This window comes from Oreochromis niloticus, linkage group LG7 (assembly GCF_001858045.2).
Source record: "Oreochromis niloticus isolate F11D_XX linkage group LG7, O_niloticus_UMD_NMBU, whole genome shotgun sequence".
In the NCBI taxonomy this organism is placed as follows: domain Eukaryota; kingdom Metazoa; phylum Chordata; class Actinopteri; order Cichliformes; family Cichlidae; genus Oreochromis; species Oreochromis niloticus.
In genome coordinates this window covers 31,312,088-31,382,613 of record NC_031972.2, presented here as the reverse complement: position 1 = coordinate 31,382,613, position 70,526 = coordinate 31,312,088, and the positions used below count along the sequence as shown (strand labels likewise).

At 39.6% G+C, this 70,526-nt stretch overlaps 5 protein-coding genes across 5 annotated transcripts in view; 1 reads left to right on the top strand and 4 right to left on the bottom strand.

Annotated features, from left to right (window-relative positions):
• Nucleotides 1-7,285, bottom strand: part of slc30a5 (solute carrier family 30 member 5) — an 11,222-nt gene extending 3,937 nt beyond the window's left edge. Inside the window, exons 1-9 of the mRNA XM_003440077.4 lie at nucleotides 6,756-7,285; nucleotides 5,242-5,364; nucleotides 4,864-4,930; nucleotides 4,543-4,628; nucleotides 2,362-2,449; nucleotides 1,833-1,920; nucleotides 1,640-1,716; nucleotides 1,295-1,465; nucleotides 922-1,210 (exon numbers count right to left, since the gene is read on the bottom strand). Of these exons, the coding sequence (XP_003440125.1) occupies nucleotides 922-1,210; nucleotides 1,295-1,465; nucleotides 1,640-1,716; nucleotides 1,833-1,920; nucleotides 2,362-2,449; nucleotides 4,543-4,628; nucleotides 4,864-4,930; nucleotides 5,242-5,364; nucleotides 6,756-6,826 (1,060 nt within the window). The 5' untranslated portion in view covers nucleotides 6,827-7,285. The remainder of the gene's footprint in view (nucleotides 1-921; nucleotides 1,211-1,294; nucleotides 1,466-1,639; nucleotides 1,717-1,832; nucleotides 1,921-2,361; nucleotides 2,450-4,542; nucleotides 4,629-4,863; nucleotides 4,931-5,241; nucleotides 5,365-6,755) is intronic.
• An 811-nt stretch (nucleotides 7,286-8,096) lies between these two features.
• Nucleotides 8,097-14,301, bottom strand: LOC100707158 (annexin A1-like). Its single transcript, XM_003440078.3, has 12 exons — nucleotides 14,227-14,301; nucleotides 13,654-13,759; nucleotides 13,418-13,523; nucleotides 13,118-13,212; nucleotides 11,820-11,933; nucleotides 11,318-11,408; nucleotides 10,970-11,106; nucleotides 10,449-10,542; nucleotides 9,538-9,633; nucleotides 9,176-9,234; nucleotides 8,412-8,534; nucleotides 8,097-8,286 (listed from the first exon to the last, which is right to left on the bottom strand). Exons 2-12 carry the CDS (start codon nucleotides 13,720-13,722, stop codon nucleotides 8,230-8,232), a joined length of 1,041 nt encoding a protein of 346 aa, XP_003440126.1. The 5' UTR covers nucleotides 13,723-13,759; nucleotides 14,227-14,301; the 3' UTR covers nucleotides 8,097-8,229.
• A 703-nt stretch (nucleotides 14,302-15,004) lies between these two features.
• tmc2a (transmembrane channel-like 2a) lies at nucleotides 15,005-31,664 on the bottom strand. The gene is made up of 22 exons (XM_019361302.2): nucleotides 31,036-31,664; nucleotides 27,530-27,716; nucleotides 25,171-25,209; nucleotides 24,620-25,073; nucleotides 24,344-24,499; nucleotides 24,131-24,221; nucleotides 23,963-24,044; nucleotides 23,761-23,867; nucleotides 22,976-23,074; nucleotides 22,481-22,623; nucleotides 22,095-22,242; nucleotides 21,588-21,776; nucleotides 21,300-21,479; nucleotides 20,704-20,862; nucleotides 20,285-20,413; nucleotides 18,294-18,361; nucleotides 17,852-18,091; nucleotides 17,637-17,762; nucleotides 17,320-17,398; nucleotides 16,780-16,897; nucleotides 16,476-16,689; nucleotides 15,005-15,451 (listed from the first exon to the last, which is right to left on the bottom strand). Exons 2-21 carry the CDS (start codon nucleotides 27,564-27,566, stop codon nucleotides 16,499-16,501), a joined length of 2,835 nt encoding a protein of 944 aa, XP_019216847.1. The 5' UTR covers nucleotides 27,567-27,716; nucleotides 31,036-31,664; the 3' UTR covers nucleotides 15,005-15,451; nucleotides 16,476-16,498.
• Nucleotides 31,665-38,065: 6,401 nt separating this feature from the next.
• Nucleotides 38,066-46,708, bottom strand: zfand5b (zinc finger, AN1-type domain 5b). Its single transcript, XM_005470441.4, has 6 exons — nucleotides 46,508-46,708; nucleotides 42,087-42,273; nucleotides 41,831-41,984; nucleotides 40,442-40,545; nucleotides 39,905-40,033; nucleotides 38,066-39,222 (listed from the first exon to the last, which is right to left on the bottom strand). Exons 2-6 carry the CDS (start codon nucleotides 42,241-42,243, stop codon nucleotides 39,074-39,076), a joined length of 693 nt encoding a protein of 230 aa, XP_005470498.1. The 5' UTR covers nucleotides 42,244-42,273; nucleotides 46,508-46,708; the 3' UTR covers nucleotides 38,066-39,073.
• A 3,889-nt stretch (nucleotides 46,709-50,597) lies between these two features.
• On the top strand, nucleotides 50,598-54,617 carry ccnb1 (cyclin B1). The gene is made up of 8 exons (XM_003440084.4): nucleotides 50,598-50,756; nucleotides 51,002-51,130; nucleotides 52,078-52,377; nucleotides 52,463-52,621; nucleotides 52,729-52,965; nucleotides 53,053-53,193; nucleotides 53,765-53,875; nucleotides 53,960-54,617. The coding sequence occupies exons 1-8, from the start codon at nucleotides 50,736-50,738 to the stop codon at nucleotides 54,062-54,064; spliced, it is 1,203 nt and encodes a 400-aa protein (XP_003440132.1). The 5' UTR covers nucleotides 50,598-50,735; the 3' UTR covers nucleotides 54,065-54,617.
• The last annotated feature ends 15,909 nt before the right edge of the window (nucleotides 54,618-70,526 follow it).

The window sequence follows — 70,526 nt, the reverse complement described above, 5'->3', positions numbered from 1 at the left end:
AGTTCGAGAATGGGTTTGCTTACTTGTGGTTAGTTTTTAATTAGTTTCAGTGTTAGTTTTAGTCTTTTTTTTGAGTATTATTGTATGAAGAGCATGTACCAGTACAGGGATTACAATAAAAATAAAAACATTTTGAAAACAGTGGACTCACAGTCTTGTTTAGTGACTTTACTGAGACCTCATCAGGCAAGTTTTGATAACAAAGTTTTTATCAAAAGAAAAAAAAAAAAATACTAACACTAAGGCTATTTTCTCTCTATTTTTTTAAATTTTGGTTAGTTTTCCCAAGTCCACAAAATTGTGTCAGTTAATTTTATTCATTTATTTTAGTTGATTAAAATATTTTTCACATTTGGCTTTTTTGTTTAGATTTAGTTAACTATAACAACTTTGGCGTAAACCCTGTTTAAAGACCAGGTTTTGACCCAAAAATAAATAAAACCCACAGTGTTTCAGAAACACTTTCACTTTACGTAAAAGACAGGGACAATGTTTTTTTGTATTTGAACAGATAGAACAAAAATTCCTGGAGAAAGACAGATGTAATGTTTTGTTTCTATACTAACTTCAGGTTAGTCCCTGCCCGGGTTTTAAAGGATGTAAAGGAGGCTGGATTCTGAAAAGTCAGAGGTGCCATATCTGGTTTTGTGACTGCGTTTTCTCAGGTGCTGCTACATTTTACTAAATGTTGCGATGCAACAACTTTCTAAAATAGGTCTTCACTTTTGTGTAGCACTTCCTGAGAGGTGTTTACTCCATTTTTTCAAATCCCATCACGCATTTCCTAAAATGTCTGTTTTCTGTAGGCAGTGTCAATTAATTTTTGTTTTTTTGTTTTAAGTCTTTCTCCCCATTTAATTTTAACTGTTGAATTCAAAATATGAATTAAAAGGCAGGTAAAACAAATTAGCCGTTACTCACACATAATGAAGAAGATGGCGCTAACCAGCACTCCACCGGAAAGCACGTGCTCTGTGCTGCCGTAGTGCGCTGGTTTGCTCATGGAGCGCAGCTGGTCAGTCAGCGGGTGAGTCCAGAAGTTGGCCAGCAGCAATGCGCTGAAGAAGAGGGCCAAGGCGCCATAACGGGCGCACCTCGGCATCTCCATCTTGGCGCTGCAGATGGCCTCAACGTAAAACTCCAGGATCATGACGGAGAAGATGATCATCCCGAAAGGCAGGACGAGAGAGGACCACGACTCCACTTTGCTCTGGGGTTGAGATGAGATTCATCGGTTTACAACACGGGGAGCTAAACAACAAACACATTTCATTAGGTGATCTGGTGCACGTACTTCTGTGGTCGCAGAGAGTACTATAACCCAGGGCAGCAGCACCAAGGCAGAAACCAGGTTGTCGAGGGCATAGAGACGTTTGGCACCGCCAATCTCCACCGACAACTTCCTGGAGACCGTGTGGAAGCCGACCTTCAGACACAGGGAGGCCACCAGCAGCACAACACCACCCTGACAGGAAGTACAAGTACACATTACCATAAACACAAATATATATGACAATAAGCAACTGAATCAGATAGAAGGAGCACAAATTCTCTTTCTTCGGTGGTAAAATGAATTAATGACTGCAAAGCCAATATTTAGAAAGAAAAAACATGAAGGTAAGGAATAAGCTTTACTCACTTTGTGATCTGCTACCCCTAAAAATGAAATCACAGTGTACAGGAAGTGGGTGAGAGCGCTGTCATGGTGTCCCTCAGCTGGTTATGAGGGGAATCAAGGCAAATGCAGCAAAGGACAGAGGCATAACAATGCAACACAAACACATAAACTAACAAACACTGAAAACAGACTAAAGTGTCGGATCAAAGGATACGGTGCTCGGCCATCTTTGCCATGAGATCATCGTTGTCAAAGAGGAGCAGGCAGATCACAGCGATGATGAAGAAAGCAGCACCTCTAGTCTGCACAAGTCACAGCAAAGTAAACACAAATGCACATTATAAACACTTAACACACAGAGTTCAATCAGTTACCTTTTTCAAAATAATGAGTGTTTCAGCTATTATTATTCGCCAATTTGGTGCCTCTTTGCCTGCTCTATAATACCCTCTGTAAATGTAATTTATCTGCAAGGATGGACCAGTTCTTAAACTGCATATGGAGGAGACATGTGGCTTGTAATCGCTCAGTTACATTTCAGTTTATAATTTACACAAGTTTATATTTATAATGAAGATTTGTTTCCTTTGCACAAGGAAATAAATACAAACACTACCCGTACTTTTCAAACATCAGGAAATGAAGGAACAAACATGTTACAGAGATAAAGCGCTCATATCGTATAACCACAATCACGCCGACGCTAAAAGCAGTTTCTGCCACGTGAATTTATGGCCTCCTACCTTTGATGGCCCTCCTCCTGAGTTTGTGAAGAGGACACCAAGAAGAGCAATGACCACCACGTCACTGTGCTCAAACAGCAACAACGTTCTGTGAAAGACACAATTTTAATTATACAGGGAGTGCAGAATTATTAGGCAAATGAGTATTTTGTCCACATCATCCTCTTCATGCATGTTGTCTTACACCAAGCCGTATAGGCTCGAAAACCTACTACCAATTAAGCATATTAGGTGATGTGCATCTCTATAATAAGAAGGGGTGTGGTCTAATGACATCAACACCCTATAATTATTAGGCAACTTCCTTTCCTTTGGCAAAATGGGTCAAAAGAAGGACTTGACAGGCTCAGAAAAGTCAAAAATAGTGAGATATCTTGCAGAGGGATGCAGCAGTCTTAAAATTGCAAAGCTTCTGAAGCGTGATCATCGAACAATCAAGAGTTTCATTCAAAATAGTCAACAGGGTCGCAAGAAGCGTGTGGAAAAACCAAGGCGCAAAATAACTGCCCATGAACTGAGAAAAGTCAAGCGTGCAGCTGCCAAGATGCCACTTGCCACCAGTTTGGCCATATTTCAGAGCTGCAACATCACTGGAGTGCCCAAAAGCACAAGGTGTGCAATACTCAGAGACATGGCCAAGGTAAGAAAGGCTGAAAGACGACCACCACTGAACAAGACACACAAGCTGAAACGTCAAGACTGGGCCAAGAAATATCTCAAGACTGATTTTTCTAAGGTTTTATGGACTGATGAAATGAGAGTGAGTCTTGATGGGCCAGATGGATGGGCCCGTGGCTGGATTGGTAAAGGGCAGAGAGCTCCAGTCCGACTCAGACGCCAGCAAGGTGGAGGTGGAGTACTGGTTTGGGCTGGTATCATCAAAGATGAGCTTGTGGGGCCTTTTCGGGTTGAGGATGGAGTCAAGCTCAACTCCCAGTCCTACTGCCAGTTTCTGGAAGACACCTTCTTCAAGCAGTGGTACAGGAAGAAGTCTGCATCCTTCAAGAAAAACATGATTTTCATGCAGGACAATGCTCCATCACACGCGTCCAAGTACTCCACAGCGTGGCTGGCAAGAAAGGGTATAAAAGAAGAAAAACTAATGACATGGCCTCCTTGTTCACCTGATCTGAACCCCATTGAGAACCTGTGGTCCATCATCAAATGTGAGATTTACAAGGAGGGAAAACAGTACACCTCTCTGAACAGTGTCTGGGAGGCTGTGGTTGCTGCTGCACGCAATGTTGATGGTGAACAGATCAAAACACTGACAGAATCCATGGATGGCAGGCTTTTGAGTGTCCTTGCAAAGAAAGGTGGCTATATTGGTTGCTGATTTGTTTTTGTTTTGTTTTTGAATGTCAGAAATGTACATTTGTGAATGTGGAGATGTTATATTGGTTTCACTGGTAAAAATAAATAATTGAAATGGGTATATATTTGTTTTTTGTTAAGTTGCCTAATAATTATGCACAGTAATAGTCACCTGCACACACAGATATCCCCCTAAAATAGCTAAAACTAAAAACAAACTAAAATCTACTTCCAAAAACATTCAGCTTTGATATGAATGAGTTTTTTGGGTTCATTGAGAACATGGTTGTTGTTCAATAATAAAATTATTCCTCAAAAATACAACTTGCCTAATAATTCTGCACTCCCTGTACAGCTGTGAGTCTGCAGACACTCTCATAAACACTTGTAGGAGGTAGGGATAGCGTAATAAGATAGAAATTATTCACAAAAAGTTCAATTAAATGCAGAAAAACTAAAGTAAACAAGTAAAAATCTAAACAAAAGCCAATAAAACGCCATGTAACAAGCTGAATATAATACAAGAACAGCTCTGTAAAGTAAAATACTTGCTTACTACATTAAATTACCACTTTAAAGTAGCTGTGTAAAATGAGATGCTACTGTACTAACTGAAGAAACATGCAAATATAAAGACATAAAGACAGGTGTCAAATAATTCTAGTGGAAATTCTGCCAGGCAAAGCAGGGTTGTGTCCTTGTACACCTCTGGCTGACCTGACTGTCTTGTTTCTTTCAAGAGACCACCAAACAACCATTTTTAGTCCAAAGAAACACAATGAGACTCGGGGAGGGATTTGAACTGTTTTTCCTGCACCTCTAATGCTGCATTTTGTTTTATTTAACTACTGTTTAACTACTTCTTACCTAAGAGGTCCACAAAGAGTTAGGCCGAAGAAGCCCAGGAGGGATATGACACAGCTGAAAACAGCATGCTTTAACAACTTTATCCACTGCAAAGAAAGCAGATTCATCAACAGACATTAACACAATGCACAAGGTGTTTTTTTTCCTTTTGCAAAGCCAGACTTAAAATATCTTAAGCATGACATATATAAGAAAGGCTATAACAAAATCACCAAATATTTAGCAAACATTCACGTGTTCAAGCTAATGAACAACAGGAAAAAGAACAGGAAAATTAGAGGTTGAAAAACTGACAAATTTAAAAGGTAAAGTCCAACAAACCTGTCTTTTTGAGATGACTTTTCCAGATGAAAAAGGTTTTTGGAAAAAAAGCAGAAACACTGCACTCCTAAGACCAAAACAAACAACCAAAAAAAGTATCAGCATGTTTTCACCATCCATAAATACAAAATTAGCAAAAGGTCTTGGTGAATAATCACATTTTGTCTTTTAACTCCACCTCAAAAACCTCAAACTCACTCACTGCAGCTGGTAACACGTTCAGCTGAGATGATGGACATTAAATATCTATTCATCGCTCTTATTGAGCAAGTGTGTGAAGTCAACAAAAATTGACCAGAATAACTGTAATTAAGATTTTTGTCACTACAGAGCAGCCCTAACTAACAATAATACATAAAACAAACAAAGAGTACTTACCCTAATTTCAGTATGAAGATGAACTGAACTATGTGAACCACTTTGAGGATATCGTATGACTCAAAGATCCCAAGAGCTTTGAGGACCTTCGAGATGACCAGCAGAACAATGTACCTGGTTAACCTGTACAAGGAAAGAACACACTACACATTAGTACAGACTGTGGTGATAAGAGTAAAATCAACTGTCATTTACACTGATGCCCCTCCTAAAATCTAACACCATCTCTTTTTGTCTTGACCATATTAGAGGTAGAGACAGGTAAAAAGAAAAACTTTAATTCACTGATGGTTTAAAGAGAGTCTGTGTGTTCCTTTTTTGCATCTCAGACTTTCAACATAACAACACGTCATGCCACCTACAGAAACACTGAAAATTATGCAGTGATTGGATTCATTAGTCATGGGCAGGAGAAGGAGTACAGAGCACTAGTTGAATGATTTTAGACATAGAGAGACTCTCTAAGTCTTTTGTGGTGTGATCTAAGACAGCGGTCCCCAACCCCCGGGCCATGGACTGGTCCGTGAGTCGTTTGGTACTGGGCCGTGAGAGTTGAGACTCGGGTGTGAAATGCATGGTTTTCAGGGTTTTAATCGTTATTTTTTACCGTTTTTTATCATTAACTCTGTTTCCCTGGGTGTTTTCCTGTGTTATTATTACATCTTTTTTTGTACCGGTACTGGTTTTATGCTGTTTCTGTATTTATCTGCGATACTTTAAAGGCCGGTCCGTGAAAATATTGTCAGACATAAACCGGTCCATGGCCCAAAAAAGTTGGGGACCGCTGATCTAGGAGGAGGAATGATCTGCTTTTGAATGTGAATAAGACCAGAGAGATGGTGAACAACTTAAGCTGTGCATATCCTGGGACAGGATGTTGATGTGGTGGAGGAATACAAGTACCCATGTGTCCACATCTACAACAAGATGAACTGGAAGTCAACGACAGAGGGTGTATAGAAGAAGAAAACGATCAAGCTCTATTTCCTAAGCTATAGTTTGAAGATTTTCTCAGTTAGTTGTGGTGAATGGAGTGTAATGTGCTGTGGTCTGCTGGTGATTCAGCATCACAGCCCGTGACACAACAGACTGGATAAACCAATTCTTAGACAACCCCTGATAATTTTTAGATGTCCACTAAAACATAGCATGCTAGAGTCAATCTTGAAGGTTTTTATACCAACATACCGCTCAGATTAAGGGCATAATTAATACTAATTAATTAATAATACTTAATAATAATGTAATGACTGTTAGTTTATAAGTAAATCTGAACACTTTTTGTCATAGTGTTCTTAACTATGGTGTCTGGTTGCAAATATCGGACACAACAAACAATGGGAAATAATAATGGGTTTTCCACTGCTGTGGACAATTTATAGCGTAATCAATTCTTCATAAACGCTAACATATGGACTACAGACTCATGGATGAGATTTGACTGATTCCGTGACATAAAAACAGTTAAATCAGTTTAAACTGACTGAGTTTTTAATGAAGGGTGGAGAACATACCTGGAATCGGGCACTTCGACCATCCCCAGCTGACCCCCTGAGAGCACGTTGCTGCTGTATTTTTCTTCCATTTTCAAGCTCCCCAAACCACCAGCTCCACTCCACCGACAGTTACATCTGTTACTTGTGCATCGTTTACATCGCTGCTGGCGGGAGAGTCAGCTTAAACTACTGTCTGTTCACTGCCGGAGAAAATAAACGGGCTTCTTCTGCGTCCTATTCATCCTCCCGTCAGTGTCTGATGTGTAAACTACAATCAGCTGGTAGCCTTGTTAGCGTATTAGCCGGCTAGCTAGCCACTTTTCCCCCAAAGTTTCCAGTGGCGTCACGTCCTCGGTGTACGGTTCACGTGACCCAGGCGCATGTGGACTCGCGGTCAGAAAAAGATAATGAAAAGTTATGAGTCTGAAGTGGCCGCAATAACTGAGAAAATCCGCAATGACAGGATAAAGAAAATCAAACACCCAAGCTGCCCGTGTTGCCACGACACTTCCGGACACGGTAAACTGTCCACGTCACGTGCAGTTATTCGTCAGCCTTGCGCCTGCGCAGATGATGAGGATAGGGTTTTTTTTAAACTTTATTTAGAAAGTTGTTTTATATACTTTTTATAAACATTTTCGACGTTTCTTTCTTTCTTTCTTTCTAGAGAAACATACAAACATATTTTAAAAAGTTGTCCTGTGTCGTGTCCTCCGTTTATGCTGTGTGCTCCTCTGCTTCGCCTGTTCGGTTTGTTTTTCTTCTACTCTGTATGTTTTTGTTTCTCCTGTGGGTTTCCAGCAATGAGTTTTGAGTTCATATTTTGTCTCCTGGGAGACGTAAACCAAGTGCTGCTATCTGGGACCAAATGCTGCTTACCACTCAGTGTTATGAGCAATTTTTTAACCAGATGCAAAACATACCACATTTCTTTTCAGTCCTTTCAAATAAAAGTCTCATACATTTTGGCATTGGAGATTTGGGTTTTTTTTGTTGTTGTTTGTTGTTGTTTTTTGTTGTTGTTGTTTTTAAAAAAGCATTTTGTGTTTTCAAAGCACTAAAAAAAATGTGCATGATATTAACCAATTCAAAACTTTATTTTAACCCTAGATGGTTTTGCCAGTAGGTGGAGGCTATGGGCTTATGTAATATAAAAGCCTTACTTCTGATACAAAGTAAAGATTTTGAAGATTAAATAGAAAATACTGTACTTGATTTCCCATTTTATCTTCTGCATTTCCAATAACCAAATATATTTTAATATACATTTCTACAACTTCCTCATACGTTATCTTTCAAAAGACATTAAAAGAAAAAGAAGAAATACATTTTGCCAGAAAGAAGGCATGAAATGCTTGGTGCTGGAATAACTTCTTTATTAAAGTTTAATCTCAAAAGAACAGAGTAGTCATGCATTTCAGAGTTAAAGCTGTGAGTATTTAGTGGAATAAGTTGGTCTCGGTTTCCAGAGTAAAATGGTAACAGATGAAGTTCAAAAAGCTCCACACAGGCTAAGCAGGACTTTCCGATAGTGCTCCTTGGTGTCTTTCTGTGGAACAAAGATATTATTAGCTGAAATATTCAGATACTGTATGCTGTCATTTGAGTTCACAATTAGTAAAAGCAACATAATAACAATGGGTTTTTTGTGTTTTGCTTTTTTTTTTTTTTTACCTCTATGTCATCATTTAGGGATCTTTGGTGACAGTTCCAGTATACCTCCTTGATCTTCTTGAGGTCGACCTCAGAGCGACTCACCAGTATCCTGTTGAGAGTTTTCTCACACGTGCCTGGTTTCTGTGAGAGCAGAGCAAAGTTTTGGTTATTGAATACTGTAAAAAATAATCTAAAAGGTTATGCTGTACAGACGTTATGTTGGCGTTAAGCTCCAAACACTTATTCAAGAGTTAACCTTTCAGTGTTTTGGGTGGCCAAGAGTACGGACTCCTTCAGCAACTCGCGGTGTTCCTGTAGCTGTGCAGTATCCTAACACAACTAAATAGTATTTACAAGTACTCTCAACTGTCTGAGGCAAAAGTCTAAGCCATTCATCGTGGCATTTTCTAAATGCCATTTGTTAAACTAAGGTTATATAAAGTAAATTTAAAACAAACTAGTGCTGTTATTTGGTATGCTGTTAAGTACTGTATACTTAATATAGCTTAAGTCTTTAAGGGGACTTAATTTTTGAGGGAACAAGTAAGTGAAGTAAGTAAATAAGTGAAAAAGTGAATCTGTTTTGCAATGTAGATACTGCAGAAGTGCTCAGTTTCAAACTGCTTGAACAGTTTAAGACATCCAGCCTACTCACAGACTTGAACCTTCCTTTTAAAATACATAAATCAATGTACATTTATCTGAATGGATGAATACACACACAAGCGCACACACACACACACACACACACACACACACACACGGAAAAAAAAAATACACACCTCTAAAGCCTTAACAAGCTTCTGGGCAAAGACAGCTGGTGTGTTCCAGGCATATTTTGCTATGGACATCAAAGAGAGATAAACAGTTACAAAATGATCTCAAGTTGAGTCCAGATGCTACCTCACAGCTGTGTTATAGCCCATACCGTGGAAATCTGTTTTCAGGTTATAATCAATCTTAAATATTTCCTGATCTAAATGTACACAAGACGTGCTATGGCATCACATTTGTGATACACATTTCCTGCTCACGAGAGGATGGATTTCATCACTCGCACGTCCTTTGACCTCAGCCCACCCCCACCTTGAACAGAAAATAAAATGAAAACTACATAATCTGATGAGGACAAACATCAACTTACCAAGGTCGATGAGACAATTTTCAGTGTCTCCTTTCAGCTCCTTTTTCAGCACTGTGGGTAATTTGACGTCCGTTTGTTTGCTATATGCCTCCAATACTAACAGGTAAACAGACAAACAGGTAATTCTGGGTTATTAGACCAAATCCAAATATGTTCTTAAGGCTATGCAGCATATTTAATTAGCAGCTGAGGAAATAAATAGGTTTTAAAATATTTATAAACATAAACATTCAGATTTTAGTGAACAGTGAAACATTAGACTGAAGTTCTAAAAAAGAAGAAAGCAAATACCGCATTACTTCACCCAACAGCAGCTTCGATTGGAAATTTATGCGATTGTACGACAGATTCCAGGATCATCAGTTCAAACAACTCTATGCAAATACAACTTATTCAGAAGGGTCACCATTTTGCTGAGGTTTGGAAGAAGACCTTCAAGTTCAACTGAAATTTACAGCTGCCCACATGGAAGCGCTAAATGCCTTCTCAAGAAAGGTTTCATGGTCTGATGAGACAAAATTGAGCTATTTGGCCACAGTGACAGGAGGTATGTTTGGAAGAGTATAGCTGAGGCTTTCAAACCTAAGAAAACTGCACCAAGTGTCAAGCACAGCAGTGGTAGCATCAAGCTCTGGGACTGTTTTGCTGCTACTGATACATACATTGCACAAAGTGGGGTGGATAATTAAGAAGAAGGACTAGTTCCAAATTCCTCAGCTTTAAATAGTAAACAGACTTCATAACTCACTTAAAATCCAGACTGACTTTGACTCTGTATTGTTCTCACACTGCTGGGTGTGTTTCACCTCCTACCTGCAAGAGTGTGGTTCCACCTGTTTTTCTAGATGTACGTTGTGTCTAATGAGTCAAACCCAACCAAGAAGAAGTGTTCAGACTTTTCAAGAACTCACCTTTTCGGAGGTGAGGATAGCTGCGCTTGGTCATCAAGTCAATGAAGGTGGACACGTTGAATTTGCTGCCCTGCTCACATAATGTCAGCAGCGTCTACAGACAGACAAAAAAATGGATGATAATCATAATGACTTATACTTAACTGCAGTTCCTCTAGTGGCCACATGAGACTGGCTGCAAAAGTCAGCTACTGACTTCCACGGTAAAGTCCCTAGAATTACTACACTAATAAACATATTTACAGCCTGATACAAAGGACTGCTTTATTAGTTTGGTACTTAGCAGATAAAGCACAGTTTATGGGTGTAGATTGCTAACCAAGTGTGCTAATGTCCACCAACAACATGTTTGAATTAATGACCATCTTTTATACCCTCTGTGATTGTTACATTATGTGCACAAGAGAAACTAGTCCATATTTGGCCAAACGCCACAGATAGGAACCATCAAAACATCTTCTCACATAATTTGGTGACAACATAAAGCAAAATAGTTTAAGATTTTGGTTACATGAATTTACCTTTGTGTCTTTTGAAACAAGATCATTGTCTACGCGAGTGCTCTCATCTCTACCTCCACTTAGTAATTCCAGGAGGATCTTGGTGTAGTTGCCACTGGTCTCATTTTTAATAACTTCTTCCAGCTCTGTTTTGTACTCTGAGGAATCAGAAGAATTTCAGAATAATGGTAACAGTTTACAACAATATGATGGCCAAATGTGACTACAATAAGTCTAGCTTGCTAGCAGCTACAGACACTGGAGACACTTATGAGTGTCAGCTAGATATCTAAGATGTTGTATAAAATTCAATCTTAGTTCAGTAAACCCAAACAACAACCATGTGATATCACATGACTGTGATAAAACCTTGTTTGAAGGCCTTCTTGATCTCTTGAATCTCTTGGTTTGTTCTCGTTGCCAAAATCTCAGTCAGAACTTCCTCATCTGTGCCCATACCCTGTTGGATAAATCAAATAACAAAAATAATAAAATCTATAAACAGAAAGAAAAAAATATTTATTTAAATATCCCTCAAACAGAATTACAACTAAGTAGTTTTTTTATAACTTATTCTGATCAATATGTTTAGCTATTCCTTAACATTAGCATAAAAATATCCTTCAGTTCAAACTATGGTTCAGTGTGCTGCTGGGAGGGTTCTTGGCCCATACTGAACCCACTAGCAAATTTGTGATCACCATTTAATTCAGTTCATAGTAACACAACCTAAATGATAAACTTAGTCTAAATACGTAACCTCTTAATGAACTGAAAAAAAATTAAAACTATAACACTGCTTAATGAATTAAAACAAAAGAAGTAATATTGCCCCAAATCAAAGGTTTAGTACATAAACCACAGATCCTACCTTTGTGGCTTTCCTAAGTTCGTAGGCATCATAGTGAGCTGGTGTCATGAGCAGTCCCAGACAGATGACCTCCAAGTGTGCTGTCAGAACTGCTTTCAAATCGTCAGCCAGCTTCTGCAACACACAAGCATGATCTACATGAAGGACTACTATTCACTGTAATCATCTTTGAGCTTAAATTAAACATATGAAGGTTATCTTTCTATATGAACACTGCCTTTTTAGACCAATTGTGACTCAGTTATATGGTTGTCCAAAAATAATACAGATTTTTTTTGCATTCAGTGACAGATACCAAGGGTTCAAGCCCCTCAACATCTAGAGAACCACTTTCAATTGAAAGTTGCCTGGTGGTGGGCAATCTGTCTCTTGCGACAATGGTCGCCTATGCTCATTCAACTCAGGTATATTTCTATATAAAAGCAAGGTTGTCATTTTGAAGTAAAACTTCTATTCTGCAGCAATGACGTCAACATTTGTAGAGGAATTTCTGTTTCAGATCTATAAGAACTGGACTTCACCAGCTGCCAACTTGACCCCATTCAACCACCTTATTGCAGATGGACTCCATTTTAGCACCAATTTCAAAGGCAACAAGACTGCAAGTTTATTGAAGATCGTCACAGTTATTTTGGTCATGCCACAGTCTCCAGCAGCCATTTTCTCTAGTGTGCCTGTACCATTAGGGAGTTGGCAGGGTAGAGGCTGTTTCATGTCTGGTCTGACAGCATCTGAGATGGCAGGTATGATCGCCATGTTTGATTTTTGGAGCTAGAAGCGAACATATTCCCATGATGCGCTGAGCACTTCTCCATCACTCCAGTCTTTGCACTCCTCAGATGTTTATATTGCTCATTAACACGTGTCCCTCCCTTAGCCTGGTTCTGCTGGAGGTCTCTTCCAGTTAAAGGAAGTTCTTCCTCCCTACTGTGGCCAAGTTTTTTCCTGATCATTGATTATTGTAGTTTACTTTAATTCTGTAGGTCCTCAATGTACTATATAAAGTGGCTTGAGACAGCTATTGTTTTAAACTACTGCTTTATAAAAGATAGGTGAGACATTTGGACTCATGGAATTGAGGTTTTAGGTCAATAAGATCCTGTATTGAACTCTCATCAATTCAGAATGAGGTGGAATAAGATTTTAAAAAACATGGCAACTTTTCTTTTAATCTTTAATAGAAAGCTTTGCCGTAAACAGCAGCTTTAACCGCCACAAAGTGGATGTGGTGTAATGTATTTTCCTGTTCTCAGGCTCATGCTGTACATATTTGACTCTGTCAGAAATTAATGACTCACTCTCCCATTTTCCGTTTCATAGACTGCTTTGATATTTTGCCTCTGCTCGTTGCTTCGCTTTACCAGGACTGCAATGATCACATCCTCGTTCACTCCTGTTGGGGCAACAAGTTATATTTTACTGAAAGCACCACAAAATGTTAAAATCATTCAGGCCAAAAGAAGCAAACCACCTCACACCCAATTCAAAATTGCAATAAACGTTTTGTCTTTTCCGACCTGTATTTCAGCTTTAAACTTCATATCACGTGGAAAAAAAAAGTTCATATAATACTTTAAAACGAGAGAGAGCACATATACCTTTACTTTCAATGGCACGCCGAAGAATTGCAGTGTCGTCGCTGGCACTGAAGTTTGGATATGGAGTGACTGTTCCATAATATATAGGTTTTTCCTTACCCTTCACCTAGAAGATCAGCCAAAATAAAGACTTTAAAGGATTTAAAGAAGTTTAATTCCCAGCCAGTGAAATTCATATGAAATTCAAATACTCGAGTAAGCAGACTCAGGTGAAATATCCTCACAATATGACTCACTTTGACAGTGTCATCATCGGAGTGTCGGTCATGGGAGAAAATGTCCTTCAAACGATCGAAGAATGGCATTTTTGCTTGGATGAGAGATTTAAAAACTGAAACAAAACTGTAAAGAGAAAAGAGAAGAGCGTAAAGGTATCAAATTTGCCTCTGCAACCACCCTCGCACTCCCTTTCCATCTCATTCTGTTTAGCCCTCTGTGATTGTTAGCAGCAGGCGTGTCTGGGAGGAACCACACAAACTGCAACTCATCACAGCAATCAAACTCTCCACAATGCTCTACCACAGATATATATACTCTGTTTTAGTCATTGTGTGTTTTTGGCCACCTTGCAAATATTTATTCCTCTTTAACAGCAGTTCTGTAAGGTCCATCTAACTCCTGACCTCTACTGGTTCCACTTCCTTCCTTACTCTGTGGCTGATCTGTCCCTGTCATTATCACGTTCTTCATTAAGTTATCTTTTTCCCTTTTCTACCTTTTTTTCTACATCATTACTCACCTCAAGTTCCTCGTAACAATAAGCAAAACAAGAGTTCCAGTGTTTTACATGTCCAGGAAGAAACCCTTACCTGTGCTGCTGAAGACCGTCCTGCACTCCAGCTTGTAGCTACTGCACTGTGAAGCTCACTCTGCTGCGTCCCCACCCATCACTGTGCATTTTCACCTGCAGAGGTTCAGCCAATCACACCATACCTCTTAAATTCTTTTGAGGTGAGAGGTTCATATGCCTCTCGGACTGGTTGGGGAACTTTTCGATTCAGACTTATTTTTAAAAAAAATCTGTATGCATTACCCTTTAATCAAACCACTTATTTTATACATGCAGACAGTCAATAAAACTGACAGGTGATTTAAATGCACGCTCATAAACACTGAATTGTTGGGGTTTTAGGACAATTGTATAACTGAAACTGGTGACTTATATTTTTCTAAGTTGGCAGTGTTAAAGGTAAACAACATTGTTGATACCAATCAAACAGTACTTTCAGGTGTACTCTGTGTGAAAATGTTCCTTGATCATACCTTTGTGGCACCTTGAGTTGCACTGCAGGTAATGGAGGGAACAGGTTTTGACACAGGAGAAGCACGTATGGTATTAAAAACACTGCATTTGGTTCTGCTGGATTCATTTTAATAGAATGATGAGACCACAGGTCTCAACTATATATTTTGCCTTTTGCCCTATTTTGTTTCTTAATTTTCTTTCACTTGGCTGGAGCTCAGTGTTTCTTTTCTCTGTGGTATCATAAGGCTACCCTGGTGCCACTCATATCATTTCTATATTTTTAAATCTGTTTTTCCTACATGATATTATAAAAACAAAAAACTAAACGCTGCTGTCGGTAGTAGGGGAATATTGAAGGAAACACAGCAACTCACTGTTACTCTTGGCAAGTATGGGAACATACTGTAAGGTCTGAGTATATTAACATAACAGCAGGTGAACTGCAAAATAAAATACCAGTGTGTGTGTGTGTGTGTGTGTACAATTCACAAGGGCTGAGGGTCTGGGAGTGTCTGTGGACAGCAAGAAATGAAGTTAGCTCTGTTTGATACAGAGTAATGAGGGAATGGTGTTTGTAGTGACTAAGTTGGATTATCTTATTTAAGGTCCAGAGTGCAGAGGTAGGGATGAGATATGTCAGAGGGTAGGCTGGGTCCCAGAACTGAGGAAGCAGGTGCTGTGGAAAGTGGGCCGGGAGGTGTGATTCCTCAAAAGTACTGAGTTCCAATGATGTAAGTGAGGCTGAGGCTGAGGCAGGTGCAAGGACTGGAGCTGGCTGAAAGCTGAACCTTCAGGGAAGTGAGCAGATTGGCACAAGAATCACTATAGTAGAGAGTACAGTGCATATGTGGAAGAGAAAGCTGTAAAATCAACATTAATACTGGCAATCATGCTGCTAATAGCATAAATACACCAAATTTACAGTAATCAAGGGCATGGTATCATTACAGTAACCTATGGTAGTATACAATATATAATAGTATGAAAATTGAAAAATTAATAACATACTGGCAACTGTTCTGACAGTTTTACTACACGACAATCACTTATAGTATAAATGAAAAAGAAAATAGAAGCAAATAAAGAAAGTAAGCTGATATTTTACAAATGTTATTGAAAGAATTTTATTGGAAAGTCAGTCTCATACAATTAATACAAAGTTGGTGTAAATATAAGAAAAAATATGTGAAAATGAACACACACTGTTTCTACCTTAAGAAAATGGATGTATATCTAGGTTGTAGGTAGGTTATCTTCAAAATTATCACATTATTTTAACATTATTAACATAGTGAAATTAAATCAGTGACTACTAATATGGCTACTTCTATCTAGTTTAATAGTTTATGTGCCCTTACAGTTGTTAAGTTGAACTAAGTTGCACCTGAGTGTTTATATATTATAATTTTCCAGCCAATCAGAAACAATTTGGCTGCCTATTTATCTTTCACCACATCTACTTAAAAATGCAGGATGATGAACTTTAGCTTTCTTTATTTGACTTTCACCATTTCTTCTCTCCCTGTCTTTGTATTATTATGATCTAGACCTGGCACCAACAATGCCATGTCAGATATTTCAAGTTTAGACAGAAGCTATTGACCAAGAGATGTCCCGTTTGGGCCATACATTTGGCTAAAAGGGCTAAATATGGTTGCAGTTTAGCTACTGAGCAGAAACATAGATGGACTGTACTGTGGGTTACAGTTTATAGGATAAAAATATCCAAAAATTCTTTCCAGCTGACTTCAAGGAGCTGTTAATAAAGTCTTCAGTGAAATTAAGAAAGACTGAGGAATGAAAACAACCTACAGGAACATTAGTTTCTTTCACTGTTATCTCGGAGGTGGCCCTCTCCCACGGCCTCGACCGGGTCCAGGTCCTCTGGGTCCAGGTGGCCTGCTTACTGGCGCTCGAGCATTAGGATTGGGCGATGCAAGAGCCACATCTTTCTGCAGGTTAACACCTTTGCCGGCTGACCCGGGCTTTGTCTTTGTTGGTTTTGGTTCTGGCTCCGGTGGTTTTTCTGTTCAGGGAGAGAGAAAACAGTCCACTTTGTAGCCTAATCAGAGTTACGCTTTGAAAATCAAAGCTATCATCAGGGTGTGGTTCTGACCAGGCTCTGGTGGATCAGGGGGAATGAGGGATCGGTTCGGCAGCAGGTCCTCCAGGTCTTTCATGACCTGGTTGGTGGTGTCTGCATTGTTCCGACGATTCTTCTCCTCGTCGCGAGCCTGGATTGAGAAATAGAGTTAGGCAGTAATAGTTTTGGAGCTTCTATTGGACACAAGAATAGATGCACACAATATGGTCTTTGGGTATGATGTACTATAAACAAGAAAAGAGTAGGAATTACAGTTGGCTTGTTCGTTGAGCAGATCTTTAAGTAACTTAATGTCCCAAAATAGAGGGAATCTATGTCTGATGGCATGTAATAACAATCTTGGATCTAACATTAGTTCATTAGCAGTAAAAACCTTCAGGAGTGCCTTGAGGTAAACATAAATGTCTCTATCAAACATCACGACCACTATCACTAGCTAAATTTCTGCTCAAAAGTTATTATTCCAAGTCATAGTTTCAGCAGTGCTCAGCTCCACAGCAAGAGCCCCATTCAGCACATGTGCAGACTGAACTGTGGACTTTTTCTACACACCATCTTCATCTTTTTCTTCAGCTCCATGTTGGAGTTTTGGTATGCTTCAGATACTGAGTTCAAATAATAGATGGCGAGCCTGTAAAAGAGATGGGACAGGATTCATTTTCTTGAAATTTTCTTTAAAAAAAAAGGGATTTTAAGTAATTGCACACCCGCATGTAGGCCAGTTTGTGCTTCTATTGTTCAGTTTTAGAATGTATGATTACATAAGATTAACATTACAAAATTGGCAAAACGTTCCACCAAATGAGTAATAATATATTTAGGGCCAAAATTGAAAATGATGCATGGGTTTTATGTGTGTCTGCACTCACACCATGAGGAGTACAGCTGGTATAATGAGACCGGGGTTAGCTGCATAGCTAAAGAGTGTCCCCATGAAAGCCGGCAGGTCCAGGTCAATCGTCTCCATGACCACGTCAAACATCTTGTCCTTTCCACTGCAAACAATAACTCACTTGCTGTATTTCATATTAGCAAATCACTTCATGTATCTCATGTTCAGATTAATATCTGTGCTTTTTATCACCTGAAAGGCCCACAGTCAAATGAAGGTGGCAGCGTCATGATAGTGTAGACAACAGGTAGCAGGCTGAGGAAGAGCACGAGGAGCAGGAGACCCATGTAGAAGTTGTTGGACTTGGAGGCCTTGAAGACTCTCTCGTGGGGGACGTTAGTGGCCATCACAGCCCAACACTGATAGTACATGGAGCTGAGGAGGCGGAGCACATTGATGCCCACCAGCCCAGGAGCATAAAATGCTCCCATCCTGATATCAAAGAGAATCAAGTGAGCAGGTAAATACCAGCACGAGATTGGGTTATCACCAGAAATAGGTCAAATTTAAAAACACTGAGTAGGAAAAAGATGTATTATAATTATCACATAAATGGTTTCTCAGCTTTAAAGTAGCATGATAATTAGAAGGGTTGTAGATCAGTGTACATGGCACTCATAAGAAGAGTTTGTACCAAATCATGCCTTGATTGAAGACCAATCCAAGAACATTGCCACTGATGTCAAACTCACCATATGATGGCTGAAGGGACAAAGACAAGTATTAGTTTCGCAGCAAAACAGACTAGTGGGTACAGGAAACTGGAGCAAGCATTAATATTTGTCAGGTAATTCAATTAAAACGCTTCAAAAGACACCAGCACTTGTCAAGTGGTCATGCCTCTAGCTCCAGTATGCAGGTGGATGAGTTCTGCAAACTATCTAACAAAATGAATGCAAGGATACATTTTTAGATCAATTTTGGTCTCATTTTGAGCCTGGTTCTGCCAGAGGTTTCTTCCTGTGAAAAGGGAGTTTTTCCTTCCCACTTTCGCCAAGTATTTACTCACAGGGGGTCAGATTTTGTGCCAGATTTTCTTTCAGGCAAATGCCTCCAAACTACTAAGAATAGTACCAAGGACACTAGCAAAAAAACACAATCAGAGAAAATTAAGGGGAAAGGGTTAGGGATAAGGTGAGAGCCAGTGTCTGTGGCCACCACCTGCAAAAACATTACTTTATCGTTTTGAGTTATCATTTTGTTAGCACTGCGCGTTTTTTTTATGTTCATTTGCACCAAAGTAGCTGAAATGGATCCACAGTGGTTTATGATTCCTAACCAGACAGATTATTATTTCTGAAGTTTAACAGACTTTGTGTTATACTGTGATAATCAAGTGTTCTCTTAATTTTTATTGAGCCACATTTCATCAAAAGTTTCATCAAATGCTTCACGATTCTAATGTCCAAACCTACAGTGGACTTCTGGTGTATTCCTAAATAAAATCCATATTACTACATCTTGTTTTACCGAAGACATACTGACATCTTATGAAAGCAAGGTTAGCCTCAGTTTGAGGCTCCTCTCCACATGTACAGTGTCCAGAGATATGAAGGAGCTGTGGACAGTTTACATTAATTTGCTGTATTTTCCGCACTATAAGGCGCACTTAAAATCCTTTAATTCTCTCAAAAATCGACAGTGCATCTTTTAATCCGGTGCGTCATATGTATGAATTCCGGTTGTGCTTCCTGACCTCGAACCAATTTTATGTGGTACACTGCACTCAAAAATCTGTCAAAAAATGTTGTAGTGGGACTTTGGTAAGCTACGAAGCCGCACCGCTTGATGGATTGTCGGAGCATTGCGGCTTTTGTACTCAGGAGCCTCGCGGAGTAATGTGGGTCCAAAACTCCGTCCGCTTCAGGTCCCAAAGTCAAACAAACACTGCAGCATCACTGAGAGTTAAAAACCGTCTGAATTCTTTCACCTTTAATAAAATGATCCGCGTTGCTGCGTTACCAGGTGTAACAATTAAGTTTAACAGGCCAGGCATCCATGAAAACAGAATTTATTAAATTTAACGGAGTTAGAAGTTAGCAGGAAGTTAGCTCGCTAGTTCCCACCTAAACATGATATAGCATGTTCTGACTGAGAGATTTCTGAAAAAATTAAAACGTACAGCTCTGCTATCACTTCCAACATAAATGAAGACAGAAAACTAAACAGCAGTGATGTTTGTAGGGTTACTGAAGTTGGACCAGCTGGTATATAATGATGTGCTAAGTGATCGCTAGCAACACAGCTATGTTAGCATTACATAAACAGTAAAGCTGGAGGATAAACGCTAACTTCAATCGCATGGCAGGATGCTGTAAACGGACCAAACTTCAGTCAGGAGAACAACTGAGATAATTCATCTACAATACGAGGTTAATATACTGCAACAACATGGGAATAGAGCAGCTGCGAGAGAATTCAACATTAATGAATCAATAGTATGGAAGTGGAGGAAGCAAGAAGAATGAGTTGAGTAAAGTTTGACTTATCTGACTGTTTTGTTTCGCTTAATGCACCTTATAATCGGGTGTGCCTTATGTATGAAAACAGACCCGTTCATCGACAGTGCGCCTTATAATTTAGTGCGCCTTATGGTCCGAAAAATACGGTAATCAAGAGACTTACAAATCCAGCCTCCAGGTCCCAGCACCAGCAATAGTTGAGGAAACGCACAATCACGGCTCGGGCAAAGTCACCAATCAGGATGGTCAGGTAGGACACCTGGATGTCTGACACAGTCAGCTTCACAAACTCCTGGAACAGCACAGTTAAACATAAATTTTAACACTTCTAGTTCATGCCTTCTTTGGAGTAATTTAAAACTGCTCTGTGTGATGCATGAAAAATATGAACTGTGTTGGGGGTATTCCATAATTTCCCAATTTTTGGCACATCAGATGAAGAAGGAGGAAGTTTCTGATCACATTATCCAGACCCAAGTAATTATGTTTTCTGAAGACATGCATTTAAAATAAGTGGTTGTGGTCTGTCTTGCAATTGAGATGTTTATAGATATATAAAAAATAAGTTGTCATTTTATTTACAATGCCCACTGCAGTCTCCCAGCAGGGTCCTCTAATGACATCAGCTGGGTCCATTGGAGGTGGGGTGGCCTCCGAGTCATTCATCAGACGTGAGTAGTTAGCGTAGTACTCCTTCATGGCCCAGATGGAGGCGTTCTTTATGGCCTGCTCTTCCTCCAGCTGAGGAGAACAAAGAAGATAATCTCTGTGTGTGTGTGTGTGTGTATGTATATATACATATTGATATAATGATAGATGAGCTATAGATAGATAGATATGAGAGAAAGAGAGAGACAGAGATATAGAGACAAGAGACATAGAGATATAGATATAATGATCTTAATTGGAGAAGATTTTCCTTCAATTAACCAGTTTGAAATGTGGATGATGGACTCTTCTAATATTTGTAATGTGCAGTTTTATTTATTTATTTGCTCCAACTGCAACAGAGAGAAAAGTAAAAATTTTAAAAATCTTAATGTGAGAGGTAAATTTTTGTAATATATGTAACCATTTCATTTGAGTGCTTCTGTACAAGGTTAAATTTTGGCTCAACTTTACAATAACTCAGATAAATGTGCCACTGTCAAATTGAATGGAGACGACAGCTGCAATACCTTGGTGTTGACCTCATCAAACAGGGCGAACAGAAACGTGTAGAGGTTTCCGAGGAAGAGGGCAAAGATGCGTCCGAGCTGCCATTTGAGGGCAATCCGAGGGTGGTAGTCCTCCAGCTCAGCAATGGTCTCAAACAGAGGTGGACACACCAGCCCCAGAAGAGACATGACGATCTCCATCTGAACAAACCAGTCAAAATGATTCATAAGCTTTTATTTTCGATCTCCATCATCTTTATATAAACCGAGCTAAGTATTTACAAGCATTGTGACTGTGACCAACATTACCTCATTCTTCTCGTACCAGCTGAGGTCGTCCCTTGTGGCGAACTCCTGAGATCTCTTCACCACAAAGTAGATGAGGTACCCACTGCCACCGAGGCTACAGGTGATCAGGAAGTTAGCAAGGACTCTGAGGAACCTGCGCAGATGGATGTTCTCGTCCTTCTGGTTCTCCTGCTCGTCCACAATGGACTCCTGTTCTTAGCCAAACATGAGGGGAACTGACTGTCAGTAGAGCACTTTTTCATTATAACAAGCAGTTATAACCAAGCTATTATAGAGACTAAAAGGGTGAGGTCGTTTATGATCCCTTTATATTTCACACAGGAATACATTTTTGAATGGCCCTATTTATGTACAATAAAATCATGCCTACAATATAAAATAAGATAATAAAGTTTCCTTGCTAGACCAATTCCTGTAAAAACTACAAAATATTGTAAGAGAAGTGTATTGGATGTTGTATATATATCATACTGAGCATCCCAAAGGCTTTAAGCTTGCTCTGGTTACCTTGAAACTGGTGGTGATGGAGGCGTACTTGTTGTCAGCGGTCTCTGCATTGCCAATGAGGTAATCCCAGCTGGTGAACATCTTCCAGGCGAAGGTGAAGTCTGAATCCTCCCCGTCTCCACCACCAACATCAGCATTTTTGGCCATTCTGCAAGCAAAGAAAGTAAAAAATACCGTACCTACTAATTCACCTTCAGATATTTTTCACAAACTAATCAAAACTTTTGGCAAAAAATCAATCAATCAATCAAAATATCCCTGCATCCATCCGTTTTCTTAACTGCGCATTGAATTTAGGGTCACCTGGTTTGTGAAGTAGGTGACTGAACTGTTAACAATTAAAAAGGCAAATGCATGCGTCCTTCTGCGCTGTGCTGCAGACTCACGTGCGGATCACAAGCATCAGGCTGTAACCGAAGGTGCCGATGCCGACCATGAGATAGGACAAAGGTAACCTGAACTTTAGCACACCGATGGTCCTCTGGTTGTTGTAATATCCGTAGAACAGCACTGAATATTTGCAGTACCCCTGAGAATGGAAGGAATGACATCATGTTTTCTCACTTATCTTTCTTGCCTAGTGATCAAAAAGGGATAAGACTGAAAATATAAAAAAATAGCATTAATTGAAATGGTGAGATGCTCCATCAGAGATCTGACAGTTATCTTATGCTTGTGTGCTCCAGGTGGTAATAAAAGAAATATATATATTTTTTTACTTTTCCTTCCTCTTGAGACCATTGTGGCTGTCAACAGACAGGAAAAGTGAATATTCATCGCAACTCAAGTTATTTTCCTTTGTCTAAAACATCTGATGTTTGATAGAGCACCAAAGGTTCCTGTATTTAGAAAGAAAAGTGTTCATTTTGCATTAAACTCACATTGAAGTCCATGAGGACAGAGTAGTCTTGAGCAGTATCCTGCTCTGCTCTGGGTACAGTCTTCCTGGGAACAGACCCATAGGGAAGACCCATCAGGACCTGGAGATGATATGAAACCCTGAATTTGTTTGTGTGAATTACAGTACACCTTGTTCCTGACAACATGGCGACAAATTCCAATTTCGTCATTGAATAGCCATCAGCTGACTCTCTTTTATCAACATCTAGTGTTCTTAAATGAGAGTTTACTAACAGAAAGGTTCGATCTTAGCTGTCAGGAAAACTGGACACGCTTCTTGAAATGTCTGAATGTTCAGTGTGGCCTTCCTAGCAATGGCAAATTTGTATGAAAGAAAGCTTTCGTGTTTTAGTTTAATCGATTCAAAAAAAAAATAAAAAATGAATCGATTTGAAAAAAAATGTGCCTTGTGACCCCATCTCACTGCCTCTATCTCTGAATTCTTATCTTTTTGAACTAACTGACCCAGGAGCTGATGTTTGTCGCACGCTAAGTGTGTAAACTGAAATAAACAAGACTTTACTTGAGAATTTACATGGAGGGAAAGGTAAATGGCTTCAAAGTGTTGTTTATATAGTGAAAAATGGGTGTTTGGTAATTCTTGTCTGTGTAGGTGGAGACTACCTTGTGTTGCTGTCTTTAGTAACCAAATTAGCTGTCAGTCAATCCCATTGGATTAAAGCTCTTGTACATGGAAGCATCAACATCTGACCATCAACAGTACAGTTTTTGCATTTTTGCATTTTTCTGAGTAACATGATGTCACCTCAGGGATAACCACAAGTCCAAAGGTGAAGCCAAAAAGCACGAGGTTCATGCCATACATCCATCGCAGGAAGATAAAGTAAGATGCAACAGATGACCCAAAGTGGCCTGGGGACAGTGAGAACATTTTTCGTTTTTGCATCTGTCCAGAAGGAGGTTTCCATTGCTGTTAAACACACATGTGCTGTAAACAACAAACTTACTTTCCACCTCCTTGATCTTCCTCTCCCAGGGGATGCACGCTGTTCTGAAATTTTCAAAATCCCTCTGAAACTTGATCCATTTCTTAAATTTAAAAAACAAAATGACAGCAAATCAGAGAAGCAAAGCACACGCAAATACAAGGATGAAATCTGAATATTGTGCCTAACCTTTGTCATCATCACTTTGTAGGCATACCACTTCCGGCCTTTCCCTTTCCCCAAAGCTCCTTCAAACTTATCCACAAATTCTTGAGCCTCTCTGTGAAGAAATGGAAAAAATGTTCATTAGAATGCAATTAAACCGTTTTAAAAATACAAATATTTCAGTCAAAGATAAGTTTAATGCTAAAATATGAGTAACATGAGAAAGAAGGAGATTACTTTAGGTGTTTGAGCCGCCGCTGCATCCTCCATGGTTTATTCCTGATGTTGGCGATTAGTTTCTTCTTCTCCTCCACTTCCTCCATCAACCGAGCCATCTCTCCCTCTGACATGGACTCCTCTTCCTCACTCGAGTTGGAACTGGAATCTGATGAACTGGTGGAGAAAGGACAGACGGAGTCAAATCCCACATGACTGACTGTTAGGGAATTGAGGGGAGCCTAAAAATAATCTTAAAGATTCATCGTGAGGATACAATGAATTCCTCTGACCTACCTGTCACCCTTTTTCTTCTTCTTCTTCTTGTCCTTGTCATCATCCTTGTCTTTGCCCTTGTCCTTCCCTTTCCCTTTGCCATCACCCTTCTTACCCTTAGTCTCCTCTTCCTCTTCCTCCTTCTTTCCTTTCCTCCCTCCTCCCTTCTTTCCCTTCTTTCCTTTCCCCACATCACTGTCGTCATCATCACTGTCCTGGGCTTTGCCTCCTTTCTTCTTATTGGCTGCTCCTCCTCGCTTCCTCTTGGGAGGCTCATCCTCACTCTCATCCTCATCATCACCACCGCGTTTCTTGGCCGGCTTCTTCCTGTTTGCTCCCCTCCGCCCCCTGGGAGCTTCGTCTTCCTCATCCTCATCCTCATCGTCGCTAGCAGGTTTTTTGCCTCGTCCTCGTCCCTTTGCGCCTCCTCTTCCTCCAGCCTGCCTCCTGTTCGGTCTCCTCTGAGTGCCACCATCTGTGTAAACCACACGGTTGATGTTCTGAGCATTTAATTAGACTCTGGAATTTTCATCGTTGTAATAAAGAAGTGAAATGCAGTTTTATTCACTCACCGTCACTTTCACTTAAATCCCCGTCTATCTCGATCCCAACTGAGGAAGAACACAGACACACAATCAAAAAGAAAACAACACAATCAAATAATCAGCCCGGCTTGAACCATATCACCCGCCTTCCCCAGCACAGCTTACAGATATCATTTATAGACTCTTTGCCTGCAGGATTTTTTATCATCAACTGGCTTCAGGATATAAGATGACACGTTTAAAATGCATTCAGACTGCCTACGTGGTTCTCAAGTGTGGTAAAAACAAAAACAAATAAAACTTTAATAACTTAACCAGGGGGTCGTTACTGCTCAAGAAATCAAGATTTCAAGTTGCAGATGTAATGCGAAGTGTATCATATTTGCTACACAAGTTTTTGTGAGTTTTTGACACTTTCACATTATGAGTGTAATTGTTTTCCCCAAAAACCTAAATAAATTACCCAATAGATTGCACAATTTAAAATAAAAGCAAATTAATATTTAAATGCTTTTTTATTTGTCAGAAGGTTCAATTAAATACTTTTTTAAAAGTTGAACTTTCTGGCCTTTATTTCATGAATCAGGTTTTACGGGGTTAATAACGTTAATTTAATTAAAAATTTAAAAAACTGGACTTTTTTTGTAAAGTGAATGTATCACACTTAAGAAGGGAGGATACCTTACTCTAAAATTATAAAAACGATTGGTGATAAGTGCTTAAAAATGTTTACCAGCAACATTCTTAACACATTTTTAGTGGCGGGGTTTTAAATGTCCCTTGAATGTTTTGGGGTGATTTTTAAAATGACCAGTGCAGCGTCAATGGAACATATCCCAGCTGACTTTGGTTGAGAGGCAGGGTGCACCCTCAACAGATCACTAATACTGGCCAACACAGAGAGACTGCCAACCACACACTCCCATGTGTACACCTCTATAATTACAGACAAACTTCACAAACAAGTCTTTGGGCTGTGGAACGAAGCTCAGAGGGAACTGATAAGGTTCTTTCCCCTGGAGCATACAGTGTACCTTTAGTATAATGTCAGGTGTCATGCTAATTACTTTTTAGTCAAATGCCAATAAAACAATGATTTTTTTAATTATTATACACAAAAGTTACTGATGACTACACTGTATATAAATATTTCAGGACAGTAACTGATACTGACACTTCAAGCAGAAGATAGTTTGATGTTGTTCTCTTTCTTTATTTACTGCATTTCCATGTGTGTTTGCACAGTTTTCAGTAAATTGCAGCATCTTGTTCTCAAAACAATACATAAAAACAAATCCAAATTCAAGATGCAAAAAACTTGAAAATACAAGAAGTGCTGTGTAACACTGGCTCAGATAACTAACTGAGGTGCAAGTACACCATGTGAAAAGGGCAAGAAATAAACTGACTATAAAAGCACGGGGAAGTCTTTAGATGAAGAGACACAGCAGGAGACATGAGATAGCTGAGAGCATGTAGACAAGAAAGACTTTGAATATATTATACAATGAAACTTACACACACATGCACACATCATGCATTTCCAATATTAACTGAGCCTCTTGCCCTGTTCATTAGTCTGGACTGCACCTCACTGCACTAAAAAGCACTTTAAAGACAGGTATTGTTACATTGCACTGATCTGTTACATGCACTTGTATTTTGTATCATGTTGTGCGCTGCTGGATGTGTCTTGTGATGGGTGAGCAGACCAAGACTAATTCCTTCCCTGTGTTGCAGAAGTAGTGAAAGTAAATGTGAAGTTGAACTAGAAGAAGGAACACAACCCTAATCTGTAAAGTTAGGGGCGGGGGTATTAAAGATAGAAATATAATTTCATAATTAGTGACATACTAGTTTCACATTGTGAAACAAAAAGATACTGCCAAACATAATATTTGGTTTCTTGGGATTGTTTTTGCCCTGTGTTGCTGGACAAGAGCAACAAGAGAAAATATCCTGAGCTATAGAGCATCCTGCACCAACCTTGAGAGCGTTTAAAGTCATGCAGGTTTTTACAATAACACAATTAACTCTTACACTGCGAGCACTTCAAAGTAAGTGGAAGTGTTGCATTGGTCCAAAAAGAGAAAGCAGCCAAATTTACATCAGGTGGATTTTTCCTTTTACAGGCACAATGGACAGGAACGTCTAACTGCACTAACGCGCCTTCTGAGCGATCTTCTTACTGCAGCAATCACCTTATTCAGCAAAATGAGGCCACAAGTTAGTGGATCAAATTAAAGAAGGAAGCCAACATGATGTCAGACCCTAGACCCAAAAGTAAAAAGGTTTGAATCCTCCTTGAGTAGGTAAACCTGTCTGCAGTTTCTTCAATTACAAGTGAAACTAAACGAATCCGCCAGTCGTTCAGCCATAAACTCACCTTCTTCCATTTTAGCCGCATCACTTTTTCTCGGCATGATGAAAAATAGGACGTGTCTGACCCTCTGCGTCCTCTGCAGTGCTTACAGAGCCCGACCCCTTCAGATGGCTGACTCTCCTTTGCCTCGGATGCCTGCCAAGCACCCAACTCAGGTATCCGGCAGTCCCGTCACTATGGCGACTGTGAGCTGCTCAACAGGTGAGTTCGTGGATAAGTCAAGCAAATTCCTCAGAAGCTGGGACACTTATGTTTTATTAACATACAGATGCTATGACATACAGCTGTGGCTTATCAGGGGGGGGGGTTAATAATCAGTCTTTCACTAAACTCAGTGTAGCCCTACTTCTTCACTGCTCTTCCCAACAGACCATAGATCCACATTATCTAATGAGCCTTTGGGCACTCTTACTTGTCTTGTTACTGGACCACACACACACACACACACACACACCACCACCACCACCACCACCACCAGGCCAGACATCCTAAAGATTTAATGAAGGTTTTTGTTTCTCTCTGTCTGTCACAGTAAGCAGGCCGCAAACACCTTGAGATCAACTTGCAACCTTCATACCTTTTTGTTTTAGTTAATAAAAATAAGGCAGGCGTTGGAATCGGCCCACCTGAAGCAGAGGCTGACAGTGATGGCTGAGTGTGTTGAGACAGAAAAGGTAACAGCAGCGTAACCCATCAAGGACTCATTAAATAATAGAACAGGGCTCATTTTTCACATCCAAAATGATTCCATTACACGGTTGTCAGCTCCCACAGGTAAGAGGTGGATTACATCTTTTAAGACCTGTTGCCTATTCACAGAATATTGGCACATACTGTGTGAATAGTGCCATGGAAAGCATTGCCATGAAGCCTCCAGGTACACAGGTTTCTATGCTGATGCTAATGCCAGAGGAGGTTTCATAACTGAGTATCTGGCTTTAGTGTACACACTAAAGCCAAATTTAACACCAACAGGTAACATTACAGTGGCCATGTCCGTCTTTTATGTACAGTCTATCATATAACTCCAGTTCAGTGTGTATGTGAAATACTCATGAAATCAATTGTTGCTTAGCTACCCAGTAGATACTTACCAACACTGACACATTTGGATTTAATCCTTAAAATTACAAAAACAAATATATCAAATTGGTAATCACAGGGTGTGCAACTTTAAATTATTTAATAAAACTGCTTATTTCTTATTTATTTTACAACAATGGATACCAGGCAGAAAAAAAAAACATCCAGTGTTTCTGAATCAATATTTCATGCAAGGTCATCATAAAATATATATAAGCAGTTAGAAATTAAAGGCTCAGGTGTTGTAATGTTAACTGTACATCTGCAGTGGCACTATTTATCACCATATTAAAAAAAAAACAGTGTTTTATTTCTCCCTATCCCCCCTCTGATCTAAAACATGGCTGGGACCCTGGTAAATGTATAATCTGACACTGTCCGACACTGTCATGATCATGAAGTTTCAGCGACGTCCAAGAGCTCTGCTTGACATGATTTGGAAGATTAGGATCAATGTTAAATGGCCTGTATTTATATAGCGCTTTACTAGTCCCTAAGGACCCCAAAGCGCTTTACATATCCAGTCATCCACCCATTCACACACACATTCACACACTGGTGATGGCAAGCTACATGGTAGCCACAGCCACCCTGGGGCGCACTGACAGAGGCGAGGCTGCCGGACACTGGCGCCACCGGGCCCTCTGACCACCACCAGTAGGCAACGGGTGAAGTGTCTTGCCCAAGGACACAACAACTGAGACTGTCCAAGCCGGGGATCGAACCGGCAACCTTCCGATTACAAGCGAACTCCCAACTCTTGAGCCACGATCGCCTCAATCGGTCATTAATCCTAATTTAATATCCTAATCAAGGACTTTAAACTTGGCACTAGAGGCAGTAACAAGGCTGTCTAATTTGCACGTGTAAACAGTGAATAAAATGTAATGTGTAGGCGTATGAAAATAAAACTGTGATTAAAAACATTAATGGAATATTTTTGATCAGCATGTTTTTTTTCTGTTTTTTTTTTTAATAGTTTTTTTTGTGGACTTCATATTACCCACAAATTAAATGACTTAACTGTATTTACATGTTGGTAATGTTTGCTTTTTCACTGGTAGGGTGTGATGGTGTTTAAACTGGAGTTTAAGCAAACACACCGGTCATGGGTGAAATATTCAAACAGAAACCACAGGCTCACTCTTTCACTGTAAAAGATGCATGTACAGACATCTGCACACTTATAATGGCTCCCATGTTCACAGTTGCATTTTTTAACAGTACAATTTATTGTCAGAAATACAATATATGACTTTCCAAGTTAGAGAGAGATCTTGAGGGGTAAACAGCGAAGAGATTAAAGGTCTTTTAGTGATATCTGGTGTACCATACTAAATGTGCTAAATACAAGAATAACTCCACTTGATAATGTAGCAGTGGTTATGAGTCCATCCATTTGGACGGGTAAAGCAAGGTGAACACGGTGGAAACTGGCAGTCTGAATGTGCAGTGGAACCACTGCTTAGGAAAGGTGGCATGATTTTGCAATTTCCAATAGAGCTGGAGGTTATCCAACCTCTCTGTTGCACTAAATACACACTGAGGTTCAAAGCACAGGGGAGATCTGGTGATTCTTAATTGGTATAGATGTGAAGTAGATAAAATGCCCCAGATAGTAAGATGAGATTAAACTGATGTAGAGTTTTCATCCACATTATCATTAAAGTCAAGATTGAAATCTCAGTGCTATATAAATGTTGGATCAATGTTAAAATACTGATGAAATCTGACAGTGTATGTGTATGACAGTGTGATTTATAGTTGAAAAGTTGTTATCAGTTAGACTGTTCCATCGCACCCCTCTCACATTGGTACACCCCATCTGTACATATATTGCTGAACATGCAATACATTGACACATATTGTAGACAGTGTTGCCAACTTAGCGACTTCGTTGCTATATTTAGCGAGTTTTCAAACCCCCTTAGCGACTTTTTTTCTAAAAAGCGACTGGCGACAAATCTGGCGACTTTTTCTGGTATCATTGGAGACTTATTTATGACGACTTTTTGACGTGAAAGCGCGTATCGCTCAACAACAAGCAGCGGTGTTGCCGTGGGCACCTCGCCCGAGCCAAAGCGCTCACAGGCGGATAGTCCTCCCCCAGCTGCTATCAGGGCAGGAGATGTTCACATCTATGCGTCCAAACTGCAAATGAATCGCGCATGAGCGAAGCCGCTGCTCCCGCACTGACTGTAACGGAGTCAGTTCTTCTTTTACTGTTATGTTGTTTTGTGGATCACAAGGTTTAAAACTACTTATAAACACACACACACACACAAAGTAACTCCACCTGAGTGCCTATTTCGGGTCACTTTTGCCGGTCCAAGCCCGGGTAAAGGAGCAGGGTTGGAATTGTGACATTAAAAAAAACAATAATTGCTAAAAGAAATTTAATTTGTAGTTCTACGTTTTTTACTCACTTTATGTCTCGTTCCACGTTGTTATTTCTCTCTTCAACAACTTAGGTTACAATTACATTAGCATGACCAATTATGCAAATCAGGCGATGACGTCATTTAGCGACTTCTAGTGACTTTTAGGACTCCTCCTTGCTGAGAAGTTGGCAACACTGATTGTAGATGTATGACTGTCACCGTGGTCATTATTAGATACATCAAAAATGTCATTAACTGAAGTTAGATTGCTAACGTAACTGATACTAAAGGCGGATTATATTAGCTAGGATGAGTTAGTGAAACAGAGAGAGATGTCTTAGGTGGAAAATTTCAAATCTGACCAAAGTATGCCCTTTCCTTAACTTTTTCATGTCCTTCATTCACTTTTTGGTTTTGGTTTCTTTTGTAGATGAAGCGACTCGGCAAATTGAAGCAGTGACAGTCTGTGAGTTCTCCTTTAACTATAGGTAACTCCCAGTTAGGATGCAGACTAGAGAAGGACATCATTCAGTGCAGGAGTGAATTCACCAAAATTATTGTAAACTAATCTTGATTTCATAAATTAAATAGCCTGATGTAAAGTTGTCTTTTGCTGCTTATGTTAGAGCCTAGTCTTTAATAGAACTGTTAAAATGTTTTAATCAACACCATTACATCATTTATCATAATATTAGATAAGTAAAATATATTAATCTGAAGTATTTTAGGTAATTTGTTTTGTTTAACATCAGTTGAATTTCCACTTATGTCCTCTTGGTCTTTAGTAGTTACTTTCACATTGTTTTTATATTAACTGAGGGTGCAAAAGTGGTCAGAATTCAATGAAAATTAAGTTGACAGCATGGCGGACCATCAGGGTTTCCACTCACACCCAGCAAGAAGAAAAGTGGGATGAGTAATGTTTCTGGGTTCTAGGAGATGTTTTGGCACGTTGTGAAACCAGTTGAGTGAAGCTGAGATTAAAGTTGGAGTAAAATGTGAGTTCTCGTGTCATCCTTACATACCTCCATAACAGTATAACTCTGATTTAACGTATATTAAATTATTGTTTGCTTTCTGGGGTGACTAGTGACAACAGTGACGATTAGATGCCCACATTAAATTATTTGGCTGCCATGAGCAAATTTGACAATGGAACAAAAGAACCCCAGCAATGAAATTACAACTACTCACACTCATGTGAATACAATTCCCAAATGTATAAAATACAATTCACACCAAACCATATTATCCTGGGTTACAATATCCTATTAAACAGTATATAAAAAACAAATGCATATTAGTGCTGTCAATAGATTTTTTTTTTTTCGCCTGTCCCGTTTGGTTCTTTTGCCATCAGAATTATTGTCTAAAGGCAAAGAAAGATGCCCAACGGATTTACTTTAACAAATGGACCATCCCAGCCTTGCCGTATTGGTCTATTTGATACACCTTTGCTTTTATTGTTCATTTTATTTTATTTTCACTTGCTAAATACGGGACAGACTTGACTGGGGAAAAGAAAAGGGAGAAAGAAAGAGGGAAAGAAAAACAGCAGGGAAGAGGAACGCTGATAAAGGGCAAAAAACAAACAGACAAAAAATACATATATCAATCACTTGGATCACCTGTTGAGAAAGAAAAAAGAGAAAACAAGCAAAAAAAAGAGCAATATAATAAACAACATCATCGCGATGATCTATGTGAATATAACAGTAAATACTAAATATTGAATATTATTGTGCAGCACGTAAGATCGACAGCGCACAGTGTGCTTTGAGGTAGGAGCCAAAAAGGGTGTAGTTTGTGTGTGTGAGCACCCGTGTGTACACCTGTGAGCATGAGCGCGCTTGTATTTAAAAGGTTCCTTCATGTAATGATCTGCTAGAGGGTGTGGGGAGCCACAACCCCGTCCTCCAGGGCATGAAGCAGGTATGGAGGAGATCCAGGCTCCAGACATCCAGAGGCCCTCAGAGCACAAGAGACCAAGGAAGACCAACGGAGGGGCAACTGTGCCACTATCCCGGAAAGAGCTGAGGAGAGTCCCAGATGAGGGGTCACTCAGCAGCCGCGGAGCAGAAGCCGGGGGGGTTGCAGTGACGTGCCCATGAGCTCCGCCCGCAGCCAGCTGTGCCAGAGTGACCGTCAATAGATTTAAAAAATTAACTAATTAATTGCACAATTTTCTGTAATTAATCGCGATTAATCGCAATTACTTGTTCAGTAGGCCGGTTGCAATTACATTTTTTCAATTTATATTTAAGCTTGTAACTGAAATTTATGCAATATAATGAAGTAAATGCAGAATAAACACAAAGAATGTGTGCTTAATTTCAAAGAGAATTTGAATAGTTTTCTTCAGTCTTTTAGCATTGGTTCTCTCCTGTGAAATACAACTGTTTAAAAAACCTAAAAAATAGGTAAGTATATACTAATATATTATATATATTAGTGCTGTCAAACAATTAAAAATTTTAATCAGATTCATCACAGAGTTACTGTGGATTAATTTTGATTAATCACGATTAGATATTCATTTTTATTTTATATTAATCACATTTGATTTTGCATGAGCAAACAGAATCGAGAAAAAAGGGAAAAAATATACACTTAATATGTTTATTGAACATCTTGAACATTCATGTTAACAAAACACTCTGTAAACATTTATCCACTCTCTCTGTCACTCTTTGGGGAGGCACTTCCAGTCCTTGAAATGAGGAACCAAAGCTATGTAAAGAGCGTATTCCTTCTTCACGTTTTTTACACCTTAAGTTATGTCTACTGTGCCACCTGGTGGTGGGTCATGATAATACAAGCAACTCAAATCCTTAAATATGGAAGTATATGTAAATTAATAGGAACTAAGATTTGATTTCGAGATCATGTTAAGTATTTAAATGGTTAATAAAACTTCATACAGTGTGAGGGGTTATTCACTTTTTCTTAATTTCTGTTAACTTGTTGCCTGTAGTTTTAAGGTTTTAACTAAGGTTTTGCTATATTGGTCAAGAAAGGCTGGTTGTCTTCATGTCATCTCATCTTGAGCTGAGGTGAATATAAAACAGCCTGTAAGTAAATGAGTCTGGGGTTTAAGAGCAGAGCGAAAGCACACCACTGTAATCAAAAGACAAAAGTGTGGCTTAAAACAAGAGGATCTTTGCAAAAGCAATGCAGAAAATCCTTCTGATTGTTTGATTTGGATTGTCTTGTTTATATATTTCTTGGATCCATTCCTCCCCCTTGCTTCTCCCAAAAGTCCAGCAGCTGGTCTCCTCAGAGACGTTTTCTCTCATCAAATTAAAAATGAACTAATTTTCTTCCTTATGGTCAATTTTCTCAGATCAAACATTTTCGGTGTTGTATTGTGAGAAACATTTGTGTTTATTAGATTTCTAAATAATTGTAACCTTTTTTTTTTTTTTTAATTTTACACAGTGTCATATTACAATATAAAACTCTTTTCTCCTTGTATCTATATCTCCTTTGTTTTGGACATTTATACTTTCTTTAACCGTCTACAGTTACTTCTGTGGAACTTGAGAGCCAAATAAAACGGCCACAGCAGAACAGCAGCTGAATCCAAAAAACAATACCCAGTAGGAATAACATTATGTGTCGCTTTGCTATAAATAATCTCATGGAGAAACACAACCATGTCATCGCCCTCTTTTATGGTCATACTCAGACTGCAGGAAGGCCAGAGGACAGTGGTCTGGGTACACTAAAGGCAGCCCTTCTGTTCCTGTACGGTAAACACAAGTGTTACGTAAAACCGAGAGCTTCAGCTGGGTCAGCAGCCGGGTGTAGGCAAACACAGAGGAGGAAAGTACATTTTGTTATGACATGAAATTAAAAACACTTTACCTTTTTCATATGTGGCATAGAAACATTGCCTAGTAAATTAAAATGGGATATTTTTCTATTTCTTATTCTTCCTTTACTGTTAAGATTAGTTTTTCTTCCAAGTGAATTTGCACTGACTGTTTGAAGATTACTTTACTGCAGTTAACACATGAAATGACCAGAGGAAGATAACAAGGAGACATTAAAAAAAAAAAAAAAAAACTCAACTCACTCTACTCATCCTGGATAGAGATAAGAGCCTGTGGGGGTGGTGGGGAACAGAAGTGTACATGTTGCCTTCTTGTGCCTGATAAGTGAGTACACTCTGCACTTGTGTATCAAAACAGGGAGCAGGTGTCATAATGTGACCCGAGGCCAGCGCTCACTGAAGCAGACCCTGTTGAGTCACATGGAAACAACAGCCAGCAGCCTGGAAATGTCAACTGGATTTTGTATACATGCCTTTTAGGGGGAAATGTTACAGTAGTATCTCAATTTTTACTAAAAAAAAAAATAAAAAATGCAAAAAATATGTGAAAAAATTCCATAATTCCATAATTTATTCATTGAGCAGTATAACATTTCAATTTATTTTTTTTTAAATCCACACATATAAAAAGGAACAAAATATTCAAGATGAACATCTTTATTGATATGCGTCGTGTACATTCTCCAACATTGGTCCTATGAACAGCATGCTGTAGCTCATTACTGTCACCAGGCGTCAGTGTCACAAACAACTAGTCTGTGGACTTCCAATGGCTGAGTCACAGTAGAGCAACTATGCCAAAAGTCTCATTCTGTCACTGTAAAGAACTAATCTTAAAGCTTAAATTGTAAGAAATACATGCGTAAAATTGGCAATTCATTGTCCAGACTGTTCTGTAATTATAAAATAGTTTTTTGTTAATTCAGAGTGGTACTTTTTGTTGTTGTTGTTGTTAAAAACAAAACAGAAAAACTGAAATCAGGAACTTTTCTGTCATTTAATTATCTATCACTCATTGACTTTGTTTTAATGATCAAAGGGGAGGTCTTTAATGGGGGGGGATAAAACTTGTGAAAATACAGTTAAAAAGGCCTACGTTTTTGCCCTCCAGCTCATTTCGAATACAGGGTAACTGTATTCCGTTACCCTGTATTTATAGATTTGTAATGACAATAAAGTTGAATCCTAATCCTAATTTTCCAAGGTTTCATCTTCTGCAAGTGAAATGCATGCTCAATTGGGTTAAGATCAGGTGACTGACTTGGCTATTTAAGAATGTGATTCTGGTAGATGTTTTTTGTGTTGTTTTTTTTTTTTTTTAGCAAAGTCCAATCTAGCCTTTCTATTCTTCAGACTTATGACTAGCTTGCACCTCGCAGTGAACCCTCTGCATTTACTTTCATGCAGTTTTCTATTTTTATGGTAGACTTTGATATCGATACCCTGACCTCCTGGAGAGTGTTGTTCACTTGGTTTGCTATTGTGAAGGAGTTTCTCATCACCACGGAAATTATTCCGCGATCATCCACCACTGTGGTCTGCCTTGGACATCCAGGTCTTTTTGAGTTGCTGAGTTCTCCAGTACTTTCTTTCTTTTTTAGGATGCACCAAACTGCAGATTTTCCCACTTCTAATACTGTAGCAATTTCTCAGATGGGTTTTTCTGTTTTTGCAGCTTAGGCATGGCTTGTTTCACCTGCATGGAGAGCTGCTTTGACCTGTTATGTCTGTCTGTTCACAGCAAAATCTTCCAAATGCAACCACCAAAACTTCAAATTAACTCCAGACCTTTTATCTGCTTAATTGATAATGACATAATGAAAGAAGTGGCCACACCTGCACATGAAATAGCCTTAGAGTCAATTGTCCAATTACTTTTGGTCCCTTTTCAAAAAGAGGGTGGCACATGTTTAGGAGCCAAAAATTCCTAAACCCTTCATCAAATTTGAATGTGGATATCCTGAAATGAAAGCTGAGTCTACACATCATGTCCATTATATAAGTATAACTGCAGTAAGTTTCAGTGAACAGATAATAGTTGATCACCGTTTTATCCCAAACAAATCTCAAGCTACATTCACCCCATTCATTCAAACTGATTACAGTATCTTACTGCCGTTTAATGGCACCAAAGTTGCCTTGAAGATGGCAACTGACAGCAAGTTGTTGCAGACCATTTTTCCCCAAACATCATTGTCTGTAGCGTGATTGAAGCATAAGTGAGTGCATGTGCTGTCTGTGCCTCACATTATGTTTTTCTCCTACTTTTCCTCTGGTTTCCTGGTCTGGCCTGCTTTTCAGCAACCTGCACACAGCATCGTCCATGTTGAGCTACATCAAGCAAGGTATGTAGATAGGTTGTATACCTATAATCCTTCACTCCAAGTAGGTAAATACCTTCACAAACAGCCACAAAAGCAGGACTATGAGCAGTGTTTTCAAGTCACGTCTGTAGTTATGTCAGTCATGCCGGCCACCTTCTATTTTTAAGCTCTCAAGATAGTTTTCAATTCAGGTTTTATCAAGTACCTTTTTAAAAAAAAAAATAAAATAAAATTATCTGATGGTGATGGGTGGTATCAAGTATCAGGCCCAGGTCAAGAATTAGCACAGGAAAGACTCCTATCCGACCCACGGGATATCTTTAGAAAATGTAGAAGAGAACATAAAATGTACTTTATGGACCATCAGGAAAAGCTAGATGTGCTACTAGGATTTTTTCCTGTAATTTTACACAATTCTTACAATTTAAGTTCCTGCACAGACATGCGTAAAGATTTTTCCATTTACTACAGCAACATTTCTTCATTATTTGGAAAAACTGAGATTTACTTCTAAAACTGCATTTATATCAAGATATCTTAGGGATTAAATTTGTACTTAAACTTAGGTTCCCTAAGAGAAAGAGGACCTTCACTGCTCCAGCCCACTTAAGATCAATCTGAGTCATGAGTCTGGCATGCCTGCCTTACAGTATGCAGACAGTTATGTCAACCTCTCAATCTTAAATATTACTCCAAAGCTTCTGGATGCAGGTCACTTTGACAAATTTGATCAGACTTTTTTTTGTACATTTCACATTACTTACCTAGTGATCCTTGTGTATGGACAGTCTGAATTTTTCTTATTATGCTGGTTTAATGTTAACAGGCAATTCTGTTTGGGTGCTTATTAATCCTAATCCTGACTTTAAACTTAAGTATGAAAGACAAGAAACACAAAATGAAGAGCCATGACATCTTTACCGTTTAGTGAACATAATTTATTTACAATCATACAATTTATTCTGTATTATTAGAAGATTAAGCACACGGCAGTGTATAAATAAAAAGGTTTGTACAAACTTGCATGACTGAAAAGGGGTCAAAACCAAGATGATTAAGCAGCCGGACCAAAAATCAACTGAAATGGTAAATTATTGATAACTTCACTAAGTCACCACCTCATTCAACACTCCCAACACTGTCAATTCAACTCACATTAAAAACCTGAAGAAAACATTCAATAGTGAAGTAAGATGATTATTGAAGGAGCTAAACCCTCCCAAATGTTTTAGCATATGACACACTAACCAGACGTCAAAAAACAAACAAACCAAAAAAAAAAAAAAAGAAAAAATAGAAAAAAGAATTTGTGGACGGTTTGAAGCAGTCATCTGTCCAAAATCAACGGGAGAGAAAACGCTCCAACTATCTTAGGTTTCCGGGAAGGAATATGAGCCAGAGAGAAACAAAGTCCAAGAAGATAAAAACTTACCAAATTCTGGCAAGACGGGAGGGTTAAACACTGACTTCACAGAGCGACGGCTGCAAACGGAAAAGCAAGATATCCATTTTGCTACTCAAGCCAGCAGAGAGCAAGCACAGCTGAGAAGTCCCAGAGTCCAAACAGGCCATCAGAGCCCCTTTCCACGCGAAGTTCAAGCGATTTCAGGAGGATCACAAAAAACAGGCAAGGAAGCTTTTTTCTCCCCCCCCCTTCCCTCTTAAGGGCAATCACATTGACACAAAACCGCCTCACTTCAATCCCAACATTTCTTTAGTTCAATACAACCCCGTTAAAGTGTTTAACTCACACACAAACAAGAAGCTGAAAACATGTGAACATCCATGCACAGGGGGCCCCAAAACACCCTGAATGTGTAACCAAAGAGAAAAAACAAACAAGTCCTTCAGGAGGAAAAGTCGGGCTCGAGTCCATCGTCTGAAAGCCGATCACTCCCAGGCTTCAAAGTCAAACTCCCAGTTTTCATATTCTCTGGATCTTTTCAGCAACTATGACAGGGTTCTCCTTGCGGATCTTTGCGGCAGCTTCAGCTTTATAGTCGTATGGACAGTTGTGCTTATCGGAGTAACGGTGAAGTCCGCAGAACAGATTCCCACAGCGACAGTCGAAACCTGAAACAGCAGAAAAAGGAAAGGTTTTAGAGAATGAGACAGAGGGAGGAAAAAAAAAAAAAAAAAAAAAAGATACCAGAACACACCGCTGCCTTTCACAGTTTTTTGATTTTACACTTTTTAAAAAAAAAAAAAAAAAACAAAACAAAAAACAAAACAAACCTGCAGTCAACCTGTTCTGCTCATTTCCACCTCCATGTTTTTATTCTTGGACTCCAGTGGTTTTACTTGGTTTACAGTTCAAAAGTAATCGTGATTACTTAAACCTGAGATGCTCAATTTTGATTTTCTTTGTTTAAAAAAAACAAAACAAAAACAAACACCCCCCCCCCCAAAAGGTGCTTTCCTTCAATGCCAAATTTGACTTTCATAATAAAACAATTTCATCTTTCCAGTTTTCCTCAAACTGCACTAAATTACGAGTACTGAAAGAGGTACAGAAGCCGTTTTAAATGTAACTTTATTTTTTTTTAAGTTGTACATTATTGTTGTCGTTTTATTTCATTTTGCTCAGACTCATTATCTGATCTTTGGACTTTGAACTGCTAATCAGCACGTAAGGCACTATATACAAATGAAGTTTAATTGATTGGTGCAGTCCCTTATTTCTTCGTCGCCTTCATCAACTGGTGTCTTGGTACATTTAGTGACATAAAAATCCATCATTTGTGAGACATCTTACCTGTAAGGCCAACCTTTTTACGACACATGAAACACCGGTTCTTCTTGGGTTTGGGGGGCTCGGGGGTTTTGGACTCTTCACTGCCAGCAGTGGAGGGATGCGAGGCTGAGACGGCTGGCTGACTCACAACTGGAAAAAGAAGGGGAAAAAAATTACTTAAACTAGAGCTAGGCCTTCGTATAAAAGTTTGTAAACTGGGTGGTGAAAATACAAATATACTGTAAAAAAGCAAAATTTTCTTTCATTTCTACCTTAAATAACCTCATACTAATGACCCTTTTCTCATTTCATGGTAAAAATAAGGGCAAAAGCAGAACATACCTGTTAGTCACACTTTTCCACCCTCAGGACTGAACATGTGCACTTAGTAAAATGGTCATCTGTCTCTATGTGTTAGCTCTGTAACAGGCTGGCGACCTGTCCAGGGTGTACCCTGCCTCTCACCCTAAGACAGCTGGGATAGGCTCTAGGCTCGAGTGACCCCCCCAACCAAGAGAATGGATGGATGGAGAAAACAGATTCATTATTGGTGCCCACCTGGCTCTGTGAGCTCCACTTTGCTGCCTGATGCCCCTTTCTCCTCAGAGGAGAGACTCATCTCAGTCATCTGTTGTGTTACAGAAATGGCAGGTGAAATCCCACTGCAAAGGATAAAAAAGGAAAAAACTAAATAAACAGGTTTAAAGCGGACCTATTGTGCTCTTACTTTCTGTCATGTTTATATTGGTGCTCATGTTATGTACAAGTAATCTCTGCACTAAATGCAGATATCTCATACAGTTTTTCTTCTTTTGAATCTCTATGATGTCACTTTAAATGGATATTCCCAGATATGATGGTCTTAGGCAGAGAAACAGCCAATCACAGATAAGTCTGCTTAAAGGGAGAGGATCTAAAACTGCTCGTTTCAGACAGTGGTTGTATTTGAATTGTGAATCATACTAAGCTGCTCTACAGTAATCAAAAAATAAAAATATGGAGCTGGAAATAAGCAGAATAGGTCCACTTTAATATTCCTATGTTCCATATATATGCAACACTTTTGAGATACTACAAAAGGATCCATTGTTTTAGGGACAACTCTACCTTTACACAAAGTTTCTGCAGGTCTCCACAAGTTATATTTCCAACTTTTAAAGACCATTTTAAAAGCATTGTAAGTGGAATTTAAGATTTTTTATTTATTTATTTTTTTACACTTATAGGAGGTGTGGGCGGGTAACATTAATGATTACTAGTCCCATGTTGGTTTTATAATTGATTGATGTTCCTGACAGGGTTATCAATACACTTTTTCCCCAACGTTTCTCGATTTATCCATACACCTAAGGCATCAGCTATGATCATGAAGTAGGACTGAAAAAGTAAGGTCGCAAATACAAGCAGCAGCTGAAACAAGTTTCCTCTGTAGGGTTGCTTTGTTCAGTCTAAGAGACAAAAAAATCTAAGCAAATTGGAGCAAAGCTGCTGCTCCTACGTGGTTCCCTTTGGAGGTTTTCGGGGCATGCCCAACCAGAAGACACTGAGGTAGACCCTGAACCCTATGAGATGATTATACATCTCATCTTGGGATCCCCCAGGAGAAATGGGGAATTGGGGCTGAGGAGAAGGACATCTGGGAATACCCTCCTTAACCTACTGCCACTGCCACCCCAAGGTTAGATAAGCAGAAGACCATGAATGGATGAAAACTACACATGGTCGTCAGTGGTCACAAAATAATTGTACAGCTGTAACAGAGTACTGATTGGCTTTAAGGAAATCCTAGTTTTTACCTCTATATAAACTAAATCTTGATGGTTGGTGATGTTTTACACTCCTGCCATAGATGCCACTTCCTGTCACCTATGGCAGGAAGTGGCCATAGATGACCATAGATACTGTTAGAAGGCAGTATAATACCAGCACACTGCTGGGTCCACTCACCTGAGTGCCTCTGTGGCGACGGCAGCAGCATCAGAGGCAGCGGCGGCCTCAGCTGCCACCTCTGCAGCAGCAACCGCAGCAGCCGCAGCATTATTCAGGGTGGCCTCTAACCTCTGGATGGCAGAAGCCTCAGCTGTGGAGGTACTGCTGCTGCCTGAGGACAAATAAATCACAGCATGCCACAGTGAGACACCGGGGATGAAGGCAGAGCAGCTGCACACAGACGAGGGGAAGAAAATAAAACCTGAGGTCTTACCCACTCCACTCAAAGAACTGACTCCTCCATTGTTCTGTCGTGACAGGTGCTCCTTGTGGCACACGGAGCACATGCCGTTAGTCCTGGGGTTGCCATAAAAACCACAGCCAGTGGCACAGAGCATAGGAACTGGGCTTTGATTGGTCTCCTGGGCCATAGCGGTATTTCTGCCACCTGATGAGCTGACCTGGAGACAGACACAAAAAATAAAAGGCATCATTACCACAGCGGACACACAGGACAACAAATTTTCCAGTGGAGTCACTTAGCACAAAGACACTACTGAAGAGAAAAGAAATGTTCATGTCCTAAACTTGAAGCAGTTACATTCACATCTGTACCTGATGTGCAGCCTTTTTATTAAATCACACTGACTCAGTTGGAAGCTGTTCCAAATCAGCTGTCACTAAACCCATTATCACCATCAGCTTCACATGCTTACATCTCATTATCTGTAATGAACTCAACTATTCGTTATTCTTTTGGGGACATACATTTTAAAGAGCAGCCAATCACTGAAGCCAATAATTCAGGTTGTTGCTTTACTTTGTAATTAGTTTCACTTCAGTTTAGTATTCTCCCTGAAAAGTTAGCTACTCATGTGATTTATAAGGCTGCATAATATCTGGATGTTTGCTCACTGGATCCTCTGATGTTTGCATTATTTTAATGTGAAATAAATTCTCAGCTTGTCCAGCTGATGATTAGTAACTAATTTGTGTATTTATTTGACATTTTGAAATAACTTTTATTGAGCAATTTTACTTTTTAGATATTCGCTACAGGTCATGTGTGCTGCAACGGGAATTTCAACTTACCTACATAAAATCTAAAAAATAAAAACTACAATAATATGCAAAATAAAATATTAGTTGGTTCAAACAGGAAAGGGCGCGGCAGAAGAGTTCACAAGGAAGGAAGAAGCTTAAACGAACATCAATCAAGAAAAAAAATAAATAAATAATACACCAAAAGTACAAACGGTGACTACAGTGGAGTTTTTATTGTTTTTAATCTTAGTTTCACTTCACTGCAAAAGAAAAGAGGTCTTTGTCTATTGTGACTTTACGCCACTTAAAAGGGCTTAGCCAAAGGACTAAACACCACCACAAACATGAAAAAAAAGAAAAGCCCACATTTTTTGACACTTCCCCAGTGACAGTACACAAATACAACATGTAGATTTATTTTTTCCTTAAGAACCTACGCATCACTACCTCTGGCACTTTTAATACCCGGAAATAAAAATGAATAAAAACCAATGGACGATATCCTACTGCTTCACAAGGACAGTTTCTCCATCTTTGCTATGTTTAAGTGTGAGCGAGAAGCAAGGCTTCAGAGTGGCAGCGAGAAGGACTACTGAGACCTTCTGTTGTTTTTAGTTTTCCTCTGACTGATCATTGTAGCTGAAATCACAGCATAACCATTAACTAATGCGGACGGTGATTATTAACTTTAGATTACATCAAACCCCAAAGAAAAGGTATAAAGAAAAATAGTGATATAAATGAATATTTTTTGTACTAAAACCCCTTGACATACTGTTGAAATTTACTCATGAAATCTTTACTCAGATTTTAATCTAATTAAATAATACCCATTAAAACTTGACTTATTTACCTTTTACTGGAGCTTCAGGGGACACCTCACTATTTTCTTTAGATAATAAAACTGCTGAGGTGTAATCACATGACCTGAGCCTCAAGTGCCACAAACCAGAAAACAGCGTGGAGGCACACTGTAAACAGACTTGTTTAGTGATGTTATTTATTTAGTGTGTAAACCAAACAGCATTCTTGACCTTTGCTTGAAAAGACAGAGTGCAAAAAAAAAAGAAGCCATCTTTAATCAGTGCTCAGACTACACGATAATTTCTGTTTCAATGGTCACTCTGTCAGAAAAATCGCGTCTTCCTGACAAATGAATCATGTTTGTGGTAATAAATGACATTTGTGTGTGGCCACACTAGCTGAAACAATTTATGCAGGACACCAATGTCTTCTAAAGACGGTCCTGATCCAATTACAGTAATCACGTCTGAAAGTTTGAAAATCCTTCAACAGTACAAACTGCGCCCAATCTAATGGGCAAGGTTAAAAACTGTCCATGCAGGTACTACAAGAATTTGCCAAAAGTTGCCAACATCAGCATTGCTGGCATCAGCAGCATTGCTTCCTTACAGGTTAAATGTGCAGCTATGATTGATACATCATAGCTCATTATCAAAGTTTTCTTGACCAACTGGCTCGTGACAAAGCATTTCCAAATTATTCAGTAAAAATAAAATAAAATAAAATATAAGCATAACCGAATCAGAAACTAAAAAGAATTCAAATACATGCTATAAAGCCAAATGAAACCCATGAAAATTAAAAAGTGCTAAATAAAATGCACAAAAAGGTAATACACAATAAAAATGATTAGGTAACTTCTTCTTACCCAAAGCTGAAAGCAGCTTGCTTCAAAATTAATCAGGAGAAGAGAGCTCAGTTAAACATTGATGAATGAGCAGGCAAAAGAAAGTGCCAAGTAAAACACAATGAAATGCTAAATCAAATAAAAATACTTTATAAGATGCTGAAAAATACTTTAATAAAGTAAAAAAGCTTACATAATTTTAAAGCTAAAAAGTAACTACGGGTTTACTAAACTAAAGTAAAATAAAGCTAAAGCTACACTTTAATAAATGCTAGATACCACATTAAAGAATAATTTTTGAAAGATAAATAGATAAATACCACAATGAAAAGCTAAACAACTACAGAGAATTCAAGAAAGAACATCTAAATTCACAAAATACTAAAATGCTTTTATACTAATAAAAAAAAAAAAGGATGAAGAAAGAAAACAGACTGTATAATAAAAATGCAAATTCTCTTCCTCAAAGCTGAGAACAGCTTCCTGCCCGCCAAGTTTAGTCTAGTCTGCAGCAGCCTTGTGATGACAAACATTTTTAAAGGAAGTTGTGAAGATACTGCTTCAGGGGAAATCAGCTGTCTACAGTTACAATTTGTACACAGTAGAAGCAAAAAGGGAAGAATTGACATCGCTAAGTTCATATTCTGGTGAGTTACACTAGTCTTTCTCCTCTTCCCCAAAACTGTGGATAGTAACAGACCACTGCAATGTGCAGCTTCACGTGTGCGTGACTGCAGAGCTCCACTTCCAGCCAGGCTCACATGGACATGAGCATGAGGGCTTTCCACTGTCACAGGAGTGCAATGTGACAGACACACACACACCACACACACGAGTTACCTCAATACACCAAGGCTGTGAACACATCTATTTATAGACAACCTCAGGAGTCCTGCAGCCAGAGCCAGAGCTGGAATCGTGCCTAAAAATCTGTATCCGCGTCAGAGCCAAGGTTTCTCCTTAAACATAAGCAGCCCACACACACTTTGCTGGAACATGCAGGTGGAGGAATTTAAACACAGGGGTAACCATAAAAATTCATCACAACACCTGTGAGTACGTTTATCACCCAGACAAAAGGCGAGTCACTCCTCAGCCCTACTTCTGCCTTAATCCCGGAGCTAAACATGCATTTATATATCCCCCAAGGGCTCAGTCAGGTGAGCAAATATCCTTCATCTTCAACTACTTCAAAGCACACAAACAGGGCCACACCGCCGTTTTACTTCTACAAATCCACTGAGTCATGCTAGCAAGCTAATGCACGCTGCTGGCGTTTTAAACCCCTTTTTAAAACCAAAAATTAAACAAATAATTATTCATCGTGGTGCTTGGTAACACTGTGGGTATTTTTCAAGGTGAAGCTGCGGTTAAAAGGGTTACTTAGAAATACTAAAAACAGACTCCTTGCTAAGTACGACTCTCCCGATCTCCCCGTTAGCATGCTAAAGGCTGCCTGCAGCTAGCAAGCTTAGCACGACTAGTTTGCTTTGTTCGCTTTTGTTGTTTGTTTTGAAGCACCAAAAATGTTATAAACAGAAGTCTCTACGACTCTTAAATAAGAGAAACAAAGGGACAAAATACACGCTAAAAATAACTGTTAAAATATCGATGCTAATTAGACACAAACTAGGAAAATTCAGAGCTGCGGATAGCTTTAAGTTGGAAAAAGGAGATTTTTAGAAAGGAGACGGATCGGTTTTTAAATAGCTGTAAGGTTAATGTCAGGTTTAGCAGCTATACAGCCTCTTAAACCTATTTAACGTGTAGTCTTGCCGTTGGAAAACTTTTTAAGGACACGTGTTAAGCAGCCAGACAGTCACTCTTTAATCCTCACTAATTAAGTAAGCCAATTTTACACCAACGTCGACGTTACTCGTTTTGGAAAATGTGCTTTTTAAATGGTTTGTAGCTACAATTAGTCCTAGGCTGAGACACTTCCCGAAACAACTAAGTTACTAACCAGCAGACTGCGGTTTAACTACTCGGTGTTGGCTTACCTTTTTGTGCCACAGAAACGCTGTTTTTTCGGCTAACAAAAACACCTGAATTTCTCTTGTAGCTGACTAACTAGGGCCGTCTAGGTTTAATCGTCGCTTGTGCCCTTTTCTTTTCGGTCCTCTCTCCGCCTGGGAGTGATGTTAGTTGCTCCCGCTGACGTCTTCAGTCTAGGAGAGGTAGTGGCATCTGTTTAGTTTTACGTGTTACGTTTGCGTCCTCCCTGCCTTCCGGTACACGTCATGGAAATTGTGATCTTCTGATTGGAGGGCAGGGTTGTTGGCGAAGAGCCACTAAAGATTTCAGGACAGAGCAGTCCTGGTTTCTACAAACATACCCTTACCCCACATAAGCAAACATCTATGTAGGAAAACAGATTTCAAAACATCAACACAGCACTAAAAGTAATGAGAGCAGACAAAAACAAAACAGTACAAAACATGACACATCCAAACTTCCACAGGTGCTGCTGTAGTGATTTCTTTTTAAAAGTGGTAAACACTGGTCTTGACCAGCATTAAAAGGACCACTTTGGACTCTTCCTAATATACATACAGACAGACAGAACCGGTACACTGATGACACCCTCACACACTGAGGAACATGTAGCAGTTTTTGTCAGAAGTTTAAATACACAAATTATGAACATGAATGTCAAGGTAATTGTGTGCTTTTAATGACTTATTTGAACTTTTTATAATTTTACAGTGTAACTCTTTTTGTTTAAAAACAAAAACTGGGTTCACAAGTCTGAATTTATTTTAGATTTAAATTCACACAAATGGTAAATGGTAAATGGCCTGTATTTGTATAGTGCCTTACTAGTCCCTAAGGACCCCAAAGCGCTTTACACATCCAGTCATCCACCCATTCACACAAACATTCACACACACAAGATCAAATATACTTACTAAATATTTTAATAAGTGACTCTAAAGGTTCTACAGTGTACGTCTTGTACATTCTTGTAAAACCTGTGAATGTCTTGTTAGTGATCAAAAACACTGGGCAGAGTTGACTCAATTACAGCATTCATGAGTCAAGTTTAGTGCATTTATTTACAGCAGAAACACCAGGTTGATACATAAAGGTAGTGATGGGAGGAAAACAGGGGCTCCAGGGATCCAGGGAAATGAGCATCCAAACAATCCAACTCTCCTCACTCACTTAGCTCTGGGAGTCTCTCCAAGTGCTCATTGGGTTGTTCGCTGATGGAGAGGCAGCGACATAGAAGTAGGGCAGGGCAATATGGCCAAAAATATTTATCACGATATATATTTGAAAATTTGCGATAACGATATAACTGACGATATAATTGACGCAAGACAAATTACTTTACAACTCCACAACTTTATTAGTGCAAAAAAAACCCCATCAATGTATTTTCACTTAAACAAGCAGCTGTTTTTTATGTGCATTGAAGCTATATAAAATGTAACAGTGCAAATGCAAATTCCTTGCTGACAGTTTAACCAAAGGGCATTTCCAGGGGAAACTGGCCAACATATCCTGAGCAATACCATGTTTAATAACCACAAAACTTAAAAAGAGGTTATACACACACAATGCGGTAATATTATGTTGAAGCACAGTACATATTACTCTGCGAGGATCCCGACTACGGTAGCCGTAATGCTCCGACAATCCATCAAGCAGTGCGGCTTCATAGTTTACGAAAGTCGTACTAAAACATTTTTTGACAGATTTTTGACCGCCGTGTACCACCTAAAATCGGTTCGGTAATATCGGTAATAACGGTAATAACGACGGCCCGCTTGCATGCTCTACCAAAACATGTGCTTATGAAAACAGAGGCACTGCGCATGCGCGTTTACCCATATTCAAACGGGATATTTCCTTTTCTTATCATTGCCTAACATTATACAGGTATTACCGTGAACGGTATAATATGGCCCAGCCATACATAGAAGTGTCAGGACTGGCGGTGTGGTGTCAAGAAATAATAATTCTCTAGATGTAGATAAGACCAAAGAAATGATTACATCACTGAGGCAGAGATATAGAGAGTAAAACCCTTTAAATTCCTCTCTTACTTGGTCTCAAAACACTGAGCACCTTCTGAAAAATTCTTAGACGACTGTTGGAAATTTGGCATGTCAACCAGAAACTTTTATACATGTAGAGCTAAGAGCATCATCGCTGCCTCAGTTACAGTGTGGTGTGGAGGCTGCACTGTTCAGGACAGGAAGGCTCTCCAGCGTGTGAGAAAAACTACACAGTACGTCACTGGAGCAGCCTTCCCATCACTGCCACTCTTTCTTGAGTAAAGTGCAAAGTACATATAAGGTTACTGGACTTTTGGTGAGGTCTCATTGTGATTCCAGCTGCTCAAGAGCCCTGGGTCTTTATTGTACTTTTTCATAATGGGTCTAATGTTTTCAACTGGCACCTTGCCTCAAATGACCTCAGTAGCTCACAGGACAGCATACTGGGACAATGTTTTACAGAGTTTCACACCTTGGCACCAGTGATGGTAATGGTCCAGGCCTTTTTTCACAGTAGGAAAACTCACATGACTGATATCGTGGCAACAACCACAAGGACGACCTCCAAGAGAACAAAAACCATCCTGGATCAAACCACTGGGACTCTACGTCACTTGTTTTAGAACTGAAGAAACCTCTTGGATGACCAATAAGAAGCCCAGTCGCCTTCTTTTCAAGCACTTGAGACTGCCATGATATGGATGACTTGTACCCTTCTTTCATGATAGGGCTTGAACCTGAATTTGTGGATGACACAGTGAACTGTGTTTACAGACATTGATTTCTGGAAGTGTTCATGAACTCATGCAATGATTCCCATGACAGAATCATGCCTGTTTTTAATGTGGTGCTGCTTGAGGGCCCAAAGATCACATCTATTCAGTATTGATTCACAGCCTTGTCCAGTGCCACAGACATGAGTCTGTAGAGTCTCTGAGCTTTTTCATAATATTATAGTATGCACTGTAGATGATGACCTTCACAATTTCACAACGAGTAACTTTAATCTGAAAGTGCTCCACAATTTGTAAATGCAGTTTGCTGCACATTAGTGAACCTGTGCCCATCTTTACTTCTTTGAAATTCTACTTCTCTAAAATGCTCTTTTCGTACCCTGTCATGTTACTAACCTGTTGACAACTAACTTTTTTTTTATTAACATAAAATCTTACACTAGCTGTTTTTCCAGCCTTTTGGTGTCTCAGCTTTTGTTGTCCCAACTTTTTTTTTGAAAAGTGTTCCTCCCATCAAATTCAAAAGAACCTTATTTTTTGGTAAAATGGTACGTTTATGTTTCCTGTGTTCTGGTGTAAATATAATATGGATATATATGATGTGCATCTTATTGCATTCTGTTGTTATTTATATTTTACACATTTATTTATTTTGATATTTTGTAATTTGGGTTGTAGAATGCATCTACTTATTGCCAAGGAGATAAGAGTCAACTTTACATTTATGTATCCAAGTGAAAAAGCAGAGTGTATCTACTTTTTGCTAAGTGGATATGTTTTACTTGGTGAACAAAGGCATTTAAAGATACACGGAGATCTAAAGCGATAAATACTGTAGCTTATTTAATGGATGACAAAAGTAAACTGTTATATTGTGAGTTGTGTGAGAAATTCCATCTGAAATGTAGACTTTTAGAAGCTATAACAGAAAAATAAAAGCAAAACCAGCCTCTATCGTTCAAGAAGGCATTTTTACTCTTAGATGTCTCATGTACTAAGGCAACTTTGTATGGTAGAAATTGACTTTTATTACACTAAATGAAATAAAAGAGCTATCAAAAATATCATGTTAAAGAAGGTCTATCATACTCAAAATGAAAGAAATTGTGTTCTGAACGAATTTGAGGCAATAGAATTTAAAGTATAACGATAAAATACACTTTTAGATTTGATTTCCTCTCCCTCCTAAAGTGACTTCTTATTAATTTATTTACTTGAAATGCAGAGAAAAAAAGAAAAAGAGAAAAAGCAGGACGTAACAGGAAAAGGAAATGAACATCAAGAAATCAAATCACGTGACCATAAGTTGTCCGGGGAACGCATTTCAAACAGGTGCGTTCGACCAATCAGACGCCAAGGAGAGTCTTAGGTCAGCGAATCAGCTATCAGCGAGCGAGGATTTAAACCTCGCTCGCTGTTCCTTGTATCTATACCATACCGTTCTCCATTACGACTCTTCGCCTGTTTGTTGAAGCATCGCTTGTTTCGAAATGGCTCTGAGAGTGACCCGGGTTAGACTTTTTCATCTCTATTTGTTGCTTTTATTTAATCGTTGCATCTGGGGAAACATTTAGAAGCGCTTTCTTTAAGTCTTTTGCTTAAAAAAAACCAAAACAAAAACGTAGCTTTCGTTTGTCGCTTTGGGATTTCTTATCATGGAGCAGGTCGATAATAAGGGTTTCCGCTTAACTAAAAGATAAAAGCGTGCAAACTACTATAATCATTGTGGATTTTCTTTTTTCTCTTTTTCCTGCAGAATCGCTTGGCTTCCACCAAGGTCGACCTCGGTGGGAAGGCCTGTTCTGTGTCTGGGCCCACGCAGAAGCCACGAGCAGCCCTGGGGGAAATTGGTAACATCGCAGTTAACAAAGACACACAGAAAAAGGTAAGTATTTGATCCTGAAATTAAATGTTTTTCTGTTAAATCTATGGAAAATGGTGGGATTTTGCAGTGAAATCATATGGGCACAGTGACTTCCAGCTCTGATGTCCAAATGGTTAAAATGGCCCGAGTGGGGCCACACTTGAAACAACGGGCACAAAATGCTGAATTGAGTCAAATCGGTGGCTAAGGTGGACAAAATAAAACTGGTTTACAAGTTTCTTCAGAAACAACTTCCTGTTAGGGTATGAAAGTGTTCTTTTAAACTTGTTTTTCCCCTGGCACACTGGGCCTTGACTACACATGGAACCAGTTATTAGTCAGCATTTAGCCTCTTGCTCTAAAAGAAGCCTACACATTTTCCTGCTTAGATTCTCTAATTTAAAAATATACTTAATCTCAAACAGAACAGGAAAACCCCTGAGAGTACAATGTGCTCAGATGATTGACTTAAACTGACTTAACGTGGTGCATAACTAAGTGCTGTTTAGACTAAAATTCAGAGGGCCTAAGTGATTGTCTTAAAACTTTATTTTAACCTTAGGGAGCACTTCAGATGGCTGCAGGACTGCTGCTTAAATGGGGGCATTGATAACAAGAGAACTCACACTTGCATGTCGCCCTCTTTTGGGCTACATTAAAATAGCAGCATAACATGCCTGCAGGAGTTTGTTAGCATGCTTCCTGCTGTGAGTCTTCCAATTAAGAGCGTGCTGGGAAAAACACTCAGTGGGTTTTGGTTGTAATTTGTCTGGCAAAACTCAAAGCTCTAGACGGAAGAGGAACCACAGCTTAAAATGAAATTGCATAATTGCTAGATTGTTTAAATGAGGCCCAATCATGCTGGGAACCGATCTCTATTTGAAAGTACCACTGAATTGGTTCTATATTAAGATTATTTAGCCTTTTCAGACTACTGACATTTCTGGCTTTAACGTGCTTTCCCTTAGACTGTAAAGACTGAAGCCCTCAAGAAGACCAAAGTTACAACCAGAGCTGAAAAGGCTGAACAGATCAAGCCAAAAGATGTCATTTCTGTTAAACCTGAGCCAGAGGTGCAGGCCCCACCCGAGCCGGCATCTCCCACACCAATGGAGACCTCTGGCTGCGAGCCTGCAGACCTATGCCAAGCGTTTTCAGATGTCATTCTGCACACTGCTATCAGGGACGTCGACGCAGATGACTATGACAACCCCATGCTCTGCAGTGAATATGTGAAGGACATCTACAAATATCTCCGCCAGCTTGAGGCAAGCAACTTAAAATAAAGGAATTTAAAGTGGGAATCTTGGGCTACTTTCCCCAAAGAGCACTAACCATTTTTTGTCTACTCAGGTTGAACAGAATGTCAGACCAAACTATCTGCAGGGTCAGGAAGTGACAGGCAACATGAGGGCCATTCTCATTGACTGGCTCGTGCAAGTAAATCTGAAGTTTCGTCTGCTGCAGGAGACTATGTACATGACCGTGGGCATCATTGACCGCTTTCTTCAGGTGAGTGAATCCTGGTTCTTCTACTTATAAATGCTGTTAGTCCTCCACTACACCGTTCCACCTTTCATGGTTTTCATCTCACTAATGGTGACTATACCTCCCAACAGGACCATCCAGTCCCCAAGAAACAGCTGCAGCTTGTTGGAGTGACTGCCATGTTCCTTGCTTCAAAGTATGAGGAGATGTATCCCCCAGAGATCTCAGACTTCGCCTACGTCACAGACAGGGCCTACACCACAGCCCAAATCAGAGATATGGAGATGACCATTCTGCGGGTGCTGAAGTTCCAACTGGGTCGTCCTCTCCCCCTGCAGTTCCTCAGAAGGGCCTCCAAAATTTATGAGGTTTGCAGCATATCTGGTGTCACAGGAAGTGCTGATGGGTTACAGTTTAAGTGTTCGTGCATCAACTTCTCGTGCATCTCTTCACAGGTAACTGCCGAGCAGCACACTCTGGCCAAGTATCTCCTGGAGCTCACAATGGTTGACTACGAGATGGTCCATTTACCACCTTCAATGGTGGCAAGTGCCGCTTTGGCACTCACCCTCAAAATATTGGATGCTGGAGAATGGGTAAGTGCATCTGAAGGGTCTCGAAGGTTTTGGTGTCTGGGGGAGAAAAAAAGTGTACTTGGTGCCCTTGCTAAAACGACAACTAGGTCTGAAGTATTCAAGTCGTTCTCTTTTAAGAACAGACCTATGAAACAATGTCAAGAGTGTAATCCATAATTGAGTGCAACAAATAGTTGGCATAAAGCTGAAGTGGCATTGTTAACTTATTGCACTTCCTGGCAAATTAAATGATATGGGTGCAACAAAGCTTGTCTGGCCTTTGCTTATCCCTGACTTTAGACTTCTGAGCTGAATCTATGCAGAACCTACACAAGTGTCTGACATGATTGCAAGAATAAACTTGTGCAGGTTATGGTTGCAAAATTGCAACAATGGGTTTTATGGAACGGTCATGAGAAACTTTCATATTTGTAAAAAGGACTCCTTGGATAAGTTTAAATATCAAAAGGCTTTGCTTTATGTAAAGGAGTTGTTTGTACATCTAGATCAGTAAATTAACTTGTATATTATGTGACTCATGCACATCTTGATTAGCAAATCCTAAACAGATGCATTTAAATTGTCTTTCCAGGATGTGACGCTGCAGCACTACATGGACTACACAGCAGAGAGTTTGATTCCTGTTATGGCACACATCGCCAAGAACGTCGTCAAAGTGAATAATGGGCTGACCAAGCACATGGTAAGCTTCTCATCCAATCAGGATAAGTCTTCAAATTTAAACTAATGTTGAACTTGACAAGACCTAACCTCACTGTCTCTGCAGGCCATCAAAGGAAAATACTCCACCTCAAAGCAGATGAGGATTGCCAACATCTCGCAGCTCAAATCGTCAGTGGTTAAGGACCTGGCAAAGCAGGTCACACAGTGAGATGACAGATGTCCTTGGCACCATGTGCTGATTTGTACAGATGTAATTTAACTTTTTAACCTGACCAAGGATCCGCACACCAAGGATGTCACTAGTTTACTATTTTTTTCTTTTTAAAGACTGAGGGTGTGTATTTTTACAGCCTGCCCAAAGCATGCCACAAGTTAAGTTTGACCTGAGCAACAAAATGGGAGTTCTGTCTTATAAGATTGACAGCTGGGCTATGTTCAGACTAGTGCAAGGCAACAGTTTTTTGTTTTTGGTTTTTTCCCCACTTATTCACAAGTACTCATGCACTAATCGTACTAGGCCTGAAGACCTCTATGACCTTACACAACTTTAAGTCTAATGCACATCTCTAAACTGCTGCTCAGGTGTTTAATCTAAAACTTGTGGTATGACTTAAATGGTCAGCAATGTGAAATGTCACTTTTTAAAAATTTCTTCAGTGGATGTGTTGGTGTGTAAAATGTACAGCAATACTTTTTAAATCAGTTTTTGCGTTCTTACTATTTTGTTCTTAAAGGATTTATTAAATGGCTTTGACCAGAAAGCTGCTTGCCTTGTTCCTTGTGATCTCCACTAGAGGCTGCTGTGAGACAAGCATTTTAAAGCTGAAGTGCATTAAGGCAACTGAAGTTGTCACAGTGCCCACGTTGAGAAATGTTGACTTTGCCCCGCTGTGCTTCAGTTAGAGCAATGTTAATATTTACTTGATGAGCCCAGGGCAGTACAGCTTGTATCAAAACGGCTGAATAAAAAAACTTAATCTCTTGATGTGAAGATGTCTCTTCATGATGGCTTTTGTCTTTCAAAAGAAAGGTGTCATCTGATTGGGGAATTTGAGGATATCAGTTAAACTCTGTACTTCAGGGAAACTTAAGGCAAATCTTTGAGGACTTTCCGTTCACATTAGGTCACTTTCTGATAGCGCATCTAGGACTTTATTTTTTGCTTTAGGGCCAAGCGCTAATATTTCAGGGCTGCCCTCAGACTGGAGGCTAAAACAGGGACTTTGAGTGATAAGCCCTAAGACACCTGGGATAGGCTCCAGTGCCCCCTGCCATCCACAAAAGGATAAGCGGATGCAAATGGATGAGAGACCAGTCCAGAGTGTGGTTGTTGCGCTTTTGACGAAAGGCAAAATTCTAAATCTGGGTTCACAGCTAGCAACTCTCTCAAACCATCTACAGTCAAGAGCAGAACTGCACAAACCTATAGTTAGAATAGTCTTTCCAGGAGGTGCCAAAGGGATAACTTCTAAGTCCTAGAGAGAACCAGCTTTAATTTAGTGATGGTTCTCCACTGGTTCACAATATTACAGACTTGAGGAAAAAGCTGTAAAGCACCCAAGATTTTAACTAAAGTTTAGAACATCTGGATAAAGAACCAAGTCAGTTTATTTGAATATCAAAGCTAATGGACGATGAAGATGCCAGTCTTTAGCTGAAACTAAACTAGCAACCTTTTACTTGTTATGCAAACCCTGAGTTTAAACTTTAAAGTGCTTTAAAAGTGCATTCTTTTTAATGGCCAGAAGGGGGCACACAGCCTTCCAGTGACCCCAAGGCTCCCTAGCTTTTTGACCTCAGTAAACACTTAACCGATGACTTCATGGGCTCAGTCATTAATCTTTGGTCTTACTGAGCCCAATTTGGCCAGTGACTTGTGAATAATTTCCAATGAGAGTGCAGTTGCACAGTTCAGATCCAAACCCTCAGTGATCACACCTGAATTCAAAACACAAAGGTAAAGACAGCGAAAAGGTGACGACATAGCTTCCTACGATGGCGACGTCTCTTTCATACGTTCTGTGTGTACATGTGATCGTTGTGAGCCAAAAGCTCAGACTACAGACTGTTTTCAGTGCTGTCCAAAACGTCTGTTTGCAAGGAGTAGCCAGTCAGAATGAAGTTGGCTTAAACCAGAAAGATGTGGCCTTCTTTTAGATAGATGTTGCATGAAGGGCCAGTATAAGATAATTTATATGAATTATTTAAGATGAAAATGGATAACATGTACAGTGATTTAACGTAACATCTGCAAGCACATGTGTAAAAATAGCATATAAGGAAGAGTTTTATGTTATTTAGGTTTTTAAGTTAAATTCTTCAAGTAGTCTTCAAGAACAGTTTTCCAGGCTTCTTGAGGGACATTTAAAGCCATGTTTGGATGTTGACTGCCTGTTGTTAGGGTTTTCCCTCCACCTCAAAGCCTCTTGATTGTGTGGCATCACAGTACATTGTTTTTTATTCAGGTTTGAGTTCATTCCTAACTCACAGCTGTATCTTATAATTACTTAACTTATTCATTGTTTTTGATTTTTATTTTTGCTTGTATTTAAATGGAACTTTTTGAGCTAATTTTGTTATATTTTACTCAGCTCTTTACATTCTTTGTAAAGTAGGTTTTTCTTGATTGTTTGCATGCAAGTTTTTACTTTTATTGTATCTTTTTTGACTTACTTTATAACTACATTTTAGTTATTGTACTTTATTTTACCATTAATTGAGCTTTATTTTGTCTTCCTTGATAATTTGCTTCATTGTATTTTATTTTGTTGAATGTGATTTAATGTGGATGGTCCTCCTTAAGAAACAGAAGAGAGCATCTCCGCACGATGTTTATTTATAAGGTTCTTCTTTGAAAATGGCCCAATTATCTCTGCTCCCCTTTTACATTTAAATATAGTAGTTACAATATCAGGTCACAGGATATTAATAACATTAGCTGTGCATGTCATTCACACTGAGACTGGAGAAAAGTGAGTTTAAATCCTCTGCTGTTTACAAATGGAATGAACGACAAATATTATAAAATGTTATGTTTATCTATTTTTATGCTTTCTTTAAATTCGGTCTGTATTGAAATGAGAGACAGTGTTTTTTGCACAAGTCTCTCTTGAAAAAGAGATGTGGACTTTAATTACACTATTGTACTTTAAATAACAGTAAATTACAGAACTCTTCCCCGACCAGGAAATTGTTGTGAATCAGTGTTACAGACTTCCTTCCTAAGAAGCAGGAAGATCGCATGTAAGGTGCAAATAGGACTCCTCCTCACAGTAATTGCATCACATCAGGCCACGTGTAGTTAAAGCTAATGGACAGGACAGAGTGGGAGCTATTATCACCGAAACCCATTCACAGCTGAAACCCTGGGGAACACCCCCTGCTTCATCATTCCATTCATCCTCTTATCCTCAGGGAGATGTCCAAAGATCATCTGCCATCTGTATGACGTAAGGCACTGTGTACATCATCAGATCATAAGGCCATCACTGCTAAAGGCCTGCTGGATAACAGCTTGACTACATCTGTCGCAATACAGGCAGCAAGACCAGAAATCATCTGCTGCTCAAAGGGGAAAAACCATATTACACTTTTGGAAATTGGTTTTATTGTAGTTCATGCACAGAGTTCAAAAAGTGAAATATGAAGATTAAGGTCCTCTAAGGTAACACCCCCCCCCCCCCCCCAAAAAAAAAAAAAACTCAACTGATCTGAGAACCCAAGATGTGCATCTGTTTCCTGACATAATGACATACAGGCTGTAATCCTGACACCTTAAGAGCACACCCCCTCCATCCATCTAGCCCTGTAGCCTCTGTTTTCCACAGAGACACATGATAATTAGTCTCAGTTATCCTGAAAAAGCCCGGCTTTTAAACCCACAGATCAAACTGAGCATTCATATTTTAAGGCTGAGGTCACAACTGAGCAGCCATATCGGTTTACGGGACAGATTCCTCCTGTGCAGGGCTCTAAGCCCTACACTTGCAGCTGCCTGGAACAGTATTTGGCATTTTTCAGTGATATTTTGCTGTGTGACATTATTATGATGGAAAGTTGAATATAATAGCTCTTGTCTTCAAGGCAATTCAGCCATTGGAACACTGGAACACCATGCTTGCAAATAACCCTAAAATCCACTTTTACCAAAAACTATAGAAACGTGTCATCACTTTGATCTTCTCTTCTCTGGCTATCAAAATGTTTTTGGTTTAAAGGTACTTTTTGTAATTACCTACTGCACAATTTAACAAAATCTTCCACCACCAGGGGGTAGCAGTTTACCAGTTTTTCGATGTGTTTGGCTGTTTTTGTAACTTACCTTAATTTCCTGAAAAAAGCCTGCTTTTCCAGGCCACCAGTATAAATAAGAATTACTTATGATGTACCATCCTATGGTTCAAACTGATACAACACAAAAGTACGACTGCCACTTGTTTGACACATTAGATGCTCACAAAATATCCATCTAGGCCTAGATGACTGCAAGCCCACGAGCCGTGAAAACAGGGGACACCCTACCCTTTGCGGCAAAATACAGAGGTAGAGCGAAGGTGGGAAAACTGTGATTATACCCTAGATCTTTTGGATTCTAGTAGCTCTAGTATCTCTTAATTAATCTCAGGTTTGACAGTCACAGCGGTGAGACAATGCTTTTTTTAAAGCCTTGTTATGATACAATCACAGTATGGACAACTCCTTAAAAAAGGTTAAACTTTATTGTAACACCTGGAAGAACATTTGGCCCAACAGATGACTAAAACCATCAGACCTGATGTAGGTCTCTATAGTGTGAATCCAAATGACCTGCAGATCAAACCTGACTTAATTAGTGAAACATCTTGACTTCTATCAACAGGACTGGCATTTTTAATGATTGATTTTGGTTATATTACTTTACAAAACCTTCTGATACTGATTTTAGACTGGAAATATAGTAAACTAGTGATCAGATATGATAAGGATGATTGCCTCCTCTTAAAAGACGCGCTCTGGCAGTTTTGGACACTACCCACTAACTCTAATGACTTTTACTCACACTAAGTAGATTTGGTGATGTGTTTTGGTGTTTCTTTTGTTCCAGTGACAACTATTGAAAACAAGGCTTGCTGATGATCTTGATTTTTAATGGATTTGGATAATGGATAATTTAAAATTGTGTAAACCCAAAATAAAATACATTTATTGTTGAAGAAAACCAGCATTCATATTACTGCACTGTGAAAGCGCACCAGATTGACTGAATTACATCTCCAGTGATATTTAACACACCTTTTTAAAGATGTTTATGCATTTGTGCAGATTTCTGTATCCTTAAAGCCCAAATGTGTCTGTCCTTTCCCATGTTTATTCAAGCTCACCCCATTAAACAAATCTGCAAGTCAGCATTGAGGTCCAGAAAGAATGTGAAGCATGGCGGCATCAGACCACTCAGAATTTCAGCAATACAGATTTCACCCACAAGCAAATCATCCAAGAAGAGAGTAAAAATGTTGAAGATCGCCCCCAAACTTCCAGTCTAAACATCGCCCGAGATGGGCAGAGTTTTAACAAGTGCACCCTTCAGAGTGAGTCAGTGCTTATTCTCTCCTCTCATCCACCAAGTCTGTGCGCCTCAGTTCAGTAATGGCAAAGTCAAACAAACAACCAGCCCGTGGCAGCACTGTTAGGGTTTCTGTGGGGTGCTAATAGGTTGGCAGCTGGTGTGCTGAATGAGGTCTCTGGAACTGAAAGTGGAGTGAAGCACAAATAAACACAGGGGCATTCATTTTCACAATTTATAGATTTTCAAATAAAAATCACGTGCTTCCTGAACTTTATCGACCTTTGGCGTTTTAAAGTCAAACCGAGGAAACAAAGGCTCCCATTGTGGCCTGAACAGCGGTGTGTATGAGCCAGGTGTGAAAAGGATTTTCTCCAGATAACTTTAAGCTCTGCTTGTACGGTCTGAATGCCAAGCAGGAAGTCACCTTCTCCTCACAGTCAAAGAGCTGAATGTTTGTTGAACTGCAGATGCCTTTTCCTTCCATGGTCACTGCACTGTGATAGGCCTTTGGATGGAGAGCAGAATGACATTTCATAGCTTATATTTATTTAAAATAGAGCGAAGAAATAAACCAGATAAAGCTTTAATTCCATGGAGTATAACTAAAACATCCAGAACATGCATGAGCAAAGAAATCAAGTTGTAATAAACCAAAAAACACCCTTCATCTGGGTTTTTCATGCTTTTAAAAAAGAGGCATAACCACGACTGGTCTGCTCATGGTTAGGGGAATTCATCTGTTGAGTCTTATATAACAGAAGCCTGCATTTTTCTGTTATTTCTGGTCATTTCATAAACAATAGTACATTTTATTCTGGAGAAAATTAAACCCCACTTTAAAAAATCTGGTTAAAATCAAGAAATGAAGTATTAAAGCTACTGCAGAAAGGCAGAATTTTATTACATCCATGTTTTGGCAAGTAATTTTGTTTTGTGGAGACAAAACAAGTTATCTTGTTTCAGCTCTCAGAGATTGGTTTTGGCCACTGAGGAGCAACCCCTGAGCCAAAGCAGAACAGTGTAGTAGCAGCGAGGCGAAGACTCGATTATTTGCCTTCCCCAGTTTTTTTTTTTTTTTTTACTGGCCTTCACTACATAGGTTTAGGGATTAATGGGTTTGTCCAGTGATTTTAAAACAAGAGTAGACTTGTATTTTCTCACAGGAAGAAACCAGAAGGCTGGCAATCTCTATATGTCTTCTACACACAAATATACAGAATGTGAATCCGAGGAATTAGATTTTTGGTGTAGAAAGTTTCTTATTTCTATTTTTGCAATGCACTTGTAGTCCGAGTTCTTTTGACCAATCGTGTTGAGCGGGCTTTGGCTGCATACAGGTAAACTGGCATGGTCCGGGCAGGGTTGGGGTTTTTGTACTGTGTTTTTTTCTCTTTTGTTCTCTCTCCAAGTTACCAGTGTACCCGTGGATATGTAAGGGCTGGATGGTGCTAGTTCTTTAGCCATCATGGTGATCATGTTTTTTTCTTCGTCTGTGAATGTTTCCTATCTTGCTACCTCAGAGTTTTTGTCTGCCTTTTAGTTCTCAGCCTGTCACCAACCAAAGAAATCTGATTGCCCCTTTATGGTCTCCTCTGCAGCGACTTGGGCTTGCCAGCCAAAGTTTTGTTCTGGAATACGTCAAGTGTGATAACAAGATCTGCTTAGAGCAGTTTAGAGATTCTTCCTTATTCTCCTTGGTCCAAGCTAGCATTCCTTCTCCACTCTCGTAGAGTTCCTGTTTCAGTTCCTGCAGTAAATTGTAAATAAATCTCTTAAATTTGCTCCTGGTATGCTCAGTCTGAGTTTAGAGTCAAAACATGACATAAAGCATCCATGTAGAAAGGAAAAGATTGCATTAGCCTGTTCCACCTACAAACCACTAGCTATTATCTGACGGTGATAAGCGTTAATAGATTTAGAGTCACTCATAAACAACAGTTAGAAGTCTACAAGTCTTTAGGCAGGACCTCTGGCTAATTATTTTGACCCTTTTTGGGTTTCGTGAAAAAACTTTGTTCCTGTGTGCAAAGTAAAATACCGTATGCATCCAAAATAAAACTAGACTGTGTTAAAAATTCTTTGCTCTGTTTAACAGAAATATATATATTATTTGAAAATGCGTTTAAGATGCACTAATTATTTGGACCTCATCTGTAGATACAGTCAATGAGTTCTGCTTATCAGACTCATGAAATGAAGCAGACAAACCACCTCGCACTGGCACGTACATCTTGATTGAGTTTCATCATGATTTCATCATCCTGACTGGGGCCCCGAAGTTTGCCCCTGTACTTAACCCAACATAATTGTGCAAGAGAACAACCCCTAAAGGGCCATTAAGTTAATGTTGCCATACACAATGATTATCAGAGGTTATATCACCCTGCTTCACTTTCAGGGAACTCTGCCAGTGTTTGTGTTTTGATTTATGAGATCAGTAATAATGAGAACAGCATGGCCCGTGAAGCTTGTGTTGGTCCTGTGATTGGGGTTTGTTTTTTTTAATTGTTTTTGTTACTAAGTTTCTTTCAATGATGACAAGACTCATGGGCTGATTTATGAGCCATGTAATGCAGTTTTAAGGTTTTCTGTGTTTAATTTTTTTAACAATATGCCATAAAACTCTGAAAAGACTTATTTATAGATTTTGTGAGATGTGTTCTTTTTTTTCCATATAAATGTGCCAGTGTGCTGTTTATTGTCTTAATTTAAAGTGAAGTAAACACTCAGCATGACAGCATCTCTTTAAAGATGTCTACTACCTATCTACTGTGTGTTGTAATCCGACCTGCTTTGGTGAGTCACACTGCCTGGCTAATGTCAGCTCTGATCTGTGATAAATCCTCACAGTGCATGAGGGAGGAGGAGGAGGGAAGGGCAAACAAAGCTGCTCCTGCTGACACGTTGTAAATCAACCTCTGGGGTCACTTGGCTATCTCCTTTGTTGTCCACATGTGACAGAAGACTGACAGAGACTGTTCGCTACTGGACCTTAGCACCTCCAGTGTTTTTAAGGCTACGTCCACACGTACCCGGGTATTTTTGAAAACGCAGATTTTTCTATGCGTTTGCACCTTTCGTCCACACGTAAACGGCGTTTTCAGTCACTGAAAACGGAGATTTCTAAAAACACCTGCCAGGGTGGATATTTTCGAAAACTCCGTTTTTGCATTTACGTGTGGACGAGAAAAACGGAGAAAACGCAGCGTCAAGGGTGTGCGCCTTTTCTGACGTCACACTGTGCGCCACGTTATTGTTTCGGTGAAATGAATTTCTACAATACTGTTACTGTTAATTGTACTCTCTGCAGTGTTTAAATGCTTACATATACACACACAGTTACTGTCCCTCCACACATACGACTCGGTTCTGCTTCTATGCCCCATCTTTGTTTACTATTTCCTACCGAGGCTTCTAGACTTCTGATTGGCCAACATTTCTACACGGTTAGGAATATATCGCCACCTGTTGTTTTGGCATGTTCCTAGCAGCGTTTTCCTTCATTTCTGCATTTACGTGTGGACGGGATTATTTTTTTAAACGAAAACGGAAAATCTCCGTTTTCAAAAATACCCGTGTACGTGTGGACGTAATGCGTTTTCGTTTGAAAACACATCGTTTTCTCTCCGTTTTGGCCTGCCGTCCACGGCGTTTTCCCCAAGGAAAAACGCAGCGTTTTGGAAACGCTCTTGAAACATTTCAAACATTTCAACATTCATACATTTCAAAACGGAGCTGTCCCGTCGCAGTGTGGACACTCGAAAACGCAGACTTTCTAAAACGATGACGCATTTTAGTCATGTGATGCAGTCATGTGACCAATTAGACTAAGATAGCGGAGTACATTATACAGCAGTTGTTTTGATTGCTCTCAATTTTGGCAGCCCTAAAAAAGATTAATATCAGTTTGTACATGCTCCAGATAGCTTTTCTTCTAATTTTTTTAATTCTCACTGCGCATGCGCAGTACTGGAACGTCATGATAGCAGTCAGCCCCGGATCATGCAGAAAAATGCCACCTGTCTGATACCAACACTGTTAGCAGAGCTGAACTGATGGATCTGCGGTTCTTTTTTCAGCAGACCCTTACATACCTCATCCAAATGTGCATAATGATTAATTAATTCCCATCTCACTTCCCAAAATTCATAGCTTTATTCTAAACAACCCTGATAACTGATGCTAATTTCCAGATGATCTCTAAACATGAACATTTCTGCACAATATTTGGCTAATTAGTTGGCTACATTCTATTCTGGAACACAAATATCAGCATATGGTGCTAGAGGAAATGTCAGAGGATCACCAAGTCACTGAGATTTATCACATAACTGTGCAACGTTTAATGCCAATCTATTTAGTAATAAATCTGCTAGTTGTTGACTTATGGGCTGCAGTGGGGGGCCAACATCACCATAACTCGAGTCACAAGTAGCTTTAAACACTTGCAATTACTGTTTTGAAGGTTTACCTCAAACTCAAGACCATCTGTATAAAAAAATATTCTGCTCAGTAGCCAGAAGTACAGTCACTGGGCACTTGGTAGTGTCAGATTGGACCCCCTTGTTGCTTTCAGAGTTGCCTTAATCCTTTGTGGCACAGATTCAACAGGGTGCTGGAAATATTCCTCAAAACTTTTGGTCTATGTTTATTGGAAGATTGAGAACACTGTGGTCATAAAGAGATGGCTAAAACAACACTCAGGTAGGCTGTGGTGTTTAAGCTCTAAGAGGCCCAAAGTGTGCAAAAAAAAAAAAAAGACCTGTGACCTCTAGCATCTACAAGGCATTTTAACCCACATAACTGCCACTTACTAGATATGTTCTCTTTTCCGGATCATTCTCTGTACACCATAGACATGGTTAAGTGGGGAAATCTCACAAAAGTGGAAAGAATACCTCTTTTAAATAGCATAATGAACAAAGCAAGAGTGACTTTTACTCTGGGACAGGTTGACTGTGAGTGCAGAATCCCATCAATATTTTTCCATTTATTTTAAAATTTTCAGCTGAGATCATGCTTCGAAACTAGTTGCACAAGCTGGTGAATGACTGCCTTTTACTTCCAAAAAGACATAAGTTTTATTTCCCAAAGTCTGACTTGGATAGGCCCATCTGCTGAAAAAACACCAGAGTAAATCTTCATCAGTCACTTGAATTAAGCTACAAATGCCAGTGTGGATGTTTAACTCTATTATTACTAAAATGTAAGATCTAAGTTTACTTTTAGATGTAAAAGTATGTCAGTAGCCTATAACTTAAGGGGCCACAGTAAACCTGCACTCCAAAGTTTGCCCATAACAGAAATCCTGACCTGCTGGTTTGTGGATCATGAGGCTAGTTTTTAGCAGAACATGACAACATCTAGATGAGAGACCCAGACCTATAGGCCTAATACTAATGCTAGCTAGACATCCATCCATCCATCCATCCATCCATCCATCCATCCTTTTCCGCTTATTCAATTCAGGATGGGGGGTCTATCCCAGCTACCACAGGGCGAGAAGCAGGGTTGATCTGGGAGACATGAAACGTGGGCTGGATGCGTAGAGATAGAGGCAACTTGAGTTTAACTGGAGAAGGGTTAATGATGGAATCATTTTCACTAGGAGCAATAATGCGTTGTGCAAGCTTGCATGTCAAGGGATCTCAAGGGAACGTCTTTAGCCGAGAGCCATACCTTGTGTCCGGGCTCGTAGCAGGGAGGCGGCAGCATGATGCTGGTTTCTCTCAACCACCTTGAGGAGTGCCTCCCTGGTCTGGGTGCACACCTGCCTGCTCCACTATAGGTGCTGCAGTACTGATGGCACAGCGATGTCGGCTTCTATGGAGGGGAAAAGTGGAGTCTGGTACCCTAGAGACGTTTTGAAGGGTGAAAAACCAGTAGCAGAGTCAATGAGAATTATGTGCCTATTCCACCTTTGCCAGTTTTGACCCGTAACAAAGTCTAGTGCTATGTGGGACCAAGGGTGATGAGGTGTAGGTAAAGGTTGCAGTAGCCCCGACGGGCGTTGAGTGTTACTCTTACTGTGAGCACAGATGGAACATGCCGCCACATAATCCTTTATAACCCTTTTCCATGATTCCCACCTGAAGTAGTGCTTGAGAAACAATGTAGTCCTACTCACCCCAGGATGACAGTTGAGCAGGCAGCCGTGGCCACATAGCATCAGCACCTGTCACTCAAAACAGCCACTATCCAAATAGTACATAATTTGAAGGGTTAAAACTATTTAAATGAGTAAACCCCCTCTACAATTATCACAAAACTAGCTTAAGAGACCAAAATCATTTTTGTAGCAGGCTGTAAACATGTTTATTTCTGCTTTAAAGCTGTGCATTTTATCATTAGACTCAATACTGACTCTCTTTTGGAGTCAGCCTCAAGTGACAACTAGAGGAACTGCAGCCTTTGACACTTAATGCTTCATTTTTTTTAACCTTGGAGACTGGAGCATATTGTGGAAATATATACCTTTAAAAAGCAGTAGCAGAGGTTTCTCAAAGATCACAGAAGGTAAATCTTTGTCAAAATTAGTGTTAATATCTTTGTTGTTAGAAAACAAACTAAAAATGCATAAATAATAATAGTATGTTTACACAGAATAAAAAGAAGTTAGTTCTTTGTGGCTGAGTGTAAATGTGTCCATTTTGTGGGTTATTTATGTGTGTAGTGTTAACAACACCATGGTCACTCATCACTTTGGTAAATTAAAATGGAGCCATTTTTGTTCACCCCCTGATTTCAAGTCCCCTCACTGTGTCTTGAATAATCATGCTATTTGGCATGTGCCTCTCTAAAATAACAGAATTTACCTGATTGTGAGACTCTTTACTTATTGAAACTGGTTGCCCCAGAAACACAGTTTACAGCATCTGAGGCTCTTTCTTTTTTGGCCCGCTGTGGGGTAATTGGCTTTCTGGCTGTTATGGATGGCTCTTCAATCAGCAGTGTTCTAGAAATGACAATGAATGAATACAGATAAATGAGTTTATTCATCAGCTGTTTGTTTCCAGACAACATCTGCTCATTATTTAAACAAATTATTGAGATTTCCGCAAAACGTAATTATGCAATGTTACTCTTTTTGCCCTTCTGTTGTGTTTTCTGGTAGTTTGGCCCATCAGCCTGCACTGACAGGAACCCCCAGAGACTCGAAAAGACGCGGAGGCACAGTTATTGATTATATTAGTCAATAACGGCTAGTTTCCTGCTGGACTATTATACTAATGCACTTAGGGCGAACGTCCCGACTAGCCTTGCAGGCCAGGTTATAAAGTGCACCAGAGCTCCTAAATTATTCACAAGGCCCCTTCACCAGCTCCACACCTCCATTAGAGACAGAAGGGGAAGAGGGGAGGGTGACGATGATGTCACCCAGCCCCATGGAGCCAGACAAGGGCACCTGGGACTGAATGATGGAGTCAGCTGTGGAAGGGCCAGAGCTCTGCCGGAAGAATCTGTCTGAAGCACTGAGTTCTCTGCCTCCGCAGGTCACTTCACCAGCAGATCCTGGTGGTCAAGAGGGAACGCTGTGAAAACTGAGTGTGTGTGTGTGTATCTTGGTGAATACAAGCTTATGTAACCACAGTTCACAGTGACAGATGACTGCTGAGGGAAAATAGCAGAGAGAAAAATAGAGAGCCATATCTGACAAAAAAGACAGGCCTCAGGTTAACATAATATATACTAAATCTAAGAAAGGAAAAACCACCATGTTTATCATCAGTGAGTGGTTTTCTGCCACGGACAGCTTCATTTCTTTTGTCACATATTCCAAAAGTGTCTCCAAATCAACTGCATCAGTCTTTCAAACCATATACCTTTACTCTGATGACGACAGTTGAGAATGCCATTAGAAATATGTTCAAAAATTATAGTAAACTAACCAAATGTGCCCTAAACTCTCTTCAGGCCCAACAACAACCTCCTATAAGATCTGTTGGATCTCCTTAAAAAGTACTTCTTCCCAGACACTCAAAGTGTCTTAAGCATCACAGAGATTCTTCCCACTGACCACTAGATCCCCTTACAGAATCTTAAAGTCTTTTCAGTGAATACTTAGACCTATTAAGTGGGACATAAAACAACAGTAAAACCATAAGAGGATCCCAGAACCTCTGTTCATTTAATGGTTCCTGTGCTTAATCCAGTCTAACACATTCTTTTTGATGGCGAAATAAGAAACGGTAGAAGTAAACTACTTTCCACTGGTGGTGGCAGTGCACTAAGGATTTTTTTTACTATGAACTTCCAAAATTGCTTTACTGTTGTTTGTTACATATTTGAAAAAGATCTCCAAATCTAGTGAGGGAATGAATGAATGTCATTCCCTCACTATAGTTTGAGGGAATGACATTATATATAGTTTGAAAGAAATATAGTTTCTTTCAAACTATATTGCTTCACTGTGATGATGTCAGTTGAGAATACCATGTTAAACCTTGGTTTAAAATCTGCAGTAAACCACCCAAATGACTCCTAAACTCTTTCCAGTACTGACACAAAGCTTCTATAAGACCAGAACTTACTCAATAAGTACTTTTTAATGAAGGACCACTCAAACCACCTTTAGGACAACATAGATTATTCTTGCAAACCAGTAGAGCCTCTAACAAAGTGCCTAGAACCTTTTTCACTGACCAATAAAGCTTGGTTCTTATTAGGGGCCTCTAGGAGGATCCTGGGACATCCTCATTGATGTTGTTAACACATAGAACACAAAGGTTCTTGTTTGTGAGCACAAGAGGCAAGTGGAGAGGGTCCCAGTACCTTCAAACTAACCACAGCAACCACGTAAAGTGCTTCTAGAAGCTTCTCTAAGCCCATTGCAACCTCCTGTTTTTCACTAAATGAACTCTTTAACACTTTTTTCTGATAATGACATAGGACCAGTGTTGGGACTAACGCGTTATTAAGTAACGCGTTACAGTAACTACGTTATTATTGTGGTAACGAGCACGGTAACTAGTTATTATGCCAAAACCAGGAACGCGTTACTCGTTACTGGGATTTAGATAGGCTCGTTACTCGTTACTTCGTGTGGTGGATATCGCGGAGCTTCCACAGATTCAATAACATTAGCAAGTGGTGGAGGCCAGCAGGTGGATGAAGGAAAAGGGAGGCGAGAGCAGAGACCCGAAGCGGCCGCCGGTCCGCGTGTCAGGTGAACTGAACTTCAGGTAAGAAGTTATGACCTGCAGTCTATCGGAGTCAGATATAAACCAAGTTTAGGTGGAGTTTATTTTCGGTATGCTGACATTTTCGTACTGCGTGCTAGCTAGCATGACGGAGTTCCTATACAGCTGTGTGGGTGCTATGTTACTGATGTTGAACTTTATTTTGTTCATAATTATTAGAGTTGCCAACCGTCCCGTAAAAAACAGAATCGTCTCGTATTCAGAGAAAATATTACGCGTTTCGTACTGAGGTGAAAAGGAACACAGTTTGTCCCGGACTTCAGCTACAATGAAAAAGACACAAAGCTGAAGCTGCACAGCTGCCTCTTCTTCTCTCATTCTCTCCTCTCCTGTTTCTACTTCAATCACGAAACTGATCAATGATCAGCTGATCGGCTTTGCTCTCTTGTTTATTTATCGCCCACTTTGCGCCAGAAAGAGGAAACCAGCGGATGTCGCGTTAAACAACAGCAGCACGTTTAAGCTTGATCAGCTGTTGTTAGAATTTATTTAATATTAATTTCTAGTATCAGCTGATGTTTGCTGGAGCCACAGCTGTAAAGCTGCTGGTCATGATATCGGTTTCGTTATCTGGTGAGAGGGAAACATGAAGATGAAACCAGGAGATGTCCTTACTGAATCATCAGAGCTGAACAGGTGATGGAGAAACAGGTTTACCTTTTAGGTGACATGGATGAGTTGAAGGGAAGTTATGAACTGTTTCTGGGAGACAAATAACACCAGGATCCTTTTCTACGTAGCTGACAGCTGGTAACTGTGCAGGGGCGGATCTAGCAAAGTGTTGCCAGGGGGCCAGGTAGGGCATTAACAGGGAAAGGGGGGGACAAGGAAATACTTTTCTTTATTATTCTCATTTAAAATGTCTCGCTTTAAAAAAAAATAATTATCTGAGTCTTACAACAAACAATTGATAGATTGATACATATATACCATCAGAACAGTGTACATCACTGTCACAACAGTGTTTGTTTTCATTCAAAGGCTTTATGATTTTTCCTATAATGGTGGGCCGGTCTCTAGTCAAAATGCCCGGGACGATTGTTTTGTCCCAGTCCAGCTCTGTATGCAGCTCATCTGCAGTCTGGTGTTACCTACATCTTCCTATTCAGAAGGCAGAATTTCCAAGTTCTGAGTACAATCAAAAGCACCACGACTGCAGTTTTTGTGTTGGATGTAAAAAGCAGGCTAGAATCATGGCGGCGGTCAACGACGGTCCAGGCGTGGGATTTCTCTCGTGGAAATGTGCACATTATTTTTTCCTTTCTATTGGTAGGTGGCACAGTGCACTTGTGGCAAGTAAGCAAGATAGAAGACTGGCAATCTTGCTGGGTATCCAGTTACAGAAGCAACACATAAACAAGAGAATTCTGAGTAAAACCAAAGTTACTTTCCCTAGTAACTAGTTACTTTGAAAGTAACGAGTAACTTGAAGTAACTGAGTTACTTTTTTAGAGAAGTAACTAGTAATGTAACTAAGTTACTAATTTAAAGTAACTTACCCAACACTGCATAGGACACAAGAGAAGACATCAATTAGAACCTTTCCAGTGTGGGTGCCGTGGAAGGCTCTCAGAATCTCTGTAACAACCACAATAATCGCCTAAAGGTCCTGTAGAAACTTCCTAAACCGTTCTATGTGTAAGGACTGAACAAAGTGTTTAACTTCAGGTAGAGCTAGTTGCTTCCCATTTCTCACAGACTTACCCTAGAAGTATTAAGTCCTGCATGCAGGTTATAATAGCTCTTTTCCAACTTAAGCATTGTGCTGATGCCTAATCTAGAACTGGTTCAATGCCTTTCTACCAAGAAAGAGTGGTGCTGGTGCCAAAAAGCTGTAAAGCACCGTAAAATTGCTGTTCTCTAAAATGCAATCAACAATATCAGCCACCGTGGGAGGTCCCCTCTTGGCAAACAATCTTGTGCTT

Bases quoted from the DNA above. Each gene is read 5' to 3' on its own strand.
- LOC100707158 (XM_003440078.3), bottom strand. From the start codon at position 13,722: ATGCCATTCTTCGATCGTTTGAAGGACATTTTCTCCCATGACCGACAC. The intron at 10,543-10,969 runs GTAAATTCATGT...GTCTGTCTGTAG, and splicing joins TTGTTTCAAAAGACACAAAG to ACGCTGCTGACATTATGTGA. The intron at 8,287-8,411 runs GTAAAAAAAAAA...TTTGTTCCACAG, and splicing joins CCCTAAATGATGACATAGAG to AAAGACACCAAGGAGCACTA.
- tmc2a (XM_019361302.2), bottom strand. From the start codon at position 27,566: ATGCCGAGAAAAAGTGATGCGGCTAAAATGGAAGAAG. The intron at 25,074-25,170 runs GTGAGTGAATAA...TGGTTTACACAG, and splicing joins GGATTTAAGTGAAAGTGACG to ATGGTGGCACTCAGAGGAGA. The intron at 17,763-17,851 runs GTGATAAAAAGC...TATTGTTTGCAG, and splicing joins TTTGACTGTGGGCCTTTCAG to TGGAAAGGACAAGATGTTTG.
- zfand5b (XM_005470441.4), bottom strand. From the start codon at position 42,243: ATGGCCCAGGAGACCAATCAAAGCCCAGTTCCTATGCTCTGTGCCACT. The intron at 40,034-40,441 runs GTGGGCACCAAT...TTCTTTTTCCAG, and splicing joins AGTGGAGCTCACAGAGCCAG to TTGTGAGTCAGCCAGCCGTC. The intron at 39,223-39,904 runs GTAAGATGTCTC...CTGCTGTTTCAG, and splicing joins TAAAAAGGTTGGCCTTACAG to GTTTCGACTGTCGCTGTGGG.
- ccnb1 (XM_003440084.4), top strand. From the start codon at position 50,736: ATGGCTCTGAGAGTGACCCGG. The intron at 51,131-52,077 runs GTAAGTATTTGA...GCTTTCCCTTAG, and splicing joins ACAAAGACACACAGAAAAAG to ACTGTAAAGACTGAAGCCCT. The intron at 53,876-53,959 runs GTAAGCTTCTCA...CTGTCTCTGCAG, and splicing joins ATGGGCTGACCAAGCACATG to GCCATCAAAGGAAAATACTC.